Source organism: Nuphar pumila, chromosome 13 (assembly GCF_984573655.1).
Source record: "Nuphar pumila chromosome 13, dmNupPumi1.hap1.1, whole genome shotgun sequence".
NCBI classification, from domain to species: domain Eukaryota; kingdom Viridiplantae; phylum Streptophyta; class Magnoliopsida; order Nymphaeales; family Nymphaeaceae; genus Nuphar; species Nuphar pumila.
This window is the reverse complement of record NC_143261.1, coordinates 13,349,736-13,420,815: the sequence shown is the minus strand read 5'-3', so window position 1 is coordinate 13,420,815 and position 71,080 is coordinate 13,349,736. Positions and strand designations below refer to the sequence as shown.

Sequence of the window (71,080 nt, the reverse complement as noted above, 5' to 3'; positions counted from 1 at the left end):
ATCCAAAAAAAAGTAACTTTAAAGCTATCAAAGTTACTTTTTTGACCTAAAAAGTATTCTTATATTTTAAAAATAACATTTTTTTAGCGTGTTTTAATTATTTTCATGAAATTGAATCTATCTAATGTTAACACTAACTGGTTTAATAGTAGATTAAACCTATGTATATATACATATATAAGAAGAAGGAATATTTTAGGTAGATACACTTTGTAATTTTATTTTAATACTTTTAGCAAGACTTTTTTGCTACAAATAAAATTGCCACATGTGAACTTTATAATAAGAACACAATTTAAAAAGTACAAATCTTTCAGCATAAATGATACAATTTTTACATAAGGAATCTTTAATTCCACTAGAAAAGCAAGTCTTCCATTTTTTAAAAGCTTGAAAAACAGTTGGTTTCACTATCCTTATCAATGAGCTTATTGACAAGTTGACTTGTTATATTTTTTAGAAACTTTTATGGGCTTTTGGTCAGTTTATTATTGAGTCAAATTAAGTCCGTTTGATCCTGCTACTGAGTCTGACACCTAATGAACTTGGCTCATCTGTTTAGCTGTTAGCTTAGTTTTATTTAGTTACTAACTTGATTCGTGGCTCGCTTTGGAGGTCCATAGAGTCTATTCATTATGACTTAGACCTGGTCATTTGACTCCACTTGGTCTTAGGTAGTCAAGTATAAGCTTTGGCTAAGAAGTTATCCTGGTCAAAACATGGGCCAAGTTGAACCAAGTCAACATGAACCTTGATAGAAGGACCTGAACTTGGCTAGTCAAATCGCAAAGAATTAAACTCTGAAGGCTCATCAAGGGCTTCTTTTGGACTGAATTGTGTCAAGTCAAACATGGCTCCATTGATTTATCAAAAGATTAGCTAGCCAGGCAAAGCCAGAGCACACAACTAGGTCTCTGATCTTGGAGGTGGTTTCTTCATGTAAATATATAAAAAAAAGATTAGCTAGCCAAACTAAGTCTTAGACTAGGAAGGTATCGTAGTCAAAGATCATCTCTCATGGATGCAACAAGACTCGGTTGATTCAAGTCAATACATCATGGAAGCTATACAAAAAAGGCTTGACCGACTTAGTCTCGTTGATCGCATATCGAGAGGCTAAGGCTTAAGCTTGACTCAATTCTAAATCTTAATTAAGGTGTTAAACATATGGGTGTTGGTGCACAATCCCGACCCATTTATCTCGATTCGACAAACACTCAGGTTCGAGCTCAATCAGGATTCGAAACCAATACCTGAGAACAATGGCAATCCACCAGATGAGGATCTTGTAAGTAGCCTATCAACTCTGGGCTCGATCCGACCCTGAATCCTAATCTAATTATGTTAAATCCAGTTAAATAGCATTTGACTACACCTGGGTCCGAACCATTAGACCAACCAACCTAAAGTGGGTTAGGTGTGGGTCCAAGGGTCAAATTCGTTCCTCACAACTTCCACGCCTTTCATTTGCCCATAACCACAACCAACAAAAATTAGGTGCATTATTGCAATTACAAAAATACTTTACGATTCCCTAAACTGTTAAAAAAACAATAAAATGGAAAAAACCCAAAAAAAGCAAAAAAGAAATTATATATACAGCACACATCAACACACATAGAGGTTGTAGAGACTAGAGAGAGAGAGAGAGAGAGCTGTCACATGGTTGGCGACCGGTTCTGTCGCAGTTTGATCCGGGCAAAGGCTGTGCATCTTCTGCCCTAATTCCCTCTCTCTTTATTTTTCTCCGATTTTATCGCTATTTTTCATTGGAAATCTCTCCCCCTAAAACGAAAACATCCCTCCCATTCCCTTCTGACATTTCTCCGCCAAAATCTTTGTTTTTTTCCTCTTTCTCTCTCTTCCTTTTCTGCTTGCATTCTCGGACCAGGTAGGAATTCAGATCGACTGCTAAGATTAGGGTTAGGATTTGGTTTTGGTTTTTCCATCTTGGCGCTGATGTTTTGTTTGTTTTTGGCTTGATTTTTTTGGTGGTTGTTCCCCCCACTTTTTTAAGGTGAGGGAAGGCGGAATGGGTACGGGGTTTGGTGAGTTGGGGTTGCGTTATTTTGGTGTTTAGCTGAGGGGAACGAGGTAAGGAGGTGTTGTAGAAGAGGGAAAGGAGGTTTCTTTCTTCGTTTCCTCTTTTGTTGTTTTTTTTTTTTTTTTTTATTTTTGGTGGGGAGATCTCGCTCTCTCTGCGTCAAGGATGAATGCGTCGAGATTCATAAAATGCGTGACGGTGGGAGATGGAGCGGTGGGGAAGACCTGCCTGCTGATTTCTTACACCAGCAACACGTTTCCGACGGTATGATCCAGGATTTCTCTGTGTCCTTTTGCTTCATGTTGTTTCTTAGTGTTTTTTTATATGAACGGTTTGATTTTTTTCCTCCTTTTGTGATTTGGGATGTTGAATAGTGAATTATAGGTTTGTTGTTGGGTTGTCATTTTGGAGTGGTGTTCGAAAGAAATTGTTGTTGGGGACTGTTTAGGTCATTGGGGTTTGAGTTGAGTTGTTGGGGTTAACAGAAAATTGATTTTTTTTTTTATGTTGGGGAGAGTTGGGTATGGCGTTATATGTTAGCAATTTATCGTAACAATATCAACTTTCCTTTCTTTTCCCTTTTTCCTTTTTTTTGTGGGCGGGTTTGGGGCTGTAAGGTGTCATTGGGATCTGTTTGAAATAACTGGGTTGCTGAATGTTTAAACTCACAACGTTATGATATTGGTAGGATTGGTTTCAAGTTTCAAGGATGTCATGAATGAAAAGGAAAGCCTTCGTTTCTTTTGAACGTTTCTGACGATGGGTTTTGATGGCAATAACAGGATTACGTGCCTACTGTTTTTGACAACTTCAGTGCCAATGTTGTGGTGGACGGAAACACAGTTAATCTTGGGTTGTGGGATACAGCAGGTGAAACTAAAACACCTTCTTCTTCTTCTTCTTTTTTTGGGATCAGTTTTTTGACACTCCAACCCGTAATTTTCAAAAAATTAACTTGTGATGGTTCAGAGATTATAGTTTTCCTATTTTGGGGCTATTGCGAAAGTGTTGTTTGATGGTTGGAATTTTAATATTTTTTCTCTTTTCAAAATTGAAGCTCCTATGATTTTCCCAGTCTCACCTGTGTGAGGAAATTTGTTCTTTCTTTCGTTTTCCTTTGTCCAACTCGAGGCTTGGTCTTAGGCACTATATGCAGTCTATATTTGTTGTTTCAGAATTTGGGACTGATGCTTGATATATTTATTTTTTTGTCTTAACCGATCTTAAACTTGGTTTTCAGAATTTTCCCATCCCAAGAAAATGTGATCTTTCTTATTTTTTTTATAATTGTTATAAAATTGGGACTTTAATCTTAACAGGGCAGGAGGACTACAATCGATTGAGACCTTTGAGTTATCGAGGGGCAGATGTTTTTCTTTTGGCATTTTCTCTCATTAGCAAAGCAAGCTATGAAAATGTTGCCAAGAAGGTGTATATTGTAGTTTGGTTTAATGTTTGTGTGTGTGTGTGTTTTCTTCAGTAGGCTGCAGTTTTTATTATTTTTGTGACTAGTGGGAGAGATTTCCTGAGAATTCTTAAAATGGTCATGCCTCTCTTATGCAGTGGATACCTGAACTGAGGCATTATGCTCCTGGAGTTCCAATTATTCTTGTTGGGACGAAGCTTGGTAAGCATCTTTTCTGACCTTCCTGTCTTATATTATTCGGTCATGTAATATTTTGGTGGTCCATTACTATGAACTTGTGTTTATTGTTTCCCATGAATTAAGGAATTCCTTGAACTAAATCATAGCCAACAATATCTTGTTTTATTCTTTAGGACTGCCATCGTCCTTGGTGTTCAGTTTATTGGCTGCATGCGCCTGGATTTTGTATGGATTTAATAATACAGCTGTTGTTTGTCTTGATTTGTTTGTTTTTTGTTTTCTCATGGTCCAGAGCTGTATGGAAAGCCAAGCTGTGAGCTATTCTCCCTATCCCATATAAAGTGGTTGCTTTCAATTTGAACGATATAGGTGCTTTTACCTATGTGCATTATAGATATAACATACCTTGAATTAATATATTTAAATATTATTAAATAAAGCTTAAAGTACATGGCCCGGATTACACCAAAATGTTATAAAAAGAACACCTTCCACGCTCAAATTGTTTGATTGGGAACATGATTTATACAAAATAAACAATGCTTAGCTCATATGGTTCTATCTATTTGAAATTGCATGAAGAGGTGAGATTGAACTCATCGATACTGCATGCACATTTACACGAGTGGCCCACTATATACATGTATGTATGTATGTATGCATGTATATAAACTGTAAACCTTGAGCTCTTCTGTCATGTTTGTTTTGAGAAAATTAATGTTGTTCATCCATGGGTAACAGCTCGATTAAAATATGAAATTTTAGTATAGCTGACAACATGGTCAGGGAAACTTCCTTGATATATGAACTTAAGTGTTTCAAATGAAATTGAAGGAGTGTGGAGAGGAATGAAACTCAGGGGTATGGTTTATCTAGGTGTTAAGGTGTTGGGAGTGCATATCATGATCTAATCTGTGACATTCCGAATCCAATGACTCAAGGATATAGTTCTCCTATGCCTTCATTTATGCTTTGTTGTCACTGTCCTTGGCCATTTCTGATGGCATAGTTTGAATTGTGATAGTCATATGGCTATTTTAAATTGGTATATTGCATATATGTTACTAACCTACTTTTGCAAGTCACAACTTGGTTTTCCATGTTTTTGTACTTGCTGGCTATTTGGTCGAGGAATGTTTACATGATGGAGGCCATCTTTTCTACCCAACCAGAGAATGATTGTATTAACCAGGAAGCGTGCTAACATTGTAAAGAACACATCTAGTATCTTATTTGGCCTTTGGAAGTAATTATTTTATTACTTGTTGTGGGAGATAACTATGTCATGAGATCGAAAGTTATTTAGTAGTTTGGGATCATATGACAGTGCAGATACTGCAATTGTGTGTGCGTGCATGTGCATGTGTGTATTGCTCTGGGGATTTAAGAGGATGTTGAAGTTCCCGTGTAGAGTGTCTTGGTTTGTTAAAACACGACTATTGCTTTTACCAGTGGCTGGAGCTGCATGACCTTATGGATCTGTACCATTGCATGGGAGATGAGGGATAAAAACTCCGTGTACACACCGAAGATTCTCAGTGGTGGGTTGGGTGAATTCATAGAGTTTGTGACAATAGACAGTTTGCTTGACATCTATGTCACATAGGTGCGGGTGCAGCGATGCGGTACTTTAAAAAAACTTGGGTGTGGGAGGGTATATATATAATTTTTAGCAGTTAACAGCAGTAACACTAATTTTTAACAGTATTTTTTTTAAGTCCAGATTTGGACATTTATGACGCATCCGCATCCGCATCCGCATCCGCATCCGCATCCGCATCTGCATCCGCATCCAAGTCGTGTCGCATCGATGCTGGTGCGGAACCCTGCTGGTCTAATCCCTGTGACATAGCTTGACATCCTCTTGGCTGCTTTTTTTGGAAGTCCTTCCTGATAATCTTGAATTGGAGTGGGTAAATATAGATTTGATCAGGTGCTAAAGTTGCTAAATTTATAGGTTTTTGTCATATTTGATTTAATTGTATGTACTATACAAAATCCTTCTGTTTTTTATGATTCAGTATGTCTAAAACATGCCCAGAAAATCTATTGGCAGCTGTAGTGATGTCGTGTGCTTCTGGTCTTTTCTTTTGCAGATGTGATTAAAGCCTTGTGTTTATTTATAAGTTACGACCATGTTTTGATAATGCTAGCTATTATTAGTTGGATGCCCATTTTATTCTTGACGCAAACTCTTTTTTATTCCACATAATTTAAAATATAATTTGGAGGCAAGATTGTTCGAGGGCCACATGCATTTATCTTTTCAGTTTCAAGGATTAAGGTCTCTTGCTAATGGCTATTGGCAACTTCTGAGAGAGGTTGGATATTCTTTTAGCCTATGTCACATTGGTGCAGGTGCTGAGGGTGCGACAGGACAATTTCAAAAAACTTGGGTGCAGGGTGTGGATATATATAATATAAATTAGTGTTGTTGAAAACGTGCCTCAAGGCGCAAAAGACATTCATCGAGGTGAGGCGAGGTGCTGCCTTTGGTGCCTCGAGGTGAGGCACTGCCTTCGGTGCCTCGAGGCGCACTAACTGGTGCGCAAGGCACCATGAGGCGTGCACCTCGTTCTTTTCATCTTTTTAAAAGAAAAAGAGGGAGGCCCCATAGGGCACTCCCCCCTCTCTCTCGGCAAAGGAAGAAGAAGATCGACAGAGGAAGAAGAAGATGAAGAAGATCAGCATGTACGTACCCCTCTATCTCTCTCCTTTGTCTCTTCTTCTTCCTCTATCAATCTCCTTTTCCTCCTCATCCTTCTTCTTCCTCTTCTTCTGCTGATGATGATCTTCTTCTTCATCTCTTCTTCTGTTCTCCTCCTCTTCTTCTTCTTCTCCTTGTCCTCGTCCTCCTTCTTGTTCTTCTCCTCCTCCTCCTCCTTCTTCCTTTGCCGATCTTCTTCTTCGCCTCTTCTTCTTCTTGATCTTCTTCTTTTGTAACTTAAACCTTGTGAGTTTTGTTGCACTTTCAATTTGTAAAAGTGCATTAACTGTTATGTTTAATAACTCTAGTTGTTGATATTTTATTAGTTTTTACTTCACAATTCACACATTTATTTCTTTATGTTGTATTTATATTAATTGTCTCTTGTTCCTTGGTTAAATAATCACATCTTCTTTGATGGAACCGTTAAATTATTGCGTTTTAGTCGTTGCTTGGAATTCATTTTATAATTTAATTTAGACTCTCCACTTAATATCCAATTATTCATTAATAGTACATAAATGATGCATCTTTATTTTTGTTTTTGGGCCAATTTTTTAATATTTTTTGTAAATCTTATGCCTTACGCCTCGAGGCTTATGCCTCGCCACACCTCAACACTATTCACAACATTGATATAAATAAAATTGGACTTGGTTAAGGTTAATCGAATCTACTTTGGACAGAAATGGGCCTCAGTGTGGTTGATTTCACCTGACACAAAGGAAGATGTGTCCAAGTGTCGCACCCACATCAGTGCGGGTGCAACGCAGGTGTGTTGCCTTGTTAGAAGAGTCTGTGTTACATGGCTTTTAGCTGAAATTAAAGAGGAGACTGGTGTAGAAGTTCAGTTTTTTTGTTCAAGAAAATATGTGCTTGTTGGAAGGTAAATTTTTTGCACTATTTTCCAGTCAAAAGCAAGAACTTTGGAAAAAAGTTAAGGTGCATTTGAATGCCTAGTAAGTGGATGAATCTGGACTAAGAAATAAATATCCACTTTCCAAACAATTTGGGATCTAAGGCTAAGTTATTGAAAGGCCTAGATTTGATCTCTTACCCTTTTGGATGAAAAGCATGGATTTGTTGTGCACCTCATGTTAAATCTGCTCCTGAGATCGGCATGATTTCAACACCTACTATGGTAGAATTTGTTACTATTTGGATATATTGCTAATAAATTTGATATTTTCATAAGAAATTCATTTTTCTTTCTGATATTTTGCTTTTTTTTGTCTGAAATATGCTTAGAATTCCTAAGAATAAACTAATTATTAATGGCTTATCTTTAGAAATTATTTTGAAGATCATATCCAAAACACTGATCTTGGTTTCTGTTCATTGTTTGCGTTTTCCAATCATATGAACATCTTTTTGTTCTCTCGGAGCCTTATACTTTTTCACATGTTGTCAAGCAAGCTGTAGGGTTATTTGTTTATCCTATCTCTGGCTGCTGCAGTAAGCTAGGACGTCTGGGATTTTCTGGTTGTGGATTATTTTGTGCTTGGTTTTCAAAAAGGAATTTGACTTCAGTTTCTTGGGAAGTGGTTATTCATCCCTAGCCAGTGCTACAACAACAACAACAACAACTACGCCTTCATCCCAAAACAATTGGGGTCGGCGATATGAACCAACAAAGAAAATCATTATGGGTCTTCCACATGAATCCTTCTCCTCCATTCATTTCTATCCAATGCCATGTCCTCGGTGAGGTTCAAAGCATTCATATCCTTTCTTATCACCTCCATCCATGTCTTCCTAGGCCTACCCCGACCTCTTTTAACTAATATATTTTCCCATTTCTCCATCCTTCTAACTGGAGCATCATTAGGCCTTCGTCGAATATGTCCAAACCACCGTAAACGATTCTCTCTCATATTATTTTCAATGGGTGCAACGCCTACCTTCTTACATATTTCCTCGTTCCGAATCTTATCTTTTATTGTATTTCCACACATCCATCTCAGCATACGCATCTCAGCTACACTCATTTTTTGAATATGATGTCTCTTGGCAGCCCAACATTCCGTACTATATAGTAAAGCGGGCCTAATAGTCGTCCTATAAAACTTTCCCTTCAACCGCAATGGCATTCTACGATCGCACAACACTCCAGTTGCACTCTTCCATTTCATCCACCCAACCTTTATCCTATGATTTACATCTCCATCAATTTCTCCATACTTTTGAATGATAGATCCCAAATATTTGAAAGAATCATCCACCGGTATTTCGTGCTCACCAAGCTTCACTACACTCCCATCACTACTTCGTTGCTTACTAAATCGACATTCCATGTATTCCGTCTTACTCTTACTCAACTTAAAACCTCTTGCTTCCAATGTCTGTCTCCATAATTCTAACTTAGCATTAACCCCAGCTCTAGACTCATCAATCAAAACAATATCATCAGCAAACAACATACACCACGGCACATTTTCTTGAATCACATTTTCTTGAATCCCTAGCCAGTGCTGAATGAACAAAAACTTGACGTGTACAATCATCCTGTTAACATGTTCGGGTTCTGTTTGTTCTCTATGTTACTTCTCAGAGGACTTATTTTCGAAGAAAAAAGCATCATTGCAGACCACACTATTGAAGTTTACTTACTAAGAAGTGACTTTTTGCATTATTTTTTGTGTTCTGAGGCCTTCTTATTGTGCTCTTGGATGCAAAACTGCTTACACAGAGTTGGATATTTTCTAGGAAAACTTTCCTTGTATATCATTTTAGATCATAGTCATCAATATTGCCACTATGTCTTAATTATAGGTCTTTCTTTGAAAAGCCCTTTGCTATGCTTGTTTATTAACCTTTGATGTAGCTTCCTCTCTCTCCTCTTGCTAATTTCTGTTCTTTATTTTCATAATCTGTCTGTCTGGTCTCGGTAAAAAATCAAAATCACATTTAAGAATTATGTAGGCAACTATGTGCCCTTAACCTTTTTTTGCATATTTTGTTGCTGTTACTTCTACGCTGTGTGGATTAAGAACCACTGGACATCTTTTAATCGTTCTTGTGGCTGTATGCTCAAGGACTTCCATCTTAAAATTTATGCTGTTATTCGATTCTTCCTGAAAAATCGAGTACCAGATTTGCAAATTGTGACAGCTAGTTTTCGTACATATAATTTTGAACCTTTGAGGGGCACTTTTTTGTATGATCAATTGGTTCTACTGTTATGTTCATTTGCCATCTTTGTGCTTTAGTTGGATGTTTTGTATAGTAGTCTTTTAGTTACATGGGTTGGTAGAGTTCTCTTTCTCTCTCGTGAATAATCTATAATAGCCTGGGCTATTGAATCTTAGTTTTGTATTTGTCTATTTCACAAAAAATGTCTTAAAACTTTAATTGTAAAATCGTGGATTGTTTGGGGGATAATAGTCAAACCTAGTGTTGATCCCAGATGTTCCATGATGTTATAAGTAGCCTAGTGTCTATATTATTTCTTCCTCTACTGTGCGAAATGTGATTGAAACATATTGACACGGGCACATTATTGTCTTATTTCAGACTTTCTGGCTGAGTCCATTTTAGTTATTATATATATTGGCTGGGGCTTCTGATTTAATTGCATAGAGTTGTTGATAACGTTTCTCTGCCATTAGTATTTTTCACTGATCCTATGTCTCACACCCGTGTTTTTTTGCAAATGATGTCTATCAGCCGTTATTTTACTGATGAAAGCGTTAATATTTTCAACTCTGGGATCTGTTCTGCTTCTCACTAGAAAAATTCTGAAACTGCAAAATTTGCATACTGGATTCAACTCAGGATTCAGTTTGGTTGGGTAAAATGCCTGTTGAATGAGATTAAGAATTGAAAGTTGTCTTAATTTGGTTGGGACATGGTCTGTTCTCCTGAATTGGCTTGTCATATCTTCCATGTGTCGATTCATTATCGCAATTCAAAATTCTAATACTGCAAATCAGTAGGATGTGCTTCGGTTCAGTTTCCAGTTTCTTTCCACCATGTTTTTAACAAAAGGTGGTTTTCATTTTCAGATCTTCGGGATGATAAACAATTCTTTGTTGATCATCCTGGTGCGGTACCAATCTCTACTGCACAGGTACTGTATGATCCATGCTTCCTCTACTATTGAATATTTTCACCATATGATTTGATAGCTGGAAAGCATCTTCATTTTGTATGAATTAGTGAGACTTTCCACTGTCGTTTGCTATCAATGCAGGGAGAAGAGCTTAGGAAGGCGATCGGTGCACCTGCTTACATAGAATGCAGTTCAAAGACCCAGCAGGTTTGATTCTATCTTGCCATGTTGGTGCTATCCCATGTCATGATTTTCATGATTATTTATAGATGTGAATGTTTGCAGAATGTCAAGGCAGTTTTCGATGCCGCGATCAAGGTGGTGCTTCAGCCGCCTAAACAGAAGAAGAAGAAGAAGAAAAAGGCACAGAAGGGGGCTTGTTCCATCTTGTGATCAAGATAAATTGAAACGGATGGGCCGAACCAACCATATTAATCCTCGGACTCCCTTCTCAATATTCCGAGGAACCAGGTCTTGGTGTATAGTCAACTGACACTACTAGAGCTTTGAAGAGTCATCAGGTGATTTGTTTTTCTCCGAGTCTTTGGTGATGTTGTGTGCAACTCACACGTGGTAGCCTGTCACCATTCTGGGTCATTATTGACAGACGTGAGAAAGATCCCCCACTCCCCCATTGGAACTGTTTTCCTGAGTGAACATGTTATATTCATATTTTGTATCTTTATTTAGACGATTGCAAGGTTTGACATCTTTGGCAATAGTGTTGTTCAGATAAAAAACACTTGTGCTTTTTTCTCTTTTTTCAAAATTTGGTTGAGTTGTTGCGTGCTTGCATGATTGTTTATCCCTCTCTGTGCTGCTGCACCACTAAGGCTGACAACTCATGCTTGCTTGCTGATAATATGATGTTGCACCATTAATGGTTGGCATCCTGGTGTTTATTCCCACTTGTTTACTATCTCTGTTTCTGTTGATGCATCCATTATCTAATAGGTTTTCGCGGGTGGTTTGGTGCTGGTTCACTGTTTCACCAAACTGTATGCTGGAATTGTTATAGTGAATCAACTGATGTAGTTCTGGTTTACTTGACTTTGGTTTCATGATCCCGTTTCTTGTTATTGGCTTTATGACGTTATGATGTTCAGTTTGATGCCTTGTTTTTTTTTTTTTTTGTTTGGTTTCTTCGTGGGGGCACGCACTGTGAGCTGTTGTAGTGTAATTGTGTCGACTTATCCTTGGTCTAGCTACTGCCAATTTCTATGCTACGGTAGCGTCATTATTCGTGTGAAAACATGGTGATTTTATCATGATATTTTTAAAGGGCTTAGTACATTCCACGACAAATGCAGTAATTTTCAAATATCGCTTAATTTAAAAGAATCGTGTTTTTATTTTGTGTTACGGTAAGTTGCATAAAGATGCTAAAACACGCGGTGAGAACCTACATTTGTATGGTGAATTTACCATTTAACAGCCTTCAGTTCTGTCCCAAATTTGAATAAATTGCCTCACTTATTTCATAAATTGAGTAGTTGGCGGCCTGTGTGCTTTTTGCCAGTCTTGGGGGGAATATAACCGTCTCATCTGCAATCAAAAGCCTTCCAAATCATATTATAGTGACTTTTCAGAAATCAACAAAACCACCATTTTATTTGCCGAAATTGAGATGTCATTTTTAATAATTACTATATAATCGTGCCACGCCCATATGGCCGGGCTTTATAAGATAACTCAAAGAAAAAAAATTGTTTACATGATGTATATTGATCTAAGATTAAAAGAAAAAATGATGAGAACCATAATTATATTGATAATTTTAAAACATTACAAAATAATTTCATTTTATGATTATTGAGGAGGAGAAAGACACTTTATAGAGAAAGAGAGAGAGAGAGAATGGTAGTTTCCTCATTTTAAGACTATTAAGAATGGGGAGAGAGACGTTTTAGAGAGAGAGAAAGCAACCATAAATAGTAGTAGCTCATTAATTTTTGAAAAAATTGCAATGTGCCATGCAAGTAACACTTATGTTTTTTATGAAATTAAACACTATTTAAATGCTCATATAAAATTTTAATTACATTATCAACCCACGTTAAAAGAATGTCAATTAAGAAAAAGTTATAAAACATCCAAATTTTTTGCACTTTACACTTGCTTATCCTTTTATAATATTTAAAAAAATATTATAAGGAAAAAAGAAAGCAACTTAAGCAGTCATTTGATCAATTTCTTAAAGGGTTGTAGTGTTTTTTTAGGCACTTGAGACTGCTAAAAGTAAATTGGCCATACTTTATGTGCGTAGTTTACAATATATATATATATATATATATATATATATATATATATATATATATATATATATATATATATATATAGTGATTGAAAATCCAGGATATTTAGGGTCTTCATATACAATTGTTGATTGAAAATCCAGGATATTCTTGGGTTGGCTGCATTTAACAGAACATTGCATTGCATAGGGAATCCTGGGACTTCAGCACCACTAATGGTAGGAATTTCAGAAAGATTTTCCAGTCAACTTTTTGTGCTGAGTATCTTTTAAGACGACTTACCAAATGTCACAACCAGATTCCAAAGATCAGACTTTCTAGAGTAAGCAAGCAAGAAAACATGAACACGGATCCCATCATTTGAAATAGGATGGGTTTCCTATTTCAAATGATGGGATCCGTTTCCAGAAAACATGTGTCGAGATTGTAATGAAAAAGTTAGTTTAGGAGCAGTTAGTGCACACCGTTGAGACGTTGCAAGTTTGAAACCCAATGTTACGGTTGTGTAACCGGTGGCCCCAGCTTGCCTTAAAAAAAAAAAAGGTTAGTTTTACTATGGGAGGAGAAGGTAGTGGCTGGTTGCAACTGGAAAAAAAGAGAGTTTGATTGGGAAGAAGAGGTATGATGGTGACAAGGGAAAGGAATTTGGTGGAGGGAAAGCAAAAGAGAGGGAATATGGTGCATTCACAAACTTTATGGTGGGGGTGTTTCAAGCAAATTGTTTATGAACATACGGCCTGATGAACCTGTTCTTGTATCTTGATGGAATTAATTGATGTACATCAGATGCTTTGGGTCTGCTGGTGATAAGGGCAAGTGGGCATGGATTCTGTGTGCACACTTTAAAGCTAAGCACGAATATCTTTCTTTTGCACCATTGCAAACCATATCATCTTCACGTTACATGGCCTTAGTCTGTTCAAGTAATGATTGTTATATTGGATTTACTATTAAATGGTAATACTACGTGGTAGTGCTTGTCAATGTTTACAATTGTATAGAAAATCATTAGTTCAAGACTAATGACATTTTTTCAGGTCATAGTTACTCCAAGCTTGAACACCACGTACCATAAAGTCCACTTTGGATGTTAAAATGGTGATCACCAACACAATACTCAAGGAGAGAAATCGACAATTTATGTGGTTGAGCAGTTTTGCCTACATCCATGGAGAAGGCAAGCAGTCGCACACTTGTATTCAGTTCAATGAAAAAGGAGCACATGATATATATATATATATATATATATATATATATATATATATATATATATATATATATATATATATATATATATATATATATATATATATATATATATATATATATATGTGGTAGACGTAGGAAGGAAGAAAACATGTGAGGCAACTTCAATGTGGAAGGTCAGGAGATAAAACTCCAAAAGGCCAAAGTTTCTGCAGAATTTTGGGTCAAATCAATAGGAGAGATAAGGGACGGCTTGTGGATCCCCAAGCTTTTAAAGCCAAGGATATTTTGGAAAAGATTTGGATTCTAAAACTGGATTTGAATTTAAGATACAAGAGTAGGGTTGGCTAGATCTAAAACTAGGATAATTGGCTAGTGAGCTCAACATAGTGGGATTTACCTAGGCTAGGGTAGGTTCTCAGTGTAGCAGGGTTTCCTTACTCTGGTTTTAGATGCTAGCCTAAGGAGCCTAGGCCTCTATTTATAGTTTTTTAAGTAGGCTTGTATATGGGTTTTGTTGTCTCATCTTTGTTGATAAGAGTTACCTATTTTAGGAACTAAGAATTTGAGATAAAGGAACATGTAAGATGAGTTTCTATGATTCCAAAATGTAGTATAAGTTCAATGAATGGAATTTTCAAGTGTTTAGGATAAAAAAAATAAATTTCTAAAGGTTTATCTCTATTTGACATATGAATATGAACCAAATGGATTAAATGAGATGCTAACAACACATGGTGCTAACAACATATAGTGCTAACGCTACATTAGAAAGAGCGAACGACACATAAAATGCTAATGACACATACAAGTTTTCTAACGATAATTTATTGTTTTTGGACCCCCCTAATGATATTTTAGAAAACTGTTAATGATAATTTAAGAGCTGCTAATGACACTTCATGTATTGTTAACAGTTTTTAATGACAATTCTTAATTGTTGTTGGCAACTAGTTGAAACATGCTCAACAGGTTAACTTGTTTTGACTATAACTTTCTAGCTAAATGTCAAATCAAGACATGATTTGGTGCATTAGAAAGATAACATTATCTACCTTAATTCATCTTTAAGTGTAAAACCAAAATCAATAATTTTGGTGGTAAAAATATGAGTTTAAAATGAGCTTTACTTGAAAATAGGATTTTTTACTGAATAAGTCACCTTATCTTGGTCATAACTTTGGATTGAAATATCAAATTAACCTAATTTTTCTCTTGTTTTAAAAGCTAAAAAATCCCCTAGTTTCTTTTGAAGGCTAAAAATATATTTGAACCTAGTTTTAACTCAAAAAGGACTCAAAACACTTTGTTTTTGAAAAAAAATAATTCAAAAAACCATTTGATCAAAATTAGGGTGTCTACCCTACTATACAGGGGCAGACAATAATGGAGGACAACTTACATGGTAGCTGGAAATAATGGAGCTGTGAGCAATAATGGAGATTCAACATTGGAATCATGAAACTCTAAGCTTAGGAAGTTTTATAAGAAGCTCACTTCTGAAAATGAAAAGCTTGTTTTTCTGCGTATGAAAATGAACTTCATTGATGTCGAAATGATGTTAAAAGAATTGTGTTCTTTTATAAAATTTATGTGTTCATTAAAATCTACATATATAACGAATATTTTTGACAAATAGGGGTTAAATTTATTTTGAACAAAAACAAATTTTCACTGCATTTTTATGTTGTTTTCCATGTTATCATTTTAATACTTTTTATTTGCTTCCCCTTATGCTTGGCAAATCTTTCGCTCCTTACGCATCCAAATAATTTTCAAATGCTTGCTTCTCGCTTCATGCATCACTTTTTACACCCACTTATAGTTAGTGATTTTATCTATCCAACCAACTGATTTAGGTTGAACTATAGAACATGGTTGACTTGTGCCAAGCATTCATATAATTGGGCAAACTTTATTTTGTTAGTCTTAAGGTAGTCTTAAACTGATGAGGTTATTCCCACTAAGCCAAACTATTTTTGCCCTGCCAATTTTGGTATAGACTTACAATTTGACCAACATGTCATGCTGAATGCTGATCCAAACAGAATAGGGATGTGAACAGTTTGGATTAGGATTGGATGTGGGCAATATCAGAATTGACTGATAGAATGTCAGCTAAACGAATTTGAATTCAGTTTCAGATTTAGATGGTCAAAAGCTCATACCATATCAAGTTTTTTACATGTAATGAGATTCAGATATCCATCAAATCCGGATATTTGTAAGATTGGGTAGCAAAAAATCAAAACCATAGCTGCATCAGATTATGATCGGATATCCTTTTGACTTACCAAATCCTACTAAACGGACCACCAAGGTGGTATCCCATGTGGTAAGCGGGGTCTGCCAAGCTGAAGGCCCAGGTTCGAATGCCCCTGCCACATGGGGCTTAAGAGATATCTGGTAGGGGTCTGCCTAACCCCAGCTTGCCTTTGAAAAAAAAATCCTACTAAACCAAGTCAGATTCGACAGGATATTGGATAAAATCCGATCCATTCACATCCCTAAAACAGAAGGTGCATATTCTCAGACTTTTGAGGCAGTCAGTTCAGACTTGACCAGCTCAAGACAATTCCAAGTAAAATTTTCATTTTGCATACTCTTTTTATCGCCATGACTTTTCTGACATTTCATTGATCTCTAGCCATGATCTGTTCAAACGCGCACAAGAATCTTGCCTTGGTGCTTTTAATTTTCTTTGCATATATTCTCTGACCCACTTTGAATGAGACTCGGTGTCCCTTGTTGGTTGGCCCCCACATCCTCCTCTATATATCCACCACCCTGCCTGCCTTGTCTGTGCTTTCAAACCATCTTTTTCTTGTGAAATCTTCTCCTTCCTCCCAAAAGACTACTAGGGGTTTCTTTCACAATAGCAGGGAAAATGGCCTCCAAGAGAATTATCAAAGAATTGAAGGATTTGCAGAGAGACCCTCCAACCTCTTGCAGTGCAGGTGCAGTGAAGATCCCCATGTTTTGAATTGGGTGGCATCTCAGTATGTAGTTTTCATGGTTTGTGGATGTTGGGCATATGAGTTTGATGCTCTTTTTATGTTTTGTGTGTTACGTAGGTCCTGTTGCAGATGACATGCTCCATTGGCAAGCAACCATTATGGGGCCCGATGACAGTCCTTACTCTGGAGGTCTCTTCCTTGTTACCATCCATTTCCCAACTGATTATCCCTTCAAACCACCAAAGGTACGTTTCCTGCTGCTGTCATTGTTGTGATTATTACTGTAACAGGGCAATCCTAACATTTTTAACCTTATAAAATTCCGATATAAACTATAGAAAAATATGTTTTTTTTTTTCAAAATATCACCAAATATGAAAGTACGTTTTTAGCCCGATACTTATGCAATAAAGATGCTTTTTTACGGTGTTTTTCATGTAATTTGTATTTGTATTTCTATTTTTATATATTTTATATGTATTGCACACTGATATGTTCCTAAGAAAAAGTAGATTTTTCCCAGCAGATATTTTTCCGAGAATGAGATCTGTGACTATGGTTTTGTAGGTTACTTTTAGGACAAAAGTCTTCCATCCAAACATAAACAGCAATGGGAACATATGTTTGGACATTCTGAAAGAGCAATGGAGCCCTGCACTCACCATATCAAAGGTAGCACTTGGTTTGGATACCGCCCCCCGTTTCACCACAAAATGCACAACCAATATTTTGCTTAAATGATTTATTTGTCTCTGTTGGTGAATGCAGGTTCTTCTTTCCATATGCTCACTGCTCACTGACCCCAACCCTGATGATCCTCTTGTGCCTGAGATTGCACACTTGTGCAAAACTGCTAGATTCAAATATGAGGCCACTGCTAGGAGCTGGACCCAGAAGTATGCAATGGGCTGAATAAATGTATATATACATACCGATGTGCTAAGAATAGGGCTCAACAATAGATGACAGACAGGAGATACTAGTGTTTTTTTTTTTAAATAAAATCATCCTTGTGTTTTTGTTATTGAGAATTCCACCCTTTTCTTAAAAAATAGCCGTGTTGGTTTGATCGACAACTACTACTGGCTATGTACCATAATCACAAATTTTGTTTTAGGAATAATCAAGCAAGATAACATGTCAAAAGAGGTTTTTGAATGTTAAAAAGAGTTGTCTTAGGAAAAATATCAGAAAAATATTGGTAAATGTGAAAAATACTAAAATGATCAATCAAGTGTCATCTAAGCACCATTTAACAAAATTACAAATAAAAAAGTTAGGTGGTTATATAAATTACCAATCAGGCTTTTTATAATTTTTGTGTTTTTGGCTAGGTTAAGGGGGAAAACACCGAGCACACATTGGTAGGCCTTTTGATTGGTGAAACCCTTGAGTTCTTTCTGCCTATTGAAGATACATGCAATTTTAAACTTGCAGCAAGGGGTGCCCCACTAGGCTGTCAATGGGTTGGGTTTGACCGGTACACTGCCCGTACTGAACCCTATAGGATCAGGGTTTGATGATAAAGAAGGAGTTTTGATTAGAATTCGAGTTAGACCCAATGGATCTGAATAGCGTATGGAACCGGGTATGGTTTGTGAAATTTTATACCAGACACAGGTCTGACCTCGAGTTTCAATACAAAAAAAGATAAAAAGTATTATTTATGGGGTATGACAAGCTCTGGTTAATGTACCACGTATGGCTTTTCTTATGGTGAATCTGATCGGGCTCGGATCTAGATTCGGTACTAGCACCTCAAAATCAGATCCAGATTTAGATCCATCCGATTTTGAACTTGACCCGACCGGTGACACCCCCTAATGCCCACTGTGGATTTTGAGCTGTGGACGCTTCATGTCATCTGACAAAGCGCAGTGGCACCTAGCCAAGGCAAGAAGTCAGAGCCCTTGTAGGCAGTAAAATAGTTACTCTATTCCTTTTTTTTCTTTTTTCTTTTTTCCTTTTGTCCTCACACTTATGAGCGAATGTTTATGATAACTGTATACTAAATAGCAAAAATATGCTATTACCTTATTTTAAACTGATAACCTTCAATGCTTGCCTTTTCTAATTTTTCCTTTCCTCAAACAAGAAAGAGCAGATAATAGTTCTAAATGTCCCTTTGATTTAAAATTGATGTACAAATGTCTAGTTAGCCAAAACAAGTTGAAATAACATGATATTTAGCTACCAACTGAAGTGGCGCTTGTCTGGTAGGAGCAGCTAGTGCACGTCACCTTGTGTTGGGACTTTGCAGGTTCAAAACCCAATGGTATAGTTCTATAACTGGTAGGGGTCTATCTTATCCTTTGGTTGCCTCTGTTTCAATAATATTATTCTTTGAAAAAAAAAATGGTCTGGGTCAGACTAACCCAGCTTGCCTTTAAAAAAAACGATCTTTTAACTTAAAAACCTGATTCACAAAATTTGTCAGACTTGCATCAACTTCAAGTTGTTCAATCATCTTCTTATGCTGTTTGGGAGCCAGGGATTGGAGGAGATGCAAGAGATGGTATTTTTAATGAGGGTGTAATTAATACCACCTACCAGTGGCGGAGCCAAAAGTTTTTTCGTTGGGTGGGCAGACTTTGGGTCTCAGGGACAATGCCAGAAGTTCCCCGCGATGACTCCATCGTAGGTGGGCTTGCCGAAGGTGGGTCTGTCCGAGTCCTCGGCGGAAGGGAGGGCCACCCTCTTCAAAGATGGGTGGTTGTCGATCTCCATGCCGAGGGGCTGACCACCGTCGTCGGCAGTCGATCTCTTCCGCTTGTTGCTGTTCTGGCCTCCCAGCCCTTCATCTAGACGCCGCAAATCGATGGTGCAGGCCATCGGTTTCTGAGAGAGATGGCCGTCTTCTCCTGTTCTATTTCGGCCTTGGCGGCAGAGAGAGAGAGAGAGAGACATATAGAGAGCGAAAGAGAGAGTTTAGGGCTGCATACAGGTTGGACTACAGTCCAGACCCATGTGAATTTAGGTCTGAATCCGAACTAGAGGGAATCAATTCATTTACGGGCTAATTAAAGACTCTTTTAAGCTAATGTATGTAAAAATATAAGGTAAAGTAACCGAATTATTGGTTAATGTCCAAAAAACTATTACTGATATTATACTAACAATTGTTCGAAATTTTTTTTTCGGTTTCTAATTTTGGGGTGGGCGACCATCCACCCCTGGCTCCACCACTACCACCTACCCCTGAAGGTATTTCGGAACCCTGTTTTTGGAGATGAGGCAACTACATCCTCACAAAGATGTTCAGCCTCATCTCCCATTTTCATCAATACTCCCATCACCTCTCTCATCTCCTCTCCAACACTGCTCCCAAACACATCCTTCACTGAATTGACAAAGCAAATTAGAAGTAATAGACGTTAACTAAACATTTGGTCTTGAAGTATATTAGTATAGGTTCGATCTTGCCATTTTTTTGTTTTTTAAAACTAAGCCTATTCATGATGACGCCACAAACAGAGAGAGAGAGAGAGAGAGAGAGAGAGAGAGAGAGAGAGAGAGAGAGAGAGAGAGAGGGATTAAATTAAAGGAATATATACTTAAAATTAGATTTAAATATTTACAAAAACCAAATATAGCATTTTTTTTAAAAGGCAAACTGGGGTTAGGCAGAGCCCTACCAGTTATCCAACTATACCATTGGGTTTTGAACCTGCAACATCTCAACACAAGATGACGTGCACCAGCTGCTCCTACCAGACAAGCGGAGGACCCCGTTGGTAAAAACCCAAATGTATAGCATTTGTTTTGCTAGTGAATACCACCATCCACAAATTCCATTTGTCAGATTTTTTTCATCATGGCATTTTAACAAAAGATCAAATAGGAAACAGGAGATGCTGAATTTATATGTATTCTTAAACCATAATTTTTAACCTTTCAATTTTATGTTTTATTCATTCATATTTTCTGAAGGAATTTTTTTTTTCAAAATATTTTAAAGAACTTCCTTGCTTGGGGGAAACACAAATGAAACAAAAAAAGAAACTGTCTGATAAATGTCACCAAACTGAAGGAACGACACTAGTTCAAAACCCACGGTGCATGTCCATTGCCGTGAGGTGAAAGATGGGGGTGCTCTACCAACGAGGGGCTCCACTTGCCTGGTAGGAGCAGCTAGTGCACGTCACCTTGTGTTGGGGGCATGCCTAACCCCGGCTTGCCTTTCGAAAAAAGAAAGTTGGGGATCTGTCGTCTTTGCACCAATGAGTTTATGAGAGAGTGAGATGGTAAATTTTCCGGATGTAGAGAGACTACTCAACTCCCTCATCCAGGAGCTACAATGGTGGTTATGGATTAAATGAAGTTATTTGTCGAGCTTCGATTGAGCTGAACTTCTTTCCCCCTGGCCTCTTCTTGTTTTTAATTTGTTTTCATGCTTTTATAAACTAAGCAAGGGTAGCTTGGACAGAGGCAACCGGGCGACAGAGAGAATCACCCAACCAGTGTTGCTAAATATACAATCTGGATGTTGTCAACATCCTCCTAAAAAATAACGATGCATCATTGATGCAGTGGATCAGAGTAATGCAAATTCTGATATGAGCCACAACATTTGCTGGAAACTGCCTCAGGTCAAGATCCATGATCTTGGAAAAATGTGATTTTGTTTGTTTCCTGTATTGTCCCTTGAAAGTGAAAGCATTTCATCTTCATGAGAAAGAAAAGGGCAAACAGTTTGAACTGTTATGTTGTTACTGTAATTTGACTTGTGATTTAACCTAAGTTAATAAACAACAATGAAAGTAAGCTTTTGTTTGAGAATTTTCAGGTAAACAGAGGCCACACGTCTGGAAATTCAAAAAAATGAGGCCCATTTATGCAATTAGCGGCACACCCTAAATGAATTTTTCCTTTTAGTTTAATTTTGGTTCAAAGCAGCCAAAGGGGCGCACACAGACAGAGTTCCCCAACATGGTAAGTAGATCGCTCATCGTAGTTTTTAACTTGAAGTGAAGTTTACATCCCTTTGAAGCTAAAATTTTGTAAATTGATGAATTAAAAAAATGATGGGATTACAATATCATCTGTACACTTTCACCCACCATCCCACAGACTCATCTGGAAGGAAGGAAACAAAAAAGGGAGCATTCAAAAAAGGTAAACCTCTCGACAAACACATGAACTCCCCTTCCCTCCACAAGAACAGCAGAAAAACTGTTCAAGGAAAAACATGACCCATTTGTATACTCCCTGAAATTCTTGCAGTTCTGTGCATACTTACAACTCTATTCAGTAAGTAAATCAGCTACCTAACACTCAATAAGGGAGCACGTACGGGAGTGCATGTATGCTGGCTGATGGCAAGTAACAAGCGTGTGACCAGATTTCAGGAATGTCTTCACCTGACCCTCCGCTAGCTTCCCGGTGTTTGGCTTCATGTTTACAACGCTTCTCAAAAAGCCATTCTAGGCTATCAGGTCCAGTGGGCTCGCTCGGCATTGGCAGCAATGGAGGGAACCAATCACCGGTCCCATCTTTAAATTGGGCTTTGACATTTCGAGCACCAACACCTGCTTGCTTGGTTTCTAGCACTTGAGGCAGAGGTGCAGGCACATTTGAAGAGGCCTGCTTGCTTGGTTGCTGCTGTTCACTGCTTTTCAGGAAAGGCAACCGAATCCAAAGGCCTTTTCCTTGATAGAATAATTTGAGGAAAGGTCAGTGAAAGTGGGTGAGAAGCCGTACTGTCCATGGACAACAGGAGAGAGAAGGAAAATACCAACACAAGAATACTCACCATGTGTGTCACCAGCATCACAGGTGGTTCTTTGCTTCTTGTGAGAAGAGGGTTCGCTTGGACCGCTCGAATCATCGTGAGGTCGCTTGCCTCTGCAATGAGCGCTGTCAAAAGAATCAGAGAAGTTTCGAGAAACAACCGGCTGTTCGTGTTCTTCCGTAAGGCTACTCTTCTCCATCTGTTCGTTTACGTCTTCTCTTCTCTCTGCACAATCTCCTCCCTCATGTTTTTCCTTGCTCCTCTCATGTTTGTGCCTCTTATGCTCACGATGCTTTTTCTCTTTAACCATTCCATTTTCCCCATAACCATTTTCCTTGTGTTTCCTATCTTTCTTTCCCTCTTTCCTCTCCTTGTCCTTGTGCTTTTCTTTCTGGACCTTCAGAGAGAAAGGGAACTCATCAGTACAACATAGCTGCGATGTAGCATACAGAAATAAGGCCTGAAAGTTATTGCAGCTGCCAGAAAATTCTACACAAGTAATCAGGATCCAGTATTTTTATACCATCATGACATTTTATATATTAGAACAAGGTCCCAGGTAACTTGAAGATTGCTCGATTCACAGCATTTACCACGAGTTTTTCATTTTTTGAATAAACAAATAAGACAAAGCAAAAGGATAGAAAAGACGTGTTCCCCAATACAAATTCAATGAAGCATGCAAACCAAGAAAGCAAACATGAATTGCAAAGAAAATTTAGGCTTCAAACAGTAATAATCTATTTTGATCTTATACAACGCTCGGACTTGTGCATTGTTCCTTAGTAAAAGGATAGGATAAAGGTTTATAGCACAGACAAACTTAAGGTAAGATCAGGAACAAAGTGGGTTTGACCATACAGGCCAGTCAATCACGTATAACGTACATAATATGGGTGGTCTTTAACTGGCCGCGGTTAAAACGAAGAAAGAACCCCAAAAAGCCTACAAACGTACAGCTTCAACAAAATTAGAAACTTGGGTAAGATGTCAGTTGCAGCATCCAAACGACAAGTTGACAACCACATGAAGCATCGAAGGTCTAACAGATTGATCAAGGCTATAATATGTTGTAGGACTGATAATTTAGTGCAGGACAGACAGTATGTAACAAATAAAACAGGGCAGTATCATGTAACAAATAAAACAGGGCAGTATCATGAATACTATTCAATTTTATGCCCGTAACAGACAACCCAGAAGCAAAGACATGTCATGTTAACCCACTGCACCAACAAGCAACAGAAACACGATAAAGTCTGTACAGTAAAGTGGTGCCTAGTGCATAAGCATCTTAGTATGAGCAAAGAAACCACTGTTCTTAGAATCAAACACAATACAAATGTTCAAAGTAATGTTCTAGATAAAAGAGCCAGCATCAAACAAAAGAATAAGGCAACAAATAGTGAGTGACAAAAAGCATATGGGAAGCAAAGATGCATATGAACTATTTTCCATATAAAAGATGGTATAAACCATTCAGCAGTGCAGAGATGTATATAGGCATGGATGAAGAAATCCCAGAAAGGCAGGCACCAAGCATAAGCATGTCCGTTCTAGAAAATATTGCATCTTAGAAAACTTTTAGCTTGTATCTTTACATTTCCGCAGAGAACATGGAATTAATGTGCTCCATATGAAAACCCACACAATATGCAACATATAGAGGTAATGCAATTCACACACAACCCATACCTGATAAGAAAGTACATTAAAAATGTTGAATCCATTACACGAAGTTCTACAAACATCAACTCTTTGCCAAGGGGTCCTAAGTTTCTAGTAAACGAGCTACATCCTTCAAAGGAGAAGGCAAAGAAACAGCATCCTAATCCCTCCATTCATGTTGATTCAACAAATATGGCTGATGGTAATTCATAAGACAATCACCATAACTGATTGTCTGCATGTGTGTGTGTGTGTGTGTGAGAGAGAGAGAGAGAGAGAGAGAGAGAGAGAAAGAGAGAGAGAGAGATCTACCTAAAGATTTGATTCATATGTGACAGTGCATTACACACACACACACAAAAGCACACACACACAGACACAAACGCACACACAGGCAACCGATATTTAAAAGAAATCTAATATTATAATAATAATATGGAAAAACTAAGAATCCGTTTGGAAACTGGTAATCCAAGGCAGTTTATGCATTTGAAAAGGTGGCAGCTACCACCTCCAGGAGGTGGTAGTTACCAAATCCATTCATAAGACCTCACTTCCCATCTCAAATGCATAAACTCCCATCCTAGCTACTAGTTTCCAAACATCCACCATATTAGACACAGATAACATTGCAAATTTCTTGTGATTCTATTTAGATTTTCATGGTATGTGTATTTCTCATGAAATTGCAAAAAATTCAAAATGGCAGCAATATTTGCAACAACAATACTGAAGATAAAGAGGGAAGGATGGGAAGTTTGTGTTATAGGCCAATTTAGACTTGCAACTGGAGCATGATTGCACAGTGAAAGGTTCATATATCAAGTTGCAAATACTAAACAGCAATAATCAACTTAAATGCATATTAATGCGTCATCTCTGATGAACTGAGCAATAATTCTAGCCTACACAGCTTACTGGCTTCATGCCAACTCAGGAAAACCTAAGTCGGTTTCGGACATAAGTCTCTCTCTCTCATGATTACATTTAACAGTTACGTGTTTCCCTTTCTGCAAGTTTGAAAACATGCGACACTACAATCCTGAACCACATCTGCATATCGTTTTGGGGGTATTTGAGAAAGCCAACCAGATCTTAATTGCTGCCATCTTACATCTTTACACCCCTTATAAATATGCAAACAATTGCCTCAAACACCACATGCAGCAACCAGCATCACAAGCAAGTAGAGAAACACAGAAATTTTTTTTGTGAAAGCCACTTCCATTAGAATGCGTAAAATTCATTTTAGCCTCATCTCTAGAAACCACTGGCCATAAACGAAAATCCAAATCCAAATTCATCCATGAAAATCAAATGGGTGAGGTTCTCCAAGTGATCTGTTTTTTTTAGTTGTGTACAGGAAGATTGAATGGCTTTTGCTCGTCATGCCCAGGATATCATGCCTTTGTATGTTAATGCCTTAATGTCGTGTTTGTTTACCACCCGTACTCAGAAATTTATATTTCCTTTTATAATTGAATTTGCTTTCTCTCATAAAAATTGAAAGATCCAATACAACGCAAAAATAATTCCACCATTAGCACACATATTTCACACTTTCAGACATCAATATTCGTCGGGTACATAATGAAAAGAAAGAAACCACCAAACTGAAAGAAATACTGAATTCACGCCACCGTGCTAGCAGAAACAGTGGGGGGGAAAAGCAAAACACACAAATAATCAAGAGACGGTTCTCCATCCACAAACCTTAATGACCGTCCCCTCGCCGCTGCTCTTTAAGAACCCGGGCGGCGGGTAGGGAAAACAACGAGACATTATTATTCAAAAAGAAACCCCCCACCCCCCCAACAACAGATCTCCCCTATAGAAATTCTCCGTTACGAACAACTCCAGTTCAACGCGACACAACCTCTCCAAGCAAAAAACCAATCGATCAAAACACTGCCTCTATTTCACAAGGATTTCGTCTCCCAAGATCATGAACCAATGCAAGAATACGCAAGAATCCGGCCGAGACACGTTAACCCTAATACGCTCCGATCAGGCATTTCTGAGGGTCGATCTGATCGTTCCTTTATGGTATCTGAGATTTCTAGCTGCTTCCAACTGAGATTCGAGCAAAAACGCGGCTTCTCACGCGCAAGAAAGATGAAGAAGGGACGAAACCCTAATTAGAAGAAAGGAATCAGAGCCTAAGAAAAAACGCCTCCTGGACGGCTATTTATAAAAGAACTCGAGGGCAGGGTGTTGTAATTTAAGTTGGAAACGTAGTCAATTTTGTAGACGAAGTTTCCCAGACTTTCCCAGTCTTCGTTTTAAAGGACGAGATTACCCTTGCACTTTACAGGTGTTCAAATGGATCGGTTTTGTTCTGGTATCCGATTCCAAAACACTTTATCCAGTGTAACAAATATCGGCGATATTTTGAAAAAAATCATGAAAAAAACGTGAGGTCTTACCTGGCCATCTTTTTCGGTAAATCTCACCAGAAATTAAATTTTCTTGTTTTTTTTTTTAAATTTAAAATTTTATGTATTTTATTTTCCCTTTTAAAAATTAATTAATAATTGGTTTTTTTAATTCTTTTTTTTTTCAATTTTTGTCAGAAATGCAATATTTAAAGACAGAAAGCCCTTAATTAAGATATGAATGCACAGTTGGATTGGGGTTCAGATTCATTAAATTATAATGTTTTAGGATTTGAATAAAATTCAATTCGGTATTTTACATTGGATCTATGTTCGGATCCAGGTCAAATCCTATTTGTTTTCCTTGCTTTGGCGAGAGTTCCTCGTCATAAAAAAAAAAAAAACTCTGCATCACCAACGGGGCTCTGCTTGTTTGTCTGGAGCAGTTAGTGCACATCACCTTGTTGGGACGTTGCAAGTTCGAACCCCAAATGGTATGGTTGTATAACCGGTAGGGGTCTGCCCAACCCCAGCTTTCTCTGACAAGAAAAAAACTGCTTATCATATCTCATATTTGAACATAGACACGGATTAGGATCTATTTCATATGTTTAGTGTTTAAATTCAGATCAAGCGTGATCTAGCTATGTGTCTGATCCATTAAAAATTACACCTCTTTAAAAATTACCAAAAAGACACTAAAATTTTGTTCGTGTAAATTAAAAAAAAACTTTTAAACTTAATTCTAGTAATTTTTTTTTATAATAACAAGCATGATCATATCCATAACAACGTTGGTTGTGTATTCTTGTAGGTTATCCCTGCCTGCCCCGAACTAGGCCCATGGGTCTAGACAGGCCACGCTGGCCTGAGCTGGGCTATAGTGACAAAATCTCAATTTTCAAAAACTTGCCAGAATTTGAAAAAAATTCATAAATCTTGTGTGTGTGTTTTTTTGACAAAATCTTGGTAATAAAAAATTAATTTAAAAATATAAAAATATTTTTTATAAGAAAATATTAATAAAAAAATTTTAAAATAAAAATACATAGTTTTTAATGATAAATAGCCGTTTAAAACATAAACATCATGTTTAAATCACAGTATTTATGTTTTTTCATAAATCTCGTGAGAAATTACCGTTTTAAACTTTCAGGCAATTTCTCATGATATTATTATGAGATTTTCATAAAACTAGCGATATTTGTCAACCAAGTCATTATTGAGCTCACTTGCACATCCGGTGGGAGTCGAACATGGGATGAAGTGGTCAACACCTTTTCCTGAATCCCGTAACCACTATTTTATAAGTTCAAACAAATTCTTTACATGCCAAGCACTAGCTGAACCCGCCCTAGGAAGAGAGTGAAAGCCACCACCCTCCCCACCATGAAGTCGATTTTGTACCAAATTTGTCTACATCTTTTGAAGCTGAGAAGTACCCACATATTTGTTTACGAGAGAGAACACCCCATGAGCTATCTTGGATGTCGTTCATCTTGAGATCAAAGGCATCTAAAAATGCCCTGACAGTATTCTGTCAGAGCACACTCTGACCTGATCCCATCTCTTTGTTTATCTGGTAGAGTTGCACAAACGAAATTGTTTGTTGGGTTCTTTCATTTTTTTCCTTATGCATCCCACTTGTCACGGGCATAGAATTTTTCGCAAACCCGCAACGTGCCAGACTGCACAGTCTGAACAGCCCAACGACCAAAGGTCACGCCGCAACACTTTTCGATGTGCTGAATCATTTTCATTGGCCCTGCGCACCACCTCATGCATAGTTGCCTAGCGAAAGCTGATCAAGCGCATCTTCAAGTGTGTATTCCATGCCGCTTAGTGCATAGCCGTCCCATACCAGCTATCACTTTTGAAAGAAGCACAAACTTTGCCTTAGCCTTGCGTGCCATGAAATGTCTTGTGACCCCATGCACACGACATAGCAAATCCCCGCCATTGAAGGGACAAGACCTTGCGGCCCCCAGTTCGAAGACCAGTTGATGATTGAACACCATAGCAAAGAGCACCATCCAGACTCATTCGCCGGTGCCTAAGCATTCATTTGCCTAGCCCCGAGTCACCATACTCGGTTGGAATCACCTAAGTTGATTCCTGGGGGAATTAACCCTAACTCACACGCACCCTCGTGCGTCCAACCGCTACGCATGGAAAATTTAAGTCGAGAGGTCCATAACAAAATCTCCGAAGGCAACATCCTCTGATCCGTTGGCACTGCATATCCAACCAACGCTCTACGTTTGAGCCACCACCCAAAAGTGCACTAACGCCAATATCGTTGCATATCGCGTGTGGCACTATCACTGCGCGTCACCAATCAAGCCAACACATACTGTGCACTGCTACACTCGATGCATTTACCACTTAGCGGAGCTCCTCACTGCACATACCTCATTTCGAAGGCTCAGTTCATGACATTCTCCCCCACCTAAACCATTGTCGTCCTCGACAATGTCGATGCAAGTAAGAATACAATCTTAACTGATATGTTAATTTCTCTTTAGATTCATCTTTGGTTTACTCTTTTCTTCTCCCTACTCAGCTTGTTCTGGTTTTTGTCCACCATCGTCGCAACCTTTAGTACGCAAAGTCTCATTCCTTAACGTGCCTCCAATGACTTAGACATTGGTCTTTTGTTGCATCAACATCGAGCATCATTTGCTCGTGGAACCCCAGTGAAGTCCCAAACTTCAAGCAGGTCATCCTTGCCCGCACGACAAACTTGTTGTCTTTATGCTCATGGTTGGGGTGCCTTCCAACCCCAGCAAGGGTAATTCCAAACCCTCTGTGGTGCACGCAGATAAGCATGACCACCAACGCGTGCCATGAAATATCAACTCTCTTAGGCAACAACTTGCAGTTTTTCAATGGTCCAAACTAGTCCTCACGTAGGGGACGCTTACTTGCGTAATACCCCAAAGCGGTCCATCAAAGCGTCTTCCTAGGCACTCATCCACACAAGGGGCAACACCGCCCAATGCTTCAACTATCTTCCAGATCCAGCAAACGTTCCCACAGGAACCAAACCTACGGGCTACAAACCACAACTTTTCAACACACAATCCATAGAGGAACTCTCAACTCAAGGGACCAAAGCAATAAGCATCTTTGCTCATCATGGGTACTCTACTAACCTACAATCTTGGGAGAGAATCTAAAAGTTTTAATTGAGTCTTTCATGTCCAAAGGTGCAAATCCATCCAGCCGAATCCAACGTGCATCCTCTGCATGCACAAGGCAAACGTCACACTTTACCAGTGAGCCTAACACACAACTAGTAGGAATCTTTGGCTCATATGCGTTCCCTTAAACAACTGAACAACAATCTTACACTTTTGCTTATCATCGACAAGATGTCCCACAACATTTTGTCAACATCTTGCTTCCGTGCTCGATCAATCACACTCCAGCTGTGCAAAATTATGTAACCAAGATAAACCATCGTTGTTCTCTTCAGTGTCACACATAATGAAAAATAAGGTCTCCCTGAATCTTTCTGCTCTGATGCTAATTTGTCATGGGCATATAATTTTTTGCAAACCCGCAACGCGCCAGACTATACAGTCTAAACAGCTCAACGACCAAAGGTCATGCCACAACACTTTTCGACGTGCTAAATCATTTTCATTGGCCCTACGCACCACCTTGTGCACAACTGCCTAGCGAAAGTTGATCAAGCGCATCTTCAAGTGCGCATTTCATGTAGTCCATGCCGCTTAGTGCATAGCTATCACATACCAGCTATCACTTTCGAAAGAGGCACAAACTTTGCCTTAGCCTTGCGTGCCATAAAGTGTCTTGCGACCCCCATGCGCAAGACATAACAAAACCCCGCCATTGAAGGGACAAGACCTTGCGGCCCCCAGTCCGAAGACCAGTTGATGATTGAACACCATAGCAAAGAGCACCACCCAAACTCATTCATCGGTGCCTAGGCATTCATTCGCCTAGCCCTGAGTCACCATACTCGGTTGGAATCACCTTGATTCCTGGGGGAATTAGCCCTAACCCACACGCACCCCCCATGCGTCCAACCGCTATGCGTGGGAAATCCAAGTCGAGAGGTCCATAACAAAATCTCTGAAGGCAACATCCTATGATCCGTTGGCACTGTATATCCAACCAACACTCTACGTATGAGCCACCACCCAAAGGTGCACTAACGCCAATATCGTTGCTTATCGCGTGTGGCGCTATTACCGCGCATCACCGATCAAGCCAATGCATACTGCGCACTGTTACACTCAAGGCGTTTACCACTCAACAGAGCTCCACACTGCACATGCCTCATTCCGAAGGCTCAGTCCGGAACATCTCACCCAAAATTGCTGAAAAAGGGATAGTATTTGGTACCCTCGTGGGTAAGGAACTTCCTAGTTAGAACTCATAGTTACCAAATCTAACGTGTTCAGTATGACCAAAATAGTAAGCACCTACTCTTGAATCCTACTCTTGATTTATCAGTTTCTACAAAATCTTACATATGTGATGAAACAACATGATCTAAGTACCAATTTCTGCTAACCGAAATATATAAATCACTTTTAAAGGGTCAGATGTGTAAAAAACATTTAAAAATTAAAAAACACTAGAGTTTTTTTTAATAAGGGTAGCAAGCATTAACTCATAATACTCATTTTGTTAAATGGGCCTCACATTTTCATAGGGAAAGCACCCAAAATTCATTTTTTTTATGACGAGAAACCCATCACCAAAGCGAGGAAAACCCTGGGTGGGGCTACATACCCACCCTGCCTTAAGTGGCCCACCTCTGAAAGCTACGAACATACCCATGTGCCAATGACATCTGATCTGATCCCTTCATCTCAACACCCTCACAACCACCCCGCTGGCCAAGCGGGAGACCTCCATGGTGGTCCGAAAACTCATTCAAATTGGCATGACTCTTTGGCAGACTTAAATATGGAATAACTAATTTCTTTGACACAAGTCTTTTAGAAACTTGCAGCGGATTTGACCTTGGATCTAATCTAACACCTTATTTTTCAGTATGGATATTATAGCATGACTTGACAGTATCAAAACCAAATTCAATAATACTTAATTGTATATTTTCCATATTCATGTTCAAAGCAATCTTTTTTAATTATATGGATCAGGGTTAAATCTGATCCATCCATACTTTTTTTGCATTGAAAAGCTTGTTTCCAATGTTTTGTCATCTATTACTATCATATACAATTTAGATTCAAATTCAACTCTACTTTGTGAAACTTTGTCAGATCACGAAATTGCATCCGTTGTTAGAAAACAAATTCAGGTTCGGAACAATCATAATCCAACCTATATCCAATCTGTTTGCCCCCCTTATTTGTAATTTCACCTTTGATGTCATTGTTCTCTATAGGTGTGTTTGATTGCTCAGAAGTTTCTCCCATTTCATGATCCCATGTGGGATTTGGCATGGGTTTCACACTAGATCCGACTCTCGAGCAAAACCACACAAATCCAAGTTTTTTTTGAGTGATTGGAGATGAAAGTTGGAGCTAGAAAATCAAAGATCCATTGCTCCAGATCTGAGATCTGAGGCAATTCAGATATAGTACACCCTATACATCACTCTTACAAGGACTGGATGTGATAGTTAAATGGTTAGGTTGCTCTATTAACCGAGTAGGGATGACAATGAATCAGATTGTATCCAATACCGAACCAAATTTGATTCCATTTAGTTGCATTTGGTAAGCTACAACCATATCCTATTATAAATGACTGACTTTTTGCTACTGAATTTGACAAATATTTGAATATGTTTACATGTAAAAAAGCAAATCTGGCATGAGCTTTTTACCATCGGAATTTGAAACTGTCTAGCCAACAGCTGATTAGTCGAATATGACATTGGTCACATCCGATCCGAATCTAAACCATTTACACCCATGTAACTGAAGGGCCTAAAGGAAAAAAAGAAAGAAAAATGTCGCCCTCGAGTTTCAACCATTAGATGGAATGACAAGCAATATCTTTTCTAAAAGGACCAGCGCCTAAATCATTGAGACATAATGTTCAACTTTATTAGACAATCAAGGGTATCACCATCATCAACACCTTTCCCTTACTATAGTCATCTTCTTGCATGCCAAGATCATAAGTTTTGAACTTTTAATAGTACCCACAAGTTAATGAATTATTCAAGTGTAAAGATGCAAAAAGGTAAAGTGGAAAGGTGAAGGCACAATTCTTCATCTGGTGGCCCTGATTCTTCATCAAGCTCTTACGCAGTCAGTTGTCACCTGTTACGACTCACTTAAGGCGTCATACTTTCTCAGAAAAGCCCACCCTTTCATAGAATGTACAAAATATGATCTTATATCATGATCTAAAATCAATAAAGATCTGATTCTCACATCTGAGTTCAACATATAATCATGCTATAATAGAAAAGCCAAATATATAGATTCATAAGTGGCTATTTCAATCAATATTAGAAGATCATCACAACTCACCATAACTTTTTATGGTAATCAAAATTCACAAGTTTCACACTGGATCTCCTGGTCTGAGAAATGTAGGACCTCACAAGAAATTATCGTCCTAGATGGTATACCTGGTCTTGGACAATACACTTTCTCATAGAAATTCACCGTCTTTGTAGCTACCTACTCTTGAACAATGTACTTCCTCACAGAGATTCTTTTGCTCTAGCCAGATTACCAGATCTTGGTCATACATACCCTCACATAGAATTCTTTGGGAGCTCAGTTCTCAACAAATGCCATATTCAATGAAAATTATTGTGATTCACGCATCAACACAAATGACCGCTCTCAGGGTTGATAGCCAATACTATAATTAACTAGATCCAAGCCAGATCACTTGGTCTTAAAATGTACGACCTCACAAGGAATTACCCGCTCTTGGATAATATACATTCTCACAGAGATCTACCACTCTAGCCGGGTCATCTGATCTTAATCATACACACCCTCACAGATAATCCTTTGGAGATCAGGTCCTCAACAGATACTATACTTAGTGATACATGCATCAATACAATTGACTGCTCAGAACAATTGACCACTCTCAGGGTCGATAGCCATTAATATGGGTACAAACATGTATACTAGCAATACACACCGCATCACTTCATATGACACTTAAATCACAAAATTACGCATTTCTCAAATAAGGTTCTATGAACCATAATTATATATTGAACTTAAATATTTATCGCATGCTCTCAATATTTCTTATCACGTGGCATTTCAATCACATGATACAGAAATATTTTACACTACGCATCGTATCATTGCTACAAGAAACATTGTATTCCTCAAATAGGACCTCGAAGCATGCGTAATCAAAGCATGAGTTCTGTACACATGAGAGTGTCACACACATAGTATATTATGAATCAATTAAACTTCAATATTTGTAACTCCTATGTAGTTCGAGTTATTCATACAGAATTTATGTCATATATGTTTTTAAGACAATTCAGATCATTGCATCATCATATGCATTCATAATTCTTATCTCAAAGCACATAGCATTCAACCATTCTAGCATGAAACACATACGCATATCTTTAAGACATTTTAGTCAAATATTCATGATACTCATAAATCATGTTATACAAGTATTATGTGTTTGATTGACCAAAATCCTGTTTTTTCAGGTATTTGGTTTACAAAAATTCAAAAAAAATGAAAAACCTGGTTAGCAATGACAACTTGGTTTTGACTAGGGGTATCAATGGGTCGGGTTTGACTCAGACCCAACTCGCACCAAACCCTATAGGGTTAGGATTTGGTGATAAAGAATGAGGTTAGATTAGAATCCAAGTCGGTCTTAAAGTGTTCTATTAGTGTATAGAGCTATGTATGGTTTGTGAAATTTCATACCCGACCTGTGATTTTTCAATAAAAAAAATATTAAAAAATTATTATTTTATAAGGTATAGACAACGTCTAGTTCATGTAATTCTTATAAGGTTGGGGTATCATTTTTCATATAGTCTGATCAAGGTTTGAATCCACCAAAGTCGCTATTTTTGATATTGCCTAGACAAAATAAAACCACTTTTTTTAGCTGGGTTTATGCCCAAAATTCAATGACAAAAGGCCCCATGATTACATGAAAATCTTTAAAAGGAAATGTATAAATTGAGTTTTGAGTGTCATCCAAATGGTGGCCCTATGTCGACTAACTTTTAAAGCAGCAAAATAAAAGCAATTAATTACTCGCTAGAAATAAAAAATTAATATTTTGTGTTTTTTTTATAAAATAAATAAATCAAAGTGATAATTATATTTGTAAAAATATAAATATACTATAAACCTCACTATGAGTCCGCTTCATGAGAGAATTGTAAATAGATAAGGAAGTTGATGGGATCTACACATGAAAATAAAACGATGTTCATAGTTGGTGATTAGGTTGGATATGGCCAGTTGTGTTTTGTAAGGCTATAAGTATCGTATTGTAATCCATACCATTTGGCTCCAAAGTAAGATACATATCGTAAAAAAATATAAATTTTACTAAAAAATGTTTAAAAATCTAAAAAAAAATGATACAAGAACACAATTTATTTATGTAATAAGATTAACTAAACATAGATACATTCTTAAACATTAAATAACCATGCATTTGGTTGCATGATCATGCATCTAATCACCACAAATATAATCGGTTAAGACAAAGTAATGATACATTCAAAAGCCAAAAAACATTAATAACTCATTACAAAAGTTAAAGTTATATTTTTTAGTTATAAATATCATGCTAAGGGGAAAGGCATACAAGTTAGATTTTAGAAATATATAATACAAGTCATCTTCAGTGTCAAACTTCAGCTCAATAATTTCTTTTGTTTATTTTATTGTATAATATCGTTCTTGAGATAATGATGGGTCATATTCACCTTCTCAATCAAGGATCGCCTCTAACAATTTCTTTTCTACAAATGTTGCATTTACTTGTATCTTTCTTTTATCATCTTGTATAAGACTAATAAAAAGTTTGACACAAATATCAGTAAGAATGTGATGCAAAATTTCACAGTGAAGTTGCTATGTCATACAACATGACATTTAAGTCTATATAATTTTCTATGCATTACAAAACCATAAAAGTTACACTTCACTATTTATTTTGAATACATCTACAAGTTAACTGGTGTACAATATTTTAATACACAATCCTTTGAGAGGCATTCTCTAAAACCTCTACCCTCTATCAACCTCTTAGAGCATGTATTACTAAATTTAATCACTACAAATATGCAAAACAATGCTCAATAACAAACTTAAAAACAAATTTTGAGTTCTAGGAAAAAATATAAAAATAAGGGTAAAAAAATTAAAAGTAAAGTAATATCTTTTAAAAATATAAAAAAAGAAATGAGTTTATCCTTCTTCAACTTCAATCATACATAAATGATAAACGATGATTTTTTACCTTATCTCGCTTTTATGAGTGAAAATTGGGTGAAATTACACTCTTACTTGAAAAAACTGTAAAAGTTCCCTTCCTTGCATACGGATCGGCCTCCAAATTGCACTAATGACTCTTAGAGTGTGTGAATACCATTTTAATGGCCTCAACACAAATAAGGGAGTCAACCTTCAAGAGGTATTTAAAATCCAAAAAATAAAAAATTATGATTCAAAAGTGCATCAAAGGTGTATTGTATGATATGATACGATACATGGTATGATATATCCGATACAAACATGATACACACTCGTGTTGCGATACGAGCATATATCGTATCGTTATTTCTTATAGTAACGATATCTATCGTATGATATGGCACGATACTTACAACATTGATATTTTGGGTCTATAGATTAACTTCTTTTTAAAGGTTCTAAAAGGCTAATTGTAATTCACTCATCCATTTAATAAAAAACTCTCTTTTAGGTCTTTTTGGTAATTGACCTTAGAATTAGAGATTGAGAGGCTACCTCCTTCCTTGAATGGAAACAATAACATTATGTATATGAATGATTTGTGGGAAGGGGATGACTATTTTGCATCATCAAGCATTTACAGTCACATTTCAAGAGTTGGAATAACAATTATCGTGCTTATGAAAATGAAGGTCACAAGGATGGCCGTGGAGAAAAAAGAAATTGAAACCCCTATAGAGAAGATTTGAATTCTTTATGAGTTTGTAAAAGAATGACTCGCCTCAAGAATGGAGCCATCAGAGTCCGCAAGAATCCAACCCATGGATCAAACCAAAAGTCAACCTTTGTCAATAATTAACATGCTACAATGACAAGGGCTTTGCTCATCTGGTAGGGGCGACTTGTGAATGTCACCAACTTGATAGGATGTCACAAGTTCGAAACCCACGGGTGGCATCCCTTGCCGCAAGGTTGAAGTTGGTGTACTTGCCGGTGTGAAAGGGGGGACCTTAAGGGTTTTACCAACCGGAGGCCAGCCAAGGTGCGGTCGATGATGGTTTTTTTTTTTCTTTTGGATTATCCAAAAGAAAATTAACATGCTGCATGATACACTCTTGCAACCCCAAAGAATAACCAAGCTGAGGCCTCCTACGCCAAAATGAACCTTTGTATTGGAATTTAACTGTAACCAACTGAACCCAAGGATTTTTCTTGTTTCTAAGCAACTCCCCATGCTATATCATGTATCATGAATCCATTTTATTCCAAATCCTCCTTGCCAATTAGGTTGACATACCTCCTTCCACATTAGCACAGAAGAACACATGATGAAGCCACTCAAAAAGGGAGCATATGCAGATGATGGTGACGATGACATTGAATTTTATGGAAGGCATATTGCCTCTATAGATGAGTTAGAGCAACTTCCCCTGGCATCAAGCGAGTAGAGATGCTTTTCCATGGCGAGGTCCCAGAGGTGGGTGATGTTGTCGTAGAGCGACCCGTCAGGGGAGACACCGATGGTATTGATGTAGCTGGTGAGGGTGCACTTGGACTTGCAATTGGTGAGGTTTCAGACCATATCGGTCTTGTCGCATGAGCCAATGAGATAGGTTCGATGAGCAACGGTGGTCTTCGATGAGGAAAAATAACAGAGTTACTGTAAGCTTCTTAGGTAGGTGACAAGTTTGAAAGCAGAATACTTTTCACTTCTGAAACTTCATGGGAATTTTGATTCTCCTACGCTTCTTCTATACTTTCTACAAACATTGTCCATGCTTTCTATATGTTTTTTCTAATGTTTCTTTTCATGTGCTTTCTCCGAGGCTTCCACTCACTTCTCATGTGTTTTCTCAAAATTGTTAACTATAATTGTTAGATTTTAATAAAAATATAAAAACTTTTATTGAAAAATCATAAAATATAAGAATAATCAATTTTATTTTAGTTTATATTTATTTCTTATTTGATTCCTAATTAATTCTCATATTGCTTCTTTTTTTATTCTTACTTTGCTTTCAATTTGATATTTTACTTCTAGCTTCTTATAAATTTTAAAATGCCTCACATTTTGCTTTTGCTTCTCATTTGGTTTTTAGCTTTTACTTCCTAGGGGAGAGAGAGTGAAAGATGTGGTTATTTAGAGCCCACAAGGAGGAGGTTATGAGGATGAGAAGATTTTTTTTTTTTTTGCTAAAACTGGCCCAAAACCAATATGGTTCAAATGTTTGAATGCCATTAGCGTGAACCGTCCATCTTTCAACCAACACAAAACAAGGGGCTAGTCAAATGCACTTCTCATATGTATATATATAAGAAAATGGGAACATACCCGACCCCATCCATGCTTGACCCGTACCAGATGAGGTTTTTCAATCGAAAATCTAACCTTATAGATGTGTTTTAGGTGCTTGTTTTCATAGGAATCAGGTCTTGGATCACTTTATTCTTATACGTGGATAGGTTTTTATAAGGTTCCAAAACCAACGGTCTACGATGTTTTAAGACTTTCGAGGCTCAAAAAAAAATAGAGAGATTAGAAATCTGAGTTGGTTTGGATTGAAAACCAGACTTGGGTCAAATGCACAAACTGGATCTGGATAATAAACGTTTTGAACCAATTTATTTATTTCGTCCTCATCATCATCATCATCACATTTATTAGCTTTCTTACTTGCGTTTGGGCCTGATTTGCATCCCACTCACGTTTGACAAGCCCCACTAAATGCCTGGCGTCACCTACTTAGACACTGAGTGGATCCGAACTCTCCACTCCGTTTTACTAAAACGGATATGCTCAGATCAACTAGATCCAACCCACTGCAAGGAGCGCAAATGGACTGGACACAATCCGGATCATGCTTAACCCGTATCATAATAAGAAAATAGATGCAATAGATCTACATCAGGCCAAGATGCAAATGAGATCCAACGAAGTAGAACTGAATCCGGTTCTAAATTGAGATGCAAATACTGGACCCAGTATATGAAAACTGAAAACAAGCATATTTTAAAAGAGAAAAAACATACAAAATGGGTCAGGTCAGAAATGATCTGGACCCGAACATAAGTCCCATACGAAATACTGATCTGAATTCAATCTAAATCACAAAACAATGTGTCTAATACGTGTATTCGAATTAATGCTACAAATCTCGTGCTTGTGGAAAATACGCGATAAATTTAATTTCTTTTTCAGGAAAACATACAACGCTTCAAACATTATTTTTATCGTGTTAATATAGCGATACAAATGTGATAATTCACAAAATAGGCGATATTTTGGGACAGCGTGGCTTTTGGGGATTATGGCGATATTTTGGAAATATAAACGACTGAAGGACTTCCACCTTCCCTGGTTTGGCTTCTGCTTAAACCTCAACCGAGCCTTTTCGCCTCTCAGAAGTCCATCGTCGCTTCCCTCTCTCGATTGGGTTCGTTGGTTTCTGGAGTTTCTCTCCTTCGAGGGGTTCTCCTATCCGAATCTCTCTCGTCGATTCTGCTCTTCGAGCAAGCGCAATTCCTCGCCCTCCTCTCGTTTCGTCGACGGAATTATCGCTCGCTTCGGCATTTCCTGCCTTCATTTCGCCGTATACCTTAGGGAAGATCGCACCAGATTGGGTTTTTCGACCGCAGTTAACGCAAGTTTCCGATTTTACGAGGTGGGTATCTCGGAAAATGCGGTTTTCTTGCCGGGATTCTCTTGTTGTCCGGTAGATTCCGGAGTTTCGCGATTGGGTAGCCTCGATTCTTCGAGATGGACGACGGGGAGATCGATTTCTCCAACCAGGACATCTTCCCCGACCTCTTCTCCGGTGGCGTCTGTTCCCTTGATAACAACGTGTTCGAGGAGTTCTTCAACGACACTCACGCGTGCACCCACACGCACACCTGCAACCCCCCCGGCCCAGACCACACCCACACCCACACCTGCTTCCATGTCCACACCAAGGTCGTCCCTCTGGCCGACGACGAGAATACGAACACCACAGACGACACCGAGGAATCCGTCGAGAAGCCCTCTCGATCGAAGAAGCGCCCTTCGGGGAATCGAGAGGCGGTCCGGAAGTACAGAGAGAAGAAGAAGGCTCATGCCGCCTCACTCGAGCACGAGGTCCTGCAACTCAGAGCTCGCGTCCAGCATCTGACCGTGATGCTGCAGGGGAAGGCTGCATTGGAGGCGGAAAACACTCGATTGAGGTCGCTGCTCGTCGACATCAGAGGTAGGATAGAGGGGGAAATCGGGTCTTTCCCCTACCAGAAGGGGCGGAACGACAAGTTGGGGGACGGCGTTTCGCAGAGTTTTGTAGGTGGGTATGTGCTTAATCCGTGTAATTTGCAATGTGGGGATGATATCTCTTGTTTCGGTCCCGGATTCACGCCGAAGAGCGGAGGCGGCTATACGGTGCAGGAGAACGGAATCGGTGAGCAGGGACTTGGAGCGTCCGACATTGGGGATGTGCAATGCCAGGGAATTGGCAGTGGTGCTTGTATTGGATCGAAGGAGTTTATTGACTGTAGTTATGGAAATATGAACCCCACCGCTGTCTCTTCCGCCATGAACAAGAAGAAAGGTGCCATGAACAATAAGAAAGGTGAGGTTGTTAGGTGCTTATTAGCAGTTATAATCAATTGTTGAAGACTCTTGTTGTTGAGTTGTTTTCTGATGCTAGCTTTTGTGTTATCGTGTTCAGGTGCTCGTGGCGCTTACGTTGAGGGTTGAATCTGCTTCAATTAGTCATCATGGTGTTCTCCTTGCTTGCTTCAATTAGTCATCATGGTGTTCTCCTTGCTTGCTTCAATTAGGCATCATGGTGTTCTCCTTGTTTGTTAATAAGTGGGGCGTGTTTTTAGATCTTAGTTGCAATTTGTCCTACAATTAACTTTTCTCTTCTTTTTCTGTTCTTTTCCTTTTTCCATTACAATCAGGGAAATTTTCAGTAGTCTCCTTGATTGTAGCATCTGGTTACCAATTCTTTGTACGTTATAGCCTTCAATAAGTTAGTGGTGACTGGTTGTTTGATGAAGTTAATGGAAAGTTTACTGTGACGATTTTTTCTTGCGTCATAGTTTTTTATTCACTAAATCCTACCTGTGAAACATGTTAGGTGCTTAATTTCATGAAAGTTGGTACTTGCGATTGTTTTCGAGGTTACATACTTGAATTATTATATGTATCTTTCATATTCTGCGGTATTCTGCTTGCAAGATATTATTTATGCTGCTTATTTTGCTTCAGAAGCTCTTCTGTTTTTATTTTTCAGCAAGTTCAAAGTTTTTAGGTTGAGAATGTTATAAATGCTCAAGGAGGAGGACAAACTGGCTAACTGTACCAGATTCAACGTTTTCCAATCTACATTATATTTTAATTAATGGCACAAGTGTATAACGTTATTTCATTGAATGATTCTAAATGAGTGAATATTATTCTGAAGGCTGTTATAGTAGAGGCAATGCTTCCAAGTTATAAATATGTAGTATATTTGAACTTGACGGAGCCAACATTTTCAGTCTGTAAAATCCTCTCAGATCTTTGGTGAAGGGTAATCTGGAGTTCACATCACACTTTCCGAAACTTAATTGTTTGGTTTCAAGATCGGGGTTGCCATTTTCTATTCCTTATTCCTGTGTTGGTCCCATTGATGGTAATGGGAAGTTGCACGAATCTTATTGGGTTCAGAGGCTTCAGACTATCATGTGAAGACGTTTGCATTTGGAAAACATAATGAATATCCCTAATCTGATTTGGCTGCCTATTTGATATACGCAATAAAAAAATAGTGAGAGATACAGATTGTCCTAGACTATATCACCTGGAAGAAATATCATCTGTATTTTGAGGTCTGATTAAATATGTGAAACATTCAACAATTGATTCTTCACTCTCTTTGTGGTTGATCGTCACATTGTAGATCTTTTTCAGATACCGAGTGGCGTTAATTTGTAATGTACACGATAGGGTTTGGATGTTGATGTGCATAATTTTACAACCTATTGAATGCAACATTTCTGTTCATCCCATTGTCTTCCTAGAATTTCAACTTGCTTGAAGATATTTGTGTAACATTTATAAATCATTTGTTTAAGCTGTGTAAATTTTGTTTTATTGTTATGTACCAAAAGACCTTTGTTGATGATGATATTGCACTTCTGCTCGTGTGCAGGGTTACCGGAAGCGCCATAGTACATGGGGAAGCATGCTTCCCCTAAGCACGTTTCGGAAGCGTGAAACGTGGCGCTTCTAAAATGTACTGAGAAGCACCAAAAAAATTTTGGAAGCCCGCTTCCCATTTAGGGAAAGTGCGCTTTCCCCTCGCTTCTCTTTATTTTTTCATTTTTTGTGTTTTTTTTTCTTACTTTTTCTCTTTTTTCGCTTCTCCCCTGCTTTCCCTTCGCTTCCGGTTCGCTTCTTAGGTCGATTCCTGGTTCGTTTCTAAGTCGTCCCGTGATTCCCGTTTCCTAAAATTTTGGAAGTGTCTCGCTTCCCGCTTCTGTTTTCCGAATCGCTCCCGCTTCCCCGACTAGCAACTTTGCTTGGGAGACCTGACTGCTATTATGATGCTATTTTGTTGCAAAGCACATCCTTTGGTGGTTCTGCATTTCATCTTATTTATGTTGGTGTGAAGATTGGCAGATACAGTTTGTATAAGATGATGGAATTTGGCTTAGAAATTACATTAATGCCTGTTTCTTAAAGAAAGGAAAAAGGTGAAGGGTTGCAATTTCTGTTAACTTGAGTTTTCAGCTCCTGTGGATTTTCTTTTGCAATTTTTCCTCTAGCTTTTGCTTGCAACTTAAACCTACAATGAGATTTGTTTGTTTCAACTTTTAACTATGGATGATAAACTATCTGAAGTAGATTATAACCTCATATTTAATCAGGAAATGGATTTTTCTCTTTCAAATATAAATGTGATAAAAAATGCATGATTAAGGTATGGACTTTTGTGTTAGAGAGTAAATCTTGGTTCAGTTTGAATTTGAGCGTCAAGGAATTCAAATTTAATTATTTTCCATTATAGCCAGCGTATTTCTTTATTTATTTTGTCTTATTGCTTTTTTGCATTCCCTCTTTTTTACACTGCTTGCTGCCTGTTCATTGTTTGACATGCCCAGCCCTGAGGTCAGCAGACCATTTGAATCGCATTCAGTTGTGGCTGATGTTGTTCCCTCTCCAACTCAAATATTCTCTACCACTTTGATAGTCGTGGTGCTATTTTAGTCTCCAAATACTCGAGTGCTGTCAACTAGGTCATCTCGTATAGAACCATGAGCATGGAACCCTCTCCCAAAAGTAATCATTATTTTGTTGATGGTTTCTTCCACAACTATAGGCTCATCCTTTCTTTGCTCCATAGAATTAGTTGTACCAACATGGTTTGGTCTTGGTTACTCAAACTTGTTTTCTGCTGAGGTATTACTGAAGTTCATGATGTTTTCACTCTAGATAATGTTCTTTGCATCTGCCCAATTCAATCTGCCATCTCTCTAGCCCAATAAGCCATGGATCCCCCATGAGCACCCACGAACAAGAACATTCTTCCCTTGCTACATATTTGTCTAAGCTGCATCATTTATGGGATCAGGAGCACCCACGAACAGGGACATTCTTCTCTATTCCTCCCTTTAGTTCTTGTGGAGATGTGAAAGTGGTCTGCCTCTCAGTAACAAGAGCGCATTCACAATTTGTTGTGTCTTGATGATATCTATGCTAACAAATTTCAGCTAAACCCTCCAATCCTTTGTCCTGAAGCTGTGTTGGTTTGAAGAAGTGGTGTATTCATACCACATCTAATTCCTCAGTTAGGCTTCACTGTTCTGGTTGCCATCCACACCATTCCTTCCACTGATTCGCCACCCCTTCCTTGGCGTCTCGTGATGATGATATCATAGAAATAAATGTATGAAACAGAAAAAAGATTAACCTCATAGAAATGTATGGATTAATGACCTGCTGTCTTACAAATTTATGCTACACAGGGCATTACAAATGAATGGACTGTGAATGACATGGATTTCTTCCTGTTTTCTGTTTTGTCAGTAACAGCTGCAACCCGCTGCATCCTGATGCACAGTTGCTTGCCAGGAATGTGAATTCCTTGTTAAATTTTCAGCCGTCTTACCTAGATTTCCTTGGCGATATCGGGTTATTTCATTCAAGCATGAGGTGTGTGCACACCCGCATGAGTTCTTGCCAAATCCCTCTCCACCAAACCCCTCCACTCTCGCACTGTCAAACCTCAATTATTCTCACTCAAACCCATCTGCACTCATTTTCAAAAAGATTGGTGTTGAAGGGAAGAACCCGGAATCTAAGGAGAAAAGGGTGTAGGGTTTAGGGTTGAGTGAGAAAATCAAGTGTCAATGGCCTCAGGAATCGCTTTTGATGGAGTTGGATATGATGGCTGGATGGTTCATAATCAAAGAGCCAGCTGTTGGAATCTAACAGTCCCCAGCTTGCCTATCAAAAAAAAAAGGAAGAAAAAGGCATCCCTTTCAAGTGTCGACCATAAGATGGAAGAATAAGTAGCATTATCTTTTTTAATAGACTATCATCAAAATAATTAAGATATCATGCTTAGTTTTATTAGACTATCATTAAAGCTATTGCCATCAAAGCTACTTTTTTTTCTCTCATTGAAACAGTCCCCTTGTTAAATGCCAAACCCACAAGGTTTGTTGGATGTGAGGGCACTCACAACAAGCTAATGATTATAACAGTAAAAGTGCAGAAAAGAAAAGTGGAAAGGTGAAGAAGGCACACGATTCTTCCCTTTGGTGGCTCATGTCTCAAGTTTGATACATAAAATATCATGTGAAGCATCATATATTATATACTATATAAAAAGTACATCTTTTTTTGTGTTTTCAAAATGCAAGCTGGGGGTTAGGCAAACCCCTACCAATTATTATTCAAAGTACTATTGGGTTTTGAACCTGCAACGACCCGCAACAAGGAGACGTGCAAGCTCCTACCAACTCCTTGATTTAAAAAGTGTCTCTCTCAATTAGCCTGTCTTCCCTATGTATAGACAAATCATTTTTGAATTAAAAAAATGCTAAGGAAATGCCTTAAAAGAAATTGTCCTTGTATAATATTTTTCTTAAGAGAGAGAATTATGGACGTGGTGGTCGTCGGGCCACACTCGGAGTTTTCTCTGCCTTCGGGCTCGTCAAAAAATTAGAGTGAGTTTATGGACTAAGAACACCTTTAAAGTGAGATTCAAACAGCTTCTAACATGGGATTATATGACCACTGCGGGGTTCGCGGACATGGCCAGTGGGGTGGTTGTGAGGGTGCTGAGATGAAGGCACCGGATAAAGTCTCACTGGCTCATGGGTGTGTTCGTAGTTTTCAGAGGTGGGTCATGTAAAGTGCGGCTAGGTCTCTGTTCCTTGGGGGCAGTTTCTTCATGTAAATATCAAAAAAGTTGTGTGAAATCTTGTTCATGAAAAAATCTCAAGGAAAATTGTTCTACTTTGAATAATTCAGTTTGTTTTGGAAAATATCAGGAATTATCAATATGTATAAAGTAATAAACATCTAAATAATATAAAAAATACTGCAAAAATAAAAAATTTCCCATTAAAACACGTTAAATTTTTGTTAAAAACATATACAAATCAAAATGAATGAGTTTTTGCAAATATCATATTTTTTTTTGGTAAAATATCTGGAACTCAAAATGTCACTTTAAATTCATGATGTTTCAAAAAATCTGTGACATTTTCTATATAACTAGAAATCACCATTTTGAAAGCTAGTCTTTTTTAATAAGAACAAGCAGAACAAAAAACATGGATTAGCATATTCATACGGGGTGGCACAAGGTCGAATCCCAGCCAAAGCTCGTCCCCAGTTTGGCTAGCAAAAACGACAAAGAAGGATAAAAGAAAAAATGACTTTTTTTAGTTTTATAAAAGGTTATTTGACAAATTAATAATATTATTAATAATTTTATTATTTTGATAACTAGAGAAAACCACCTCACTCACTTGTAGGGTCATTCAGGGGCAGCTCAAGAGAAGTTGAGGCCCTAGGCTTATTTCATTGGAGCCCATATTTCTCCATATTTTTTTTTTCATTAGAAGCCCTCAGCATGAGGTGCCATGTTTCATTGGAGGTAGGGATGGCAGTGGTCCGGGGGACAACGGGGCTCCGCCCCTCCTCGCCTCGTTTAGATCGGGAATGAAGGTTAAAATCTATCCCCGTGCGGGGATGGAGGCGGGGATGGATTTACGCTTTCTCCTGCCTTGTCCCTGTCTCAATCCTCACCTTTCCCCGCTCCGCCCCGTTCCCAATCATTTAAGGAATAACTATAGACTGAGGGGAAATAGGGCCCCGCCCTGCCTCATCCCCTGTAATTTGAACGGGGGATGAAGAGGACATGAAACGTGGATGGAGGCGGGGGTGGAGGTTAAAATCCATCCTGGTGCGGGGATGAAGGTTCAGATTTTGAAACGGGGTGGGAGTGGAGACCTTGTCCCCTGCCCCTACTCCCGTCCACTACCATCCCTAATCGGAGGCCCTCAGCATGTGAAATATAAGCATTATATATATTTTTTTTCATGAGGCCCGTGAAATATAAGCGTTATATATGTATATATATTTCATTTGCCGCACTAAGAGATGGCTTCAAATATCAAAGAGGCCAGCCGGCCCTGGGGTCATTAACGTAAAAGCATAAATAACAGTTAAGTCTCCCTTATTGACTAGGGAGTAGGGGAGTCAACAGATCGTGTATAGGGTCAAGGTTTGGTTACAAAAATGGGCGTCCGATTAACTATCCTGGTTGAATTCATGAAGTTCGATTATTAAATGGATCGGGTATAGTTTATGAAATTTTATACCAAACCTGTGTTCAGCCCGATTTCTCTGACTAACATTCCAGTCCCCTTCAAAAAAAAGATTAAAAGATATTTTTTATCGGGTGGTAGAGAATATGTTTGGTTTATGTAATTCTTATCGGATTTGTGTATGTTGTTTTTATAAAAAATCTGGACCCGAGTGCTAACTCGATACCAGGATTACTTAGTTGAATCCGGCTTTGATCCTATCCATTTTAGAGAGGTCTGACCGGTTGATACCCCTACTAGCAAGTACACCCAACTTTGACTTTGCAGCAATGGATGTGCACCCATTGGTTTTGAACTCGTGACGTCCCTTCAACTTAATGATGTTTACAAGTTCCACGTTGTTTTGATTAAATTGATCTTATAAATGAATTCAGCATAGTCGATTTAATAAGAATCAACCCTTAAATGATATATTTCAACTAAAAATATACTTTTTAAATTACAAAATTATGTCAACCGTTGATTTTTGACTGGCCAAAATTCCTCAACACAAGCCTATTTAAATATTGATCTTCACTACATACTACATGAATGATGCAAATGGAGTCTGATTTAATAAAAAAAACCCTGCATTTGAATAACAGGTAATATTGTTTTTATAATTTTCGGAAGAGCGGGCTTTCTTTCTTTTATTTATTTATTTATTTTATTATGTTTGTGCTTTGTTTTTTAATCATAAATTAACTGTTTAAATTAAAATTGACTTATCTAAACAGTAAGATATAAAATGTAGCTCTTGTTTTTCAATACCATAAAAAAAAAGAGAGAGAATTACCGGGAGCTCCAATTTAAGTTTTGAGTTTTGACCTTAATCGGGGCCCACATTGAAGGTGCTGTCCTTTCACATTCATGATGAAAAAATGGAAAAAAGGAAGAGAGAGAGAGAGAGTTGGGGCCCACATTGCAGGTGCTGTCCTTTCAAAAAGTGGAAAAGGAAGAGAGAGAGATGCTTTGTGGGGTATGGGGTGGTGGGGACCTCCATGGATGCATCAATTCCAAAATTTCAGCTGGTTCGGACTGAAACCCAAACCCGGGTCTAAAACATAAAACGGATCTGGTATTTAGAACCAATTTTTTATAGCACCATAATCTTTATTAGCATTACCTTTTGCGTTTGGGCCTGATTTGTATGCCACTCGCGTTTGACGAGACTGGCATCACCAAAGTAGGCACTACGTGGATCGGGACTCTCCAGTCCATTTTAGTAAAACGGATATGCTCACATTAAGTCGACCCGGCCCATATTTAACACACTGCAAAGGGTGCAGATGGATTGGATAAAATTCTTGGTCCACATTAAAGTCAACATGCAAACATGATCCAATGAAGTAGAACAAAATCTGGTTATTGGGTGAGATAAAAATACAAGCATCAAAAGGAAAAAGGACCATAAATGATCTGAACCCAAGCACGAGTCTGACACAATGTACCGATCCGAGAATACGACCCTGATCCAAACCATTAACACCACAAATCGTGTGGAAAATCCCGGCGAGGGGAAATCTCATGATATTTTGAAAAATTCAAGAAAATCTCAAGAAAACGTTGACATATATAGAAGCATATACGATATATACAAATAAAAAAAATACAAAAATGCTATAAACATTATTGTTATCGCTTTAATATAGTGATAACAGCGTGATATTCCAAAATGGGAGATATTTTCAAAATATAGTCGTTTTAGGTAACATAGCGATATTTTGTAACATAGGTTCGAATCTTGTTTAAGGATCCGGATCCGAAAAGAAAGCGTCGAATCCAGATCGGATATCCAACAAAACCCGACCCACTTGCACCAGGAGGGGGGAGGCAGTGACACGTGTGAACAACTCCCTCCTTCCATCCCTCCCTCCCTCCCTGACGAAAAGTCCAGTCCTTTTCCTCTCTCAGAAGCCCTTCGTCTCCTTCCTCGCTCGATCGGGTTCGTTGATTTCTAGGGTTTCTGGAAATTGGAAACCATCTCGTTGCGAAATTCCGCGTCCTCCTCTCGTTTTATCCCGTTTAGTCGCCGGAATGATCGATTGGTTCGGTTTTTCCTGCCTTCTTTTTGGGTTTTTCGACCGTAGTTAACGCAAGTTCCCGATTTTCCAAGTGGGTACCTCGAAAAATGCGGTTTTCTTTCCGGGATTTGATCGTCTTCGAGTAGATTCCGGCGGTTCTCGAATTGGGTAGCTTCGATTCTCCGAGATGGACGACGGGGAGATCGATTTCTCCAACCAGGAAATCTTCCCCGACCCTAACTTCGCCGATCCCCACTCTGGTGGTACTTGTTCGCTTGACAACAGCGTGTTCGAGGAGTTCTTCAAGGACACCCACGCTTGCACCCACACGCACACCTGCAACCCTCCCGGGCCCGACCACACCCACACCCACACCTGCTTCCATGTCCACACCAAGATCGTCCCCCCGGCCGACGACGAGAAGACGAACACCACAGACGACACCGAGGAATCCGTGGAGAAGCCGTCCCAATCGAAGAAGCGGCCCTCGGGGAACCGAGAGGCGGTCCGGAAGTACAGAGAGAAGAAGAAGGCCCATGCCGCCTCGCTCGAGCACGAGGTATTGCAACTCAGAGCTCGCATCCAGCATCTGACCGTGATGCTGCAGGGGAAGGCTGCTTTGGAGGCGGAAAACGCTCGGTTGAGGTCGCTGCTTGTCGATATCAGGGGTAGGATAGAGGGGGAGATTGGGTCTTTTCCCTACCACAAGGAGCGGAACGACAAGTTGGGGGACGGAATTTCGCCGAGTTTTGCGGGTGGGTATGTGCTCAATCCGTGTAATTTTCAATGTGGGGACGACGTCTCCTGTCTTGGCCATGGATTCGCGCCCAAGAGTGGTGGCTGCAGCGGGGTGCAGGAACCTGGAAGGAACGAGCAGGGATTTGGAGTGTGCGATATGGGGGCTGTGCAATGCCAGGGAATTGCCGCTGCCGGCGGCGGCGCTGGTGTTGGGTCGAAGGAGTTTCCTGGCTGTGGTTATGAAAATATGAATCCCGCTCCGGTCTCATCCGCCACGAACAAGTTGAAAGGTGAGATTATGAGGTGCTTCTTAGCAGTTGTATTTAATTCTTGAAGATGTGTGTTGATGAGTAGTCTTCTGATGCTCTCTTTCACGTTATCCTTGTTCAGGAGCTCGTCGCGCTTAGGTTGATGGATGAAATTGCTTCAATTAGGCGCTATGGTGTTCTTCTTGCTTGTTAATAAGTGGAGCGTATTGCTAATTCAAAAAGAAATTGGAGCATGTTTTGTAGTCTGTTCTACAGCTGGCTGTTTTCTTTTCTTCTTTTTGTGGCCAATACAATCAAGGACATCGTCAGTAGTCTCCTTGTTAATAGCATCTGGTTACCAATTCCTTGTACATTATAGCCTTCAATAAGTTTGCGGTGACTAGTTGCTTAATGAAGCTAATGGGAAGCTTATTATGATGCTGTTTCTTGCGTTATGTTTTTAATACACTGAATCCGTAGAAAAGTTTCGGTCCTTGTTTTCATGCAAATTGACACTTGCCACTATTTACTAGATTGTATACTTGTGTGATTGTATGATTCTTTCATATTCTGCCATATTCTACTTGCAAGATATTGTTTATGTTGCTCATTTGTGTTAAAAGGGGGAGCCCCTACGTTTGGGAAACAGTAGGTTCTTTCTTTTCATGCAATTTGTTACTTGCCATTGTTTCAGACGTTTTATGCTTTTGTGGTGCGATTAACTTATTCTGCTATATTCTGCCATGTTCTGCTTGCAGGGCATCATTTATTTTTGCTTATGCTGTTTCAGAAGCTCTTTTTTCTGCATTTCTTTTTCCAGCAAGATAGAAGTTTTTAGGTGAAAATGTTATGCATGCTTAAGAAGGGGGACGAACTAGCTAATAATACTATATTCAATGTTTTCGTAGCTGCAATATGTTATAATTAATGGCCACAAGTGTATAATGTGATCTCAGCTGACTATTCTTCATCTCTAAAGAGCGAATGTTGTTCTGAAAACTAGGATTTTTACTATAGACAATATTTCCAAGTTACGAATATTTAGTATATTTAAACTTGAGGGAGCCTTAGTTTATCTTTGTACATGGGTATCTTGAGCCTTTCCTACTAGGCTTCTTTTGGAAAGTACCTCAACTTTCACTCATTTTGTTTTTCTTTTGCAGAATAGTAGCTTAAACATGTCTGACTGAGCAATTTTTTTATTAAAAAATATTTCTGTTTGGGGCTATTTCTGGCTCTGTCTGTAAATCCGCTCAGAGCTTTAGTGAGAGGTAATCTGGAGTTCGCATCACATTTACCCAAAATTAGTTCTTTGGTTTCAAGAGATGATTGCTGGTTTTGTTTTCTTCTTTCAATGTTGTTTGCATTGATGATAATGGGAAGTTGCACGAATCTTATTAGGCTAAGACTATCATCTTAAGAAGTTTGTCTATGGACAACATAATGAATATCCATAATCTAGTTTGGCTGGCTACTTGATAAACAGTAAAAAAAGAAACTGTAACGAGAGATACACGGGTTGTCCTAGATTATCACTTAGAAGAATATCATTTGCATTTTGAGGTCTTATTAAATATGTGAAACATTCAACAGTTGGAACATTGCTGTCTCTGTTGTTTGCTTGCTTGCACTGTTTGTGATAAATTCACATATTTGTGCACATATCCTGCATCTGTTTGCGTGAGAAATTGTTTTATCTGATATTTCTGAATCATTTATGTTTCAGTTATTTAAACTGTGAACTTTAGTTTTTCGGTTATGTACTAAAAATTTGTTTTTGTTGAATGATGATATTGCACTTCTGCTCCTGACTTCTACCGTGATGTTGTTTTGTTGCAAAGAATATCATTAGGTGGTTTCCTGCATTTCATCTTATTTACTTTCTGACATTATGAATATGGCTCCTAATGCTATTGGTCTGAAGATTGGTAGATACAGCTTGGATAAGTTGGTGGAATTTGTCTTAGAAATTCCGTTATTTTGCCTATTTCTTAAAAAAATGAAAATGGTAAAAGGCTGCAATTTCTGTAACTTTGGTTTTCAGTTTCTCTTTTTGTTTTTCTTTTGCATTTTTTCCTCTAACATCTGCTTGTACTTTAAGCCTGCCATGAAGGTCTTTCTGTTTCAACTTTGAATGATAACTTATCTGAAGTAAATCATAACCTGGTATTTTAAATAGGGAATGGTGTTTTCCCTTTAAAGGGTAAATGTGACTAAAATGCATGATTGAGGTGTGAGCTTGTAAATTAGAGGAATTCGTGGTGCATCATCAAATAATTCAAATTAAATTATTTTCTATGCTAACCACCATATTTCTTTATTCATTTCGTCTCATTGCATTTGCTTGCTGCCTGTTCATTGTTGTGAATCATTATTTGACATGCCCAGCCCAGAGTTCAACCGACCTTTTGAATCACTCGGTTGTGGCTGATGCTGTTTCGTCTCCAACTCAAATAATCTCTACTACTTTGATAATCGTGATGCTATTTTGGTCTCCCAATCATTGTAGTGTTGTCAACTACTGCATCTTGTCTGAGGCCATGAGCATTGGCCTCTCCTAAAAGTAATAATTATTTTATTGGTGGTTACTCGTCCTTGCTTTGTTCCATAGAATTAGTTGTAGCCGTATGGTTTGGTCTTGATTACTCAATTTTCTTTCTGCTGAGGCCTGAACTGAACTTCGAGTGCTTCACTCAAGATGATGATCCTTATTATTTGTCCAATTCAATCTGCCCTCTCTCTAAACCAATAAGCCATGGGTTCCCCATGTACATCCATTAACAAGAACATTTTTCTTTATGACGAGGAACCCTCACCAAAGCGAGGAAAACCCCGGGCGGAAAGGTACGGACACACCCGTGTGGTGCTAGTGGGGTTTAATACAGCGCCTTTATCTCAGCACCCACACTACCATCCTGCTGGCCGCACGGGTGACTCCTTGCGGTGGTACAGAAACATTCTTCTGTTGCATATTTGCCTAAGCTGCATCATTTATGGGATGACATCTTTTCTTGTCTGTTACTCCCTCTAGTTCTTGTGGGGCTATGAAAGTGGTTTGCCCCTGTAGTAAGAAGAGCGCATATGCAATTTGTTGTCTTGATGATGCCTGTGCTATCCCTTTTAGCCAAACGCTCTTCACCGATCCTTTGTCCTCCTGTGCAAAGGCTGTGTTGGTTTGAAGAAAAAATGATTCTCATACCACATCCAATTCCTCAGTTAGGCTTAACTGTTCTTGCTGCCATCCACACCATTCCTTCCAGTGTCCCACCCACCCCTTCTGCGGTCGTCTCCTATGGTAGATGTCACTAGAAATATATGAAACAGGAAGCCGGAAAAGAAAAAGATGAAAAAAGATGAACCTCAGAGAAATGTATGGAAAAAATAACGTGTTGGTAAATTTATGCTACTCGAAGCATTCAACACAAAAGAAAGTGATTCTTTCTACAAAGAAACCGGTTGTGATGGAAGGATTGGACTGTGAATGGCGTGGATTTGTTCCTGATTTCTGTTTCATCAGTAACAGTTAACGCTGCATCCCTGTGCACATTTACTGGCTAGGAATGTGAATTTCTGGGTACTTTCAGCTGTCTAATCTTTGATTTTCTTGGTGATATCAACTTGTTTCATACAAGCACGGCGTGTGTGTGTGTGCGATGCTTGCAAAATTCCTGTCCACCAGATCATCCTCTGTTAAAACCCACCTCTTTTCAAGAGACGGGGTCGGGTGCAAAATTATTTTACCGGGTATGGTTCATGTAGTTCTTATCGGGTCCGGGTATGGTTTCTCTTATAGTGGATCTGATTAGATCTGAGTCCGGACCCAATACCATACCCAAAAATTGAGTCCAGGTCTGGTTCCACTTGAGTCCGAACCAAACCGGACGCGTTGACACCCCTAATTGCCGTCATAGTCTGATCAGTGCAAACGCTAGAACAATTTGTGTTTGGATGCAGTTTGAGGCATAATGGCACCAGGAACCAGGTCCACATGAGTTGAGATCCAGTAATCCGACTCAGTACCTCCAACAAAATGTGCCACGCGTCCACCTGTCTGTTTGGGCCCTGCATGTTTACTTGGGATAAATATTTGCTACCATCCACAGTATGAACGATCTAGTTGGAAAATCAGAGATGCAAGTTGTCTCCACTTAATCTGACCTGGTAGATGATAGACGTATTCAACATATTTTGTCAGGAAGTGCACATTGGATCAAAATTTTCAACTAAAAACATGCTTTTTTTAAATCCTTGGAAAACCTGTTTACATGTTGCAAATACATGATACAATACCTATGCTTTTACTAAACAAACCATGTAGATCACATCTACAATGTTAGATCCACAAAAAAATTTGTTAAAAAAGTTGAAAACATGCTGTTTTCTACAGGATTGTATGTAACAACTGTAGCAGATATTTAACATTCTACTTAAAGAGTCACTTACAAAAAATTGCTGAGCAAATTAACAAGATTTTATAAAATTGCTAAACATACGATTTTTTAAAGTAGTAAACATATTAATAGCGATATTCTTTTTAAAAACCACTGAACTATCCAACAATTTTGCGACAAATCGTTGAATGAAAAAGCAAAACCGAAAATATATAGCTGGTACTTCAATTTTTGCAAAACATACTTTTTCTTTTTTATGATGAAGAAGAACCTTTGCCAAGAACCAGGTCACTTAACGGGCTCACCCCCTTGCAACGTAAACCTCCGGTGGAGTCATAAACACCCAAGCCCACCACACCAGTTAAAGGCACCTGAATCGAAACCTGAAACAAAGGGGTCAGCACGGCGCAAGTGGGCTGGGGTTTTCATGTTGTGTTTTTAGTGGCCAAGTACCTTGAAAGCTACTCAATCTGATTTCTAGATCTGCTCCGCGTTCATCAGAGCCTTGCAAAAGATACGACGAAGGGGCAGTCCACTAAGATGAGCAGCTGGATATCAATGGCGGGGACATCTGATCAATCCAAGTCCATTTAGCCAATTGGACAAGTATAATTAGATAAATTATTGGGTTTTGAGGTTTAGATCCAAACGCAACATGAATCCAAAAACAGATCTGAACAATGAGGATCCCCCGTCCAATTGGAACATTTGAGGGTCATAAAGCTGTTCAGGCTTTAGAGCTTAGCATAAGTACTGTGAGCCTATGATCAAGCTATTAAAATGAAGAAAAGGCTATATCACAAGTGGTAAATGGACGTCTATTCTTCTTTATTTTTTATGATGGATGGAGAATCACCTTCAGGATCAAAGATTTAGTCGTGTTGGCTCAGTCTGCGGTTGTTACGGTCTCTGTTTTGACAGAAAAAAACCTGCGACATTTTAAGCTTTGGCTGACCATGGGCTTATCTGCGTGGTTGGTAGGAGTTGTGAGTGGACGTCTCTTTGTGGTGGGACGTTGCAGGTTCAAAACCCATTGGTACTTTGAAAAATAACTGGTGGGGGTCTGCCTAACCCCCAGCTTGCCAATAAAAATAAAATAAGTGCAAAGGGACAGGGAGCTTTTATCTATTTTTTTTTATTACTTCTTTCTCAAGAAAAAAACTATAAGGGGACAGGACGGATAAATTGTAATATCTTTATGATGTAGAGGGAAAAAGATGGATATTTCCAATCGTGTGTACCTGGTCATGATTCCTATATTTTGACAAAACAGAAATTGTAGGCTTTTGTAAACACGTTTTCTTAAAATTGAAGCAATTGGCCGAAGAACTCTCTCTCTCTCTCTCTCTCTCTGCTCGAGAAAACCCACCACCCTCTTGTCTTGCTGGGATGTCCCTCTTCTTAGATGGGCGCCATATCCGGCGTCAAAATTGGAGGTAAACAAACAAACGTCTGCATCCCTTTGTTCATCCTTCCCCAGTCCTCTCAGGTGCTCCATCTTCCATACCCTCCCATGAGGACCCTCCTCCTCCTCTATCTCTTATGGCCCTTTAGCACACTTGTTCCAATCTATGGTGCTCTTTCAGTTCCCAGAGGTAAGCATTCTACCACCTCCACCACCACCGCCACCAAGTTTGTTTCCATTGTATAATTAGAAACGAGAATAATTTTCCATGTAAGATGAAGAATGATGATGGTGGTGGAAAGCATGACAGAGAACATCATCAGGAAAAAGCAAAATCTTCATCATCTGTATGATGCTTATGTTTTGGTTTATTCTTCTTCGGCAAAGCCTTATCACATGCTTAATATATAGTGAATGATAAAACATGAAACTCCATAATGCACCACCATCATCATTCCTATATATTTTTTGCTTGCAAATCAAAAAGATAAAAGGTATTAACTTGTAACGTAGACATCATCAAGACCACCATCAAATTTTGTCACATTTAAACATGAATGGGCTCATGAACTTGTATTATTAAGATTACCAACAAATTTTCTGATATATAAACAGGAATAGGCTCATCGACTTGCATTATATCACTAGCATATCCTTTCTGCATATTATCATGAAAATGTCTCTGGTGTGTGCAGTGAACAAGTGAAGAGACAAAACAACAACAACCATGGTTATCTTTGTGATCGCATCACCACCATAATCATCATAACAACATGGTTTCTTATGGTGGGAGATGGGCCAATTCCAACATCATCACCATCATCATCATCGTAACCATATGCTTATTGACGATGTTCACATTGGTATTCTGATGCAGGTTTCCTCATAGATTGTGGGGCATCACAGGAAACAAAGGATGGAGATCTAACATGGATGCCGGATGACGGTTACATCCGTGCAGGGAACAAGACCACACTCAAGTCGCCAGATTTGTTGCCTACCCTGAAGACTCTGCGAATCTTCCCTGATGCATCTGCACGAAAGTACTGTTACACACTTCATGTGGCTAGAGGAGGGAAATATCTAGTGAGAACTACATACTTCTATGGCAATTTCGATGGCAAGGGAAGACCACCGGTCTTTGACCAGATCATTGAAGGCACAACGTGGAGCATCGTGAACACGACCGTAGATTATTCGCGAGGCCTTTCGTCTTTCTATGAGATAATACTTGTTGCCACTGGAAAGACTATGAGCGTATGCCTGGCAAGGAATCAGCATACAGTCTCCAGTCCTTTCATTTCTGCTCTAGAGTTGGAGTATCTAGAGAGTTCCTTGTATAATTCCACTGATTTCTCCAAGTATGCGCTTAGTACTGTTGCCCGTCATAATTTTGGTCGCAGTGCGGAGATGATAAGGTAATTTTGTTTCCAATGTATTATGATCTTCTCCATCATTCTAAAGGACTAGATACCTGGCGTGCCATATTTTGAATTTGAACTCTGAATGCTTAGGATTTCATAAAAGTATGATGTTTATGAAATAACAATATCCTAATTCATTACTCTGTTCAATGGAAATTATGATCACTGTTTGTAGCATTAGTTTGTGCATGTTTCATCTATACCATTGTGGAATATGTACATTTGATTGCATGTAAACTGTTTAACTTTTGAACAAAAGAAGGGTGGAAGTGGTAGAATTAAACAACCAAAATGCCCATACCAGCTTTTTGAATGTTCGCCTTTCCCATGATTCCCACCTTCCTCAAATGACTAGAAACACACACTTGGTTCAATAACTATCCAAATGGTCTGAGAAATTTTACTATAAGAACTTGGTTTTGAACTTGGAAGGGCAAAATTGGACCACGCCATTTAGTTAACCGAACTTGAGCAGACCAACCCTCAGCTGTAAGGCCACTCATCAGCACACCTAAGCACCAACATTTTGGTTTTACTTTCTTAAAGGGTTGAAATCGATCTTGAGTTCCTGCGTATCTTTGCATTAGTGCTGACACCAACCACTCAATTAGAGACTTATACTTGAAGGGTACTTTCATCATTAACATTAGCATGATCATTGTTGTTATCATGTTCTTCTTAGTGACTCACCATGCAGACTTGGAAACTAGCTTTCCAGATGATCAATTCAACCGGTACTGGCAGCCATTCACAGACAGCCATCCAGCAATCACCTCCAAATACAATGCCTCAGTCTCAGACTTCTGGAATAAGCCACCTGCACAAGTCTTTGAGAGTGCACTAACAACAGAGAAACCAGACGAAACCCTGCAACTCAATTGGCCATCAGCAGACTTGCCATCCTCCAACTACTACATTGCTCTGTATTTCCAGGACAACAGGACACCATCACCAAAGCATTGGAGGGCTTTCAGTGTCAGTATCAATGGCAAGAACTTCTACTCAAATCTCAACGTTTCCACCTCTGGTGTAGTTGTTTTTGCAAACCTTTGGCCACTGTCTGGCCTAACTCAGATCACAATGACTCCTGCTCCTGGATCAACCTCTGGGCCACTTATCAATGCAGGGGAAGTTTTCCAGATAAGGATATTAGGTGGAAGAACTGTCACTAGAGATGGTAGGGATAGTGCACTTTCTGTTTTATCTTTGAAAACAATTGAAACAAGACAACATTTAGCGCTTTTAGTAATTTAATTGACATTTTGGCATTCAAAAGCAAAAAGCATTAAGTAACGATACTGATCATTGAGTGACATGTTCATTTCTAGTTATAGATTCATGGCTAATATTTATTACAAAGAAATGTTTCACAGAGTGACTAAAAAACCAGGTTTTTATTCTTCTTGTTTTCTTTGTTATGGAATGATACAGTGGTCACCATGCAAGAGTTTGCAAGATATCTAAATAATCCACCATCTGACTGGAGTGGAGATCCTTGCTTACCTCATGGAAATTCTTGGACAGGAGTCTCGTGTTCTCGGGGAAACATTGTTCGTGTGGTTACTCTGTGAGTTCTAAAGATAAAATGCATTCTTCACAATATAATGAACCAAGAATGTACTGACAGTGATTTATTTCAGGAATTTGACCAACCTTGGTCTTTCTGGATCTCTACCTTCCTATATTGCTGAGCTCACTGCCCTAACTGAAATGTATGCAAATCCATCACTCACCAAAACATTGATAACCAGCTCTATCACTTTGAACAAAGTGCTTCACTCTAGACAAGTAAATTTCACTTTGCCAAGCCGAGTCTTCAAATAGAGACAACTCCCAAGTTCATGGTGACTCCAAAATGGAGTCAAGCTGAGTCAGGTTAAGTTGCCTGACTCTAAAGAGTGGGTAAATACTAAATACCAATTTCTTAAATTTTCATCTAATTGACCACCAAATTCTTATTTGTGAGTGACTGCAGCTGGCTTGGTAATAACAAGCTCTCAGGATCCATTCCAGATCTAAAATACTTGAAACAACTGGTTTCTCTGTGAGTATTTATGGTTGTAGCTGTTTCTCATTCCTGTTCCATTGATAGTTATTAATTTTTTTATACTGATAAATGATCTGATCAGGCATTTGGAAGACAACCAGTTCAGTGGTCAGATCCCTAGCTCCTTAGGGGATCTGGAGAGCCTACAAGAACTGTAAGTCAGTAAACACCTGATTTAACAAGATAAAACTGTCATGAAGTTCCGTTTCAGATTCCAAAGTATGGCCTGTAAAAACTAGGATAATCTGATATTTTGATCTCCGGTCACCACGGCCATTGGAGTTGTTCTTGGGTTTGTTCCCCAAACGCTAACTGTTACCACAGCTCTTCATGACCATTTCCTAATCTTGACTGAAGCTGAAATTTTTAGCCTGTTGTACTTTTTCCTTTTTTTTACAAGGCACCTTATTTTGTTCATATGTATGCCTCTTCTTTCATTCAAATCAGTCCTAAGCTCTGAGCACATCCTAGTCTGGCAGTTCGACTTATTTCCCCGTAATTGTAAGTTAATAGTGTTTGAACACTTTTTTGTATTGTTAATGCTAATCCCAACCATGATATCTTGTGTTTGAAACTATGATTCATGAAGATCATGAGCTTCTACCCCTTGCCACTAAAATAAACAGCTTAATCACTAAGGTGAAGTGGTAGGATGCATCATTCACCAGCTTATCAAAGAACAATGATCAATACAAGTGAAGGTTGATATGCTCTTGTTTCATTTTTTTCAGCCTGGTGACCTTAAAAATTTAGGCAAGAATTAGATTTCTTGACACAAAATGCCATAGATTAACAATCAGTTAAACACTTTGTACCTTTTATTCAACTTGCAGTTTTTATTGGTCCATTGCGTTATGAACTGGTAATCCAAGATGAGTATATTTGTTTTTCTCCCTACTTTTCTGCTATATTTAACAAGTGGCCATTTTTCACAGCTTCCTACAGAACAACAATTTAACTGGCCGAATTCCTGAAAGCCTGCAGAAGAAAGCAGGGTTGAACCTTAGGTAAGTCACATATCGGTATCTCATACTGTGAACTGTTTGCTTTTTCTGTTTTTTTCTGTGCTACAACCTACAGGTTTATCAATACTCCTGTGTTTCAGGATATCTCCGGGGAATCATTTTGACACCACGGCATGAGCTATATCGCAAGGAAGGATAGTTAGACCTTAGACGTCAAGAGACTTGGGATAACCAAGGAATAAAAAAAACTTAGCTTTATGAGATTGGCAATAGGAAAATGAAGCGATCAGCAGCATTGAGGATTTCACACTTTTCTTTGATATCCTGTCTGCCGCCCTTCTTTGATCAATTTAATAAAAGAACTTTTTTCTTCAAGATTTAATACAATGCATGTTTATCTAAAGAATCTTAGTTCAGTATAATGTAATTATATAGACATTATTGACACCTGTTATCAAACCACTAATTACATGGCAGTTGTTTGTTTTCGTTCTTCTGTCAGTGGTATTAAAGTCTAAACAAGAGATCAGCTTGGTTATAAGAAAATTTGATGGCTTTTTAATTACTGCTGCCAAGATATAACCCGTCAGTTTCACTGGTCAGTCCGTATACGACATGGGGGTCGGTGAACTACCCGGGGTTTACTTTATTGGAGGTGCACCAATAAGTATACGCCTCCCCAGGAAGATTTTTCATCATAAAACGGCTTTATAATTGTCAATGAGCACAAAAAAAAAGGCAATTTGTGATGCTTGATAAATGGGTGAGTGGCAGTAAACGGGACAGGCTATATATATATATATATATATATATATATATATATATATATATATATATGAGAAGGGAGACCCAAGGTCCAAAATCTACAACCAATGATGATTGAATGACTCTCATTCTTCAATGTTTAAGTGTTTCATTGATCATGACTTATTTAGTAAGAAATATGCTTTGCAGGAAGATTCTACGACATCTAAACATGTTTTTAGAAATGTGAAAAATCGATGGCTCTTAATACATTTAAAAGTTTACAATACAAAGTATTGTCGGCCATATGTTGCTTATTAAATAAATGATAAAAGTCTAATATGTAAAATCTGATCAATGAAAAACTCAATTGGCAAAAAAGTAACGTTGTTGATCATCATTGGTTGTAAATTTTGAACCTTCTTTTGATTGGACAGTTTCCCTTCCCCGTATACGTATATAAAGCTATTGAGTACGAATTATTTTTTTTTTATAACTTTTAGCTTTTCTTTGTAGATCAGACCTTATTAATGTGATCTACAAAGTTTGTTTAGCAGACATTGAGTTTTGAATCATATGGCTTCAAAAATCAATAGCCTACAGTACACTAAAATTTCACAACTCAAAATATCATTTTTTTTAGATCAAAATGACATGATTTGAGGTTTGTTCTTTAGCAAACAAGCTATGTTGAAGACATCTTTGTGGTCAAAATGAGGAGATAAATCCTGAACATATGATTTTCAGTTCAATAGTTTTGTGCCTTCAATAGCACCAGATATTAACTCATAAATAAATATAAATATATGTGTGAAAAATGGTAGCTGCCTTCTACTTTTCTGGCCTACTGCTAGCTTACTGTGAAGGAATGTGTGTTTTCGGGTTGTTTTTCACAAATCTGATGTTGCAAATGTATTTGACATGGTCGCTATGAAATAATCATATTTTTTGGATAAAAAAGATGGTTTTTTAAGCTTTGAATATTTATAAAAATCTTACACCCATGATTTTTAAACTTTATAAAAAACAAACTTACTGGAATTACACGATTCAACAGTTGATCCCTATAAAATCAATCATGTAGAATAGCTTTGTACAGACATATTTAAGGAAACTATGGAAAAACCATTCAAACGCCCAGTAGGGTGGTGGTAGGCCAAAAAAAGTAGTAGGCAACTACCATCAACTTTTATATATATATATATATATATATATATATATATATATATATATATATATATATATACTCACACTAGTATAAAACCCGTGTATTTGCATGGAAAAAAGAAAATAAGAGAGATCAAATGCAAAAAACTTAATAAATATACACATTTTAAAAAAGAAATATAGGATTGATTGTACTCTAAAATAATACTAACCTTAGATGGTTGTCCTGAATCAAATATTCATCAAGGACTATTCATTCAAAAGTATAAATGCATGGGTTAGATCCTCTCTCTCTCTCTATATATATATATATGACAACTAATGTGTGAACTACAATTTTCATAAGTTTTTGTTCTTTTTTCTTGAATCTAACTGTATGGATGTGATCTACATGCATGGTTTTATAAGCCGCTCTTTAATCATCTGATTTTGATACATAAACAAGATTTTTTTTAGGCTTTAAAATCAATGGCTCATAATCTTCATAAATATTCAAGCATTCAAAAAGTAAAAAAATCATAAAAAATACACAATCCAATGATTGATTCCTAGCAAATTCACCATGCCAAGCATATCCACATGGTTGGATTTGCAAAAAATGTGTGTATATATATATATATAAAATAAGAGTCACTAGAATATGAGAACTGAAAATATGGGCATTTCCAACACCTTATTTGCAAATCCAACCATGTGGATGTGCTTGACATGATGAATTTGCTAGGAATTAATCATTGGATCATGTATTTTCGATGAAAATTTTAATTTTTGAATGCTTGAATATTTATAAAGATTATGAGCCATTGATTTTAAAGCCTTAAAAAAAATCTTGTTTATGCATCTATTCAAGATCAGATTTTTATAAAACCAAGCATGTAAATCACATCCGTATAGTTAGATTCAAGAAAAAAGAATAAAAAATCCATGAAAATCGGGGTTCACACATTAGTTCTCATATTCTAGTGTCTATATAATGGTACCTATGGTATCTTTGTTGTATCTTTTGTAGTTTGTAAAAAAGTTTAAGTAGATTCAAGGAAGAATATTAAATGTTCATGGAATTCACCCACTGAAGGGTACTGGAGGGTCGTTTATTGTTGAATTAAAGCAACCTTGTCTCCAGAGGTAAGAAATATATTATGTCTAGGGATGCACATGAGCCGAGGTTGAGTCGAGCTTGGCATGTTCACGTTTGGATCACCCAAGTAATGCGGTGTACAGGCTCGGCTCAAGCTCGGCCTGAGCCTAAACCACTTGTGTTCAGGCTCAACTCTTGCCGAGCTTGGCTCGGTTTGTTAAAACCGTCCTGAGCATAATGGACCGAGCTGGTCTGGGCTCGGCTGGATAAGCTCAGGTTGTGCGTCAAAAGGAAAATGCAAAAGAGAGAGAGAGAGAGAGAGATTGGAAGAGAGAGTAGGGATGCACAACAAAGCTAACCTAAAGTCTTCCACCACCCACCTTTCTTCTGTGTGTATATATATATATATATATATATATATATATATATATATATATATATATATAGAGAGAGAGAGAGAGAGACCTCCACTGCCCTAGCCTCCACTAACAACCCTCATCCCTTTTCCTAGTGAGAGAGAGAGACTCTTCTCTTTTTAGAGTGAGAGTGAGAGAGAGAGAGGCATCCACCGCTATAGCCTCCCCTTCTGTTTCTTAGAGAGAGAAAGGGTGGGACGAGGCTTGAGAGAAAGAGAAAACCTCGAGAAGGGGTAAAGGGGCAGGTGGCTCAAGAAAGGGTAAAGAAAAACCTTAAGAAGGGGTAAAGGGGCGGGTGGCTCGAGAATCCTTGAGAAATGGAGTGTGTGTGTGGAGGGGGGAAAGGACAGGGTTCGAGGTAGGGTAGGTCAAGTATAAAATACTTGTTACCAAACAAATTGAGCCTTATCAAACCTGTTGAGCCCAAGCTCGACTCGATAGCTCGTCCGAGCTTCAGACCAAGGTTCAAGCTTGACTCATTTATAAAGCGAGTGAGCCCAAGCTGGCTCGGTTCGTTGTGCATCCCTAATTGCATCTAATGGCTTCGGTCGAAGTGAGTCATCCTTCTACTCAAGGTGAACAACAACACCCCCACTTCTTCTCATTTATAAGCCTTTATGGTGTCGGGATCTATCAGGGGATCAACTTTGAATCATGTGCATATTAGAAGCACCCTTCCCTTCCATGTGGGAAAATTCTAAGGACGATCATGAGTGCTCATTCCAGCTTCCTGTTATGCTAACATGATGCTTCTCCACCAAGGCCTCATGATATATATCTGGGTTTTCATGCGGGGATTCTTCCAAGAGAATGGAATATCTTTATATGTTTGATCATATGTGTGCTCTATGGTCCTCCACCAAACAAATTAAGTTTTCAATGATTCATGAGGGTCTATTTTTCATTCGCGTTTGGAATGAGAAGGATGTGTATGATCATATGAAAAGGAGCGTGAAGGTTAATGGGCACACACTGTTGTGAACCAGTGAAATTCAAGAATGGAGTTGAAGATGATAGAAACTCATAGTGTCATTATGGATTAATCTACCATAGTTATTGTCAGAACTGTGGACATATGACCTCTTTGTCGTTATGGGTGAATATCTATGTGCTAAACTCTATGATATTTGTAAAAGATCATGTCAAGCTGAGATGTTTTCTCAAAAGGACCACACACACATAGGAAAACAAAGAATTTTTATAGTGGTTCAGTCTACGTAACCTGCATCCACTGTTGGGCATCTTTCTCCCTCTCTCTCTCTCTCTCTGATTTACACCATAGAGAGGAGGTAGCATCCTTTCTTTGTAGAAAAAGCAAGATAACAACGAAATACAGAAAGTACAGTAAATCGCTATTGACGATAAACAAAAAGCACAGTAAATCGTTATAAGCATATCACTCAAGAGAAAGAGTTATGTGGTTCAGCATATTGCCTGCATCCACGATAGGAAATGAGCTTTATCTTTTTCTCATTATGTTAATGGACCAGTACAACCTCCAATATATATAGATCTTCTTGACAAATATGGCTCTTATCAGAAATCAACAAAGTATCAAAATGATAAGAACAAAAATCTAAAAGGAGCATCTTCAGGCGATAATGAAGGGATTCATATCAAGGCTGTTATGGAAAGAGTCCTTCGATCTTTGATAGTAAATATCTTCTTCAACACTCCCCCTCAAGTTGAGGAGAGTAAATGTCGAGCGATCCCAACTTGCTGAGAATATCCACCAACTTGTCTTTAGTAACAGCCTTTGTAAATATATCTGCCAATTGATCATGGCTTCTAACATATGGAGTGACGATTTCTCCATTCTGAACTTTGTCTCGAACATAATGGCAATTGATCTCAATGTGCTTTGTTTGTTCGTGAAAAACCGGGTTAGCAGCGATGTGAATAACTGCTTGATTATCACAGAAGAGCTTCATAGGCTTTTCTGGAATGAAACCTAATTCACTTAATAAAGTTTTTACCCAGATGAGTTCACAAGTAGCAACCGCCATAACTCTATATTCAGCCTTTGCGCTTGATCTGGATATTACATTTTGTTTTTTGCTTTTCCATGAGACTAAATTGCCTCCAACTTTAATACAAAAACCGATGGTAGATTTCCAGTCTGAAGCACTTCCTGCCCCAGTCAGCATCACTGTATCATTCTATTTTAAGATGATCATTATATTTCATCCACAATCCTCGGCCTGGAATTTTTTTTAGATATCTTAATATGCGATTTACAACATTTAGATGAGATTGACGTGGAGCATGCATGTACTTGCTGACTTCACTGACCGCATATGTGATGTCGGGCCTAGTAACAGTTAAATATATTAGTTTGCCCACTATCCGTTGATACTGCTTTATATTGCTTAGCAGTTTATCACTGGCTAAATCCAACCTATGGTTCACTTTAATAGGTGTTTCAAGCGGCTTTACACCAAGCTTCCCAACGTCTTTAAGCAAATCTAACGTATATTTTCGTTGAGAAAGGGAAAGCCCCTTTTTTGAGTAACCAATTTCTATACCAAGAAAATATCTTAATTTTCCCAAATCTTTGATATCAAAGACCTTGTGAAGGTATTTCTTCAGTTTCTCAATTTTCATGTTGTTATTGCCAGTGACAATTATATCGTCAACATAAACCAAGACAATAATGATGGAATTTTCTTCTTTGTGAACAAACAAAGAACTATCTGAAACACTTCTTTTGAAACCTGACCCCATAAGAGCTTTACTCAGTTTTTTGTACCAAGCATGTGGAGATTGTTTAAGCCCATGAATAGATTTTTTTAGTTTGCAAACTAAATTTTGCCCTTTCTCATGACAGTATCCTGGAGGAATTTGCATGTACACTTCTTCTTGAAGATCACCTTGTAAAAAAACATTTTTTACATCTAATTGGAAGAGTTCCCAACGAGAATTACAAGCAATAGACAAAAGAATTTGAAGGGTGCTCATTTTTGCAATAGGTGCAAACGTTTCCGTGTAATTTACCCCTTCAGTTTGAGTAAATCCTCTAGCCACTAATCTAGCCTTGTGCCTTTCTAACGTTCCATCACTTTTAAATTTAAGTTTATATATCCACTTACACCCAACAATTCTTTTACCTGGAGGAAGAGAGACCAAATCCCAAGTGTTGTTTTTTACTAAGGTTTGAAGTTCTTCTGTCATAGTTTGTCTCCATTCTGAATGTTTGAAGGCTTCATTAAATGTCATTGGCTCCCTGACAGCTGAAATCTTAGACAAGAAGGTTGTGTATGATGGTGACAGCAAGTTATAAGCAACATAAGAGGTTATAGGATATTTAACCGCACTATAAGTAACATAGTCTATCAGTTTTTCTAGTGGCCGAGAAATCCTTTCTGAACGCCTAATATTCGGAAGATTGGCATCGTGTTCATTTCTAGAAGTATGCATATCTTGACTTGATTCGGTGGAAGAGTTGAGAGAGACACTATTTTCTTGACTAGTTTCAAGAGAAATATCAGGCAAAACTAGATGGTCAGAATGAATCTGATTTGGAACGTGATGTTCCCTCTGCGAACTTTGTTTAAAATATGTTTGATTTTCATCAAACGTGACATCTCGAGAGACTAACAATTTTTTCTTTTCATTATCATAACAGCGGTAACCCTTTTGAGATGGGGAATACCTTAAAAAAAACACATCTGATGGATCGTTTTCCAAACTTGTTTCTATGAGTGGGAGAATTCCAAACATAGGCAATGCACCCAAAAGTTTTCAAGTGTTCTATAGAATGCTTTTTTTTCTTCAAAATCTCTATCAGAGATTTTTTCCCAAGATGCCTACTAGGAATTCTGTTTATGAGGTAACTTGCTATTGCAATTGCCTCATTCCAAAAATGTTCGGGCACTTGACTTTGAAATAGGAGAGCACGAGTGACTTTCAGGAGATATTGGTTGTTTCTTTCCACAACTCTGTTTTGTTGCGGAGTTCCACTATAAGAGGTTTGATGCTCCATCCCATTTTTATTTCGAAAATCAATAAATGACTGATTTATATACTCTTTCCCATTGTCGGTTCTCAAAGTATTAATTTTTACTCCATACTGCGTGAGAACCATATTATAAAAAAACTGAAACTTGGAAAAAACTTTATCTTTGGACTTTAAAAAATATATCCACGTGGCTTTAGAATAATCATCAATAAAGGACAAATAGTATTTGAAGCCATCATAAGAAATAGTGGGTGATGGCCCCAGACATCAGAGTGCACCAATTCAAAAACAAGAATAGAATTGTTTTCAGAAGAACCAAAAGGAACTCTAGTTTGTTTAGCGTACCTACAGATTTCACAAGTATTACAATCAAACTCTATGCTTGGTTTTAAACTTTGTAAGACTTGACTCGAAGGATGCCCAAGATGAAAGTTCCATCTACTGTCCTCCACTTGATTAGATGCAACTAATGCTTTATTCTGAGCATTCAAATAAAAATGACCACAGTACTCTATTCCTTCACCAATCGTCTCCCCCGTTGTCTGATCCTGAAAAGTGACATTAGTGGGAGAGAACACAACAGTACAGTTATGAGTCTTGGTGATTCTACTAACTGACATAAGATTAGAAGCAAGAGATGGCATAAATAACGCTTTACTAGCTTGCCCTTTTCAAGTAAGTTGAACTTCTCCTTCACCCGTGACTCTAATAGAACTGCCATTGGCAATGATCACGGGTTTGATATTAGGGAGATCCTTAATTTTATTCAAACTAGATTTGAACCCTGACATGTGATCAGAAGTGCCCGAGTCAATTATCCATGGGTGATCACATGTTTGAGAAAGAAAAACACTATTACCTGTAGGTTCGCTCATTTCTTTGATGGCAAGAGCGGCAACATTCTTTTTAGTAAAATTCTGAAGAAGCTGAGACAATTTTTCCATTGTCACCGGAGTTTCAGTTTGATCATCACGAGCAACCTGCGCAGACTTATACTTGCTATTGGGGTTAGATGGTTTTTTTTTAAAGCTTCCAACACCTATCCCTATTGTGATTATCTTTCTTACAATAGGTGCAAAACATTTTCTTTTTTTCTCTTTTTTTCTGCACAACATTATCTCCCGATTCCTTTTGATTTGATATGAGAGCTGATCTTCGGTCAGGCGCAATTTCGATCTTGTTGGAAGCATTCATAATATTTCTTTTGCATTCTCCACGCATAACAATAGAACAAACATCATTTAAACCAGGGAGATCTGAGGACATGGGTATCTGACTGCGAAGCTGTTCATAGTCTGGCCCTAGGCCAGCGAGCATTTGAAATTTTTTTTCATGCTCATGCCATTTTTTTGAGAGTGGCAGGATCAGATCCTATAGGAGTGTATGAGTCCTAATCGTCCCATAGAGCACACATCATGCCAATATACTCACTGAATGGATGATCTCCCTTTTTCATCTAACATATTTCTTGCGACAGTTGACATCGCCTAGCAATATTGTACTGCTTTCCATACATCTCCTGAGCCACATCCTAAGTGGCTTTAGCAGATGAGAGAAAGATGAATCCATGAGCTATCTTGGACTCCATTGAATTTAGCAGCCACGCCATCACCAGATGATCGCTAGATTCCCACTCTTCCAGCTTTAAATCACCAGCTGGAGGCCTTGGTTTAGATCCGGTAACATGGCCAAGTTTAGATTTGCCACTTAACACAAGAGCAACAGACTTGGACCACGTGAGATAATTGAACTCATTCAATGGTTCAGTGGTAATCTTTAGAGAAGCATTAAATTGATCCTGCGACTGGTGCTGAGAGTTTCCAGTTGCAACATTGTTTGATTGTCCTTCCTCAGCCATGAAGAGAAGAAGAGACAAGAGCAGCAACAAGGTTAATAACCTGGCTTTGATACCATGTAGAAAAAGCAAGATAACAACAAAATACAGAAAGTACAGTAAATCACTATTGACGATAAACAAAAGGCACAGTAAATCGTTATAAGCATATCACTCAAGAGAAAGAGTTATGTGGTTCAGCATATTGCCTACATCCACGATAGGAAAGGAGCTATATCTTTTTTTCATTATGTTAATGGACCAGTTTAACCTCCAATATATATAGATCTTCTTGACGAATATGACTCTTATCAGAAATCAACAAAGTACCAAAATGATAAGAACAAAAATCTAAAATGAGCAGCTTCAGGCGATAATGAAGGGATTCATATCAAGGCTGTTATGAAAAAAGTCCTTTGATCTTTGATAGTTAATATCCTCTTCAACACTTTTTATATATATTTTCAAGATTACATTGAGTAGAACTCCTTAAACACAAGGAATCCATACTAAGGTTGGACTTTTCCTGAATACAAATTTGCTCTAATACACGACTATTTTTCTTTACAACTTTGGTCTCCTTATGAGACTGAATCTCTTGTACGAGACGACCACCAGAAGGAGGACTCTCCTCTCCAACATGTGGAGCTTCTTTAGAAGAGTCCTCAATGTGGAGACCAATTGGATGAGAGATTCTTGTTGGGTCTGAACCTAGATATGCTCTTACTGGATCTGGACTTGTCTTCACAATATTGACTATTACACTTGTTCAACAGAGATAGCCTCTTATGTGCACATATGCATTGATGTCCCACTCATCTTCAACTCCCAATCTTTTAAGAGGTCATTTATGAATGTTGTGTTAGATATTTTTCCAAGTGGGGTTTAATGTCTTATTGATTGACATCTTATCCTTCTCTAAAAAATTGAATGATCCTAACACATCTCCTAAGGATGAATTGAAGGAGGTGAAGATATCCTGTTGCTCTCTTTTTGAGATGAAAGACAATTCAGTTTTATATATTCACAATCATATCAATATTAAAAAGTTCAGGACTAGTTAGTACAAATTAAGGAACCTTGGGCGAACAACAGATGATAAGCTATAACCCACGTCATACAAGGGCGGCCAGTTCTTCCCACTATAGCTGCATGGCATGAGGCATCACACTACCCTGGTTTAGCTCCATTCACTCTATGCACTCCCTGCAAATGAGTGTTGGGATCAACTTCTTGTTAGTAGTTGCACCTTTGAAAAGAACCTGGTTCTTGTGCGCTTAGATATGCTTCTACATGGTGACAACCCAACACCTCCATTCATATTTTTTTTCTTGAACCTCATGTTGCCAATAGTAGAAGAATAAGTCGTGTGGGGGAAATTTTTGCATATACAAATCTATATCCAAAAAAACCCTGTGTAGTTCTTTGACCCATTCACATTCAGCATAGAGGTGTGTAATAGTCTGAATGTCATGTTGCCAAAGTCGGCACATGCTGGCCAAGTGAATGCCTTGTCTTTGGAGGTTGGAGTCGGTTGTTGCCCTTCCATGCAACGCCACTCATCCTAAGAGTGCCAATTTTGGAGGCAAATCACCCTTTCTCTTTCTCCCCAAAGGGTGTGGTTAAGGAACCAACTAACTAAGGAGGGTATTTGCACACATAACAAGATGCCACAGTAAAGACCTCATCTTTCTCATGTTTCCACCGTAGGTATCCTCACCAATAGATGATCTAACCCCTTTCAAATCACCCATTAACATTAGCAGTTTTTGTATGGATTCACTGATATGTTGATGACCTACATGTA

At 38.3% G+C, this 71,080-nt stretch overlaps 6 protein-coding genes across 9 annotated transcripts; 5 read left to right on the top strand and 1 right to left on the bottom strand.

Moving 5' to 3' along the window:
- The first annotated feature begins 1,617 nt into the window (after positions 1 to 1,617).
- Positions 1,618 to 11,177, top strand: LOC149817821 (rac-like GTP-binding protein 5). Of its 4 annotated transcripts, none has more exons than XM_089984780.1 (9): positions 1,618 to 1,891; positions 2,018 to 2,094; positions 2,187 to 2,308; positions 2,827 to 2,914; positions 3,364 to 3,473; positions 3,608 to 3,671; positions 10,362 to 10,426; positions 10,550 to 10,615; positions 10,694 to 11,177. In XM_089984780.1, the coding sequence occupies exons 3-9, from the start codon at positions 2,210 to 2,212 to the stop codon at positions 10,799 to 10,801; spliced, it is 600 nt and encodes a 199-aa protein (XP_089840906.1). In that variant the 5' UTR covers positions 1,618 to 1,891; positions 2,018 to 2,094; positions 2,187 to 2,209; the 3' UTR covers positions 10,802 to 11,177. The 4 variants fall into 4 exon arrangements, with proteins under 4 accessions (XP_089840906.1, XP_089840905.1, XP_089840904.1 ...); XM_089984781.1 differs by having other exon boundaries at positions 1,622 to 1,891; positions 2,209 to 2,308; XM_089984779.1 differs by having other exon boundaries at positions 2,018 to 2,308.
- A 5,485-nt stretch (positions 11,178 to 16,662) lies between these two features.
- Positions 16,663 to 17,902, top strand: LOC149817820 (ubiquitin-conjugating enzyme E2 28-like). Its single transcript, XM_089984761.1, has 4 exons — positions 16,663 to 16,826; positions 16,944 to 17,071; positions 17,394 to 17,498; positions 17,595 to 17,902. The coding sequence occupies exons 1-4, from the start codon at positions 16,757 to 16,759 to the stop codon at positions 17,736 to 17,738; spliced, it is 447 nt and encodes a 148-aa protein (XP_089840887.1). The 5' UTR covers positions 16,663 to 16,756; the 3' UTR covers positions 17,739 to 17,902.
- A 3,902-nt stretch (positions 17,903 to 21,804) lies between these two features.
- Positions 21,805 to 26,386, bottom strand: LOC149817819 (uncharacterized). The gene is made up of 3 exons (XM_089985219.1): positions 25,939 to 26,386; positions 22,579 to 22,954; positions 21,805 to 22,474 (listed from the first exon to the last, which is right to left on the bottom strand). Exons 1-3 carry the CDS (start codon positions 26,005 to 26,007, stop codon positions 22,101 to 22,103), a joined length of 819 nt encoding a protein of 272 aa, XP_089841345.1. The 5' UTR covers positions 26,008 to 26,386; the 3' UTR covers positions 21,805 to 22,100.
- A 12,147-nt stretch (positions 26,387 to 38,533) lies between these two features.
- LOC149817818 (basic leucine zipper 23-like) lies at positions 38,534 to 41,084 on the top strand. Its single transcript, XM_089985117.1, has 2 exons — positions 38,534 to 40,593; positions 40,693 to 41,084. The coding sequence occupies exons 1-2, from the start codon at positions 39,756 to 39,758 to the stop codon at positions 40,719 to 40,721; spliced, it is 867 nt and encodes a 288-aa protein (XP_089841243.1). The 5' UTR covers positions 38,534 to 39,755; the 3' UTR covers positions 40,722 to 41,084.
- Positions 41,085 to 48,768: 7,684 nt separating this feature from the next.
- Positions 48,769 to 50,383, top strand: LOC149817817 (basic leucine zipper 19-like). The gene is made up of 2 exons (XM_089984481.1): positions 48,769 to 49,886; positions 49,987 to 50,383. The coding sequence occupies exons 1-2, from the start codon at positions 49,046 to 49,048 to the stop codon at positions 50,001 to 50,003; spliced, it is 858 nt and encodes a 285-aa protein (XP_089840607.1). The 5' UTR covers positions 48,769 to 49,045; the 3' UTR covers positions 50,004 to 50,383.
- A 5,243-nt stretch (positions 50,384 to 55,626) lies between these two features.
- Positions 55,627 to 60,451, top strand: LOC149817816 (leucine-rich repeat receptor-like serine/threonine-protein kinase At2g14510). The gene is made up of 9 exons (XM_089985469.1): positions 55,627 to 55,830; positions 56,518 to 57,058; positions 57,775 to 58,241; positions 58,496 to 58,631; positions 58,705 to 58,776; positions 59,040 to 59,108; positions 59,194 to 59,265; positions 60,047 to 60,118; positions 60,217 to 60,451. Exons 1-9 carry the CDS (start codon positions 55,641 to 55,643, stop codon positions 60,251 to 60,253), a joined length of 1,656 nt encoding a protein of 551 aa, XP_089841595.1. The 5' UTR covers positions 55,627 to 55,640; the 3' UTR covers positions 60,254 to 60,451.
- The last annotated feature ends 10,629 nt before the right edge of the window (positions 60,452 to 71,080 follow it).

Bases quoted from the DNA above. Each gene is read 5' to 3' on its own strand.
- LOC149817817 (XM_089984481.1), top strand. From the start codon at position 49,046: ATGGACGACGGGGAGATCGATTTCTCCAACCAGGAAATCTTCCCCGAC.
- LOC149817820 (XM_089984761.1), top strand. From the start codon at position 16,757: ATGGCCTCCAAGAGAATTATCAAAGAATTGAAGGATTTGCAGAGAGAC. The intron at 17,072-17,393 runs GTACGTTTCCTG...ATGGTTTTGTAG, and splicing joins ATCCCTTCAAACCACCAAAG to GTTACTTTTAGGACAAAAGT. The intron at 17,499-17,594 runs GTAGCACTTGGT...TGGTGAATGCAG, and splicing joins CTGCACTCACCATATCAAAG to GTTCTTCTTTCCATATGCTC.
- LOC149817819 (XM_089985219.1), bottom strand. From the start codon at position 26,007: ATGTCTCGTTGTTTTCCCTACCCGCCGCCCGGGTTCTTAAAGAGCAGC. The intron at 22,955-25,938 runs GTTTGTGGATGG...TTCTCTCTGAAG, and splicing joins GCGAGGGGACGGTCATTAAG to GTCCAGAAAGAAAAGCACAA. The intron at 22,475-22,578 runs GTGAGTATTCTT...TATTCTATCAAG, and splicing joins TGATGCTGGTGACACACATG to GAAAAGGCCTTTGGATTCGG.
- LOC149817816 (XM_089985469.1), top strand. From the start codon at position 55,641: ATGGGCGCCATATCCGGCGTCAAAATTGGAGGTAAACAAACAAACGTC. The intron at 58,242-58,495 runs GTAGGGATAGTG...GGAATGATACAG, and splicing joins AAGAACTGTCACTAGAGATG to TGGTCACCATGCAAGAGTTT. The intron at 59,109-59,193 runs GTGAGTATTTAT...TGATCTGATCAG, and splicing joins TTGAAACAACTGGTTTCTCT to GCATTTGGAAGACAACCAGT.
- LOC149817818 (XM_089985117.1), top strand. From the start codon at position 39,756: ATGGACGACGGGGAGATCGATTTCTCCAACCAGGACATCTTCCCCGAC. The intron at 40,594-40,692 runs GTGAGGTTGTTA...TATCGTGTTCAG, and splicing joins TGCCATGAACAATAAGAAAG to GTGCTCGTGGCGCTTACGTT.
- LOC149817821 (XM_089984780.1), top strand. From the start codon at position 2,210: ATGAATGCGTCGAGATTCATAAAATGCGTGACGGTGGGAGATGGAGCG. The intron at 2,915-3,363 runs GTGAAACTAAAA...TAATCTTAACAG, and splicing joins TGGGTTGTGGGATACAGCAG to GGCAGGAGGACTACAATCGA. The intron at 10,427-10,549 runs GTACTGTATGAT...CTATCAATGCAG, and splicing joins TACCAATCTCTACTGCACAG to GGAGAAGAGCTTAGGAAGGC.